At 43.4% G+C, this 72,089-nt stretch overlaps 1 long non-coding RNA gene across 7 annotated transcripts; it reads left to right on the plus strand.

The window, feature by feature from the left end:
• Positions 1-29,954: 29,954 nt before the first annotated feature.
• LOC109770335 (uncharacterized) lies at positions 29,955-35,855 on the plus strand. 7 transcript variants are annotated; one of them, XR_006666194.2, is made up of 6 exons: positions 29,955-30,591; positions 31,676-31,767; positions 31,859-32,105; positions 32,201-33,782; positions 33,870-34,139; positions 34,244-35,855. It is a non-coding gene; the product is annotated as an uncharacterized lncRNA (long non-coding RNA). The 7 variants fall into 7 exon arrangements; XR_002234558.4 differs by having other exon boundaries at positions 33,870-33,958; positions 34,037-35,855; XR_005762041.3 differs by having other exon boundaries at positions 29,959-30,591; positions 32,201-33,457; positions 33,684-33,782; positions 33,870-35,855.
• Positions 35,856-72,089: the final 36,234 nt, after the last annotated feature.

Genomic DNA, 72,089 nt, shown 5'->3' on the forward strand with positions numbered 1-72,089 from the left:
AACTTAGTACATGTGTGAATACATAGACAAACAGAGTGTCACTAGTATGCCTCTACTTGACTAGCTCGTTGAATCAAAGATGGTTAAGTTTCCTAGCCATAGACATTCGTTGATTAACGGGATCACATCATTAGAGAATTATGTGATTGACTTGACCCATTCCGTTAGCTTAGCACTTGATCGTTTAGTATATTGCTATTGCTTTCTTCATGACTTATACATGTTCCTATGACTATGAGATTATGCAACTCCCGAATACCGGAGGAAGACTTAGTGCGTTACCAAACGTCACAACGTAACTCGGTGATTATAAAGGTGCTCTACAGGTGTCTCTGATGGTACTTGTTGAGTTGGCATAGATCGAAATTAGGATTTGTCACTCCGATTATCGGAGAGGTATCTGTGGGCCCTCTCGGTAATGCACATCACTATAAGCCTTGCAAGCAATGTGACTAATGAGTTAGTTGCGGGATGATGCATTACGGAACGAGTAAAGAGACTTGCCGGTGCCGAGATTGAACTAGGTATTGAGATACCGACAATCGAATCTCGGGCAAGTAACATACCGATGACAAAGGGAACAATGTATATCGTTATGTGGTTTGACCGATAAAGATCTTCGTAGAATATGTGGGAGCCAATATGAACATCCAGGTTCCGCTATTAGTTATTGTCCAGAGACATGTCTCGGTCATGTCTACATAGTTCTCGAACCCGTAGGGTCCGCACTCTTAACGTTCGGTGACGATCGGTATTACGAGTTTATGTGTTTTGATGTACCGAAGATAGTTCGGAGTCCCGGATGTGATCACGGACATGACGAGGAGTCTTGAAATGGTCGAGACGTAAATAATGATACATTGGATGACTATATTCGGACACGGATGAGTTCTGGGGGTCACCAGATAATTATCGGAGTGCCGGGGGGTTATCGGAATCCCCGGGGGAACTAATGGGCCAACATGGGCCTTGTGAGAGAGAGAGAGGAGGGGGCCATAGGGCTGCCCCCCCCCCCTTGAGGAGTCCGAATTGGACAAGGACGGGGGCGGCGCCCCCTCTTTCCCTCCCTCTCTCCCTCTCCTTCCTTCCCCCTTCCTCCTCCTAGTTGGACTAGGAAAGGGGGAGTCCTACTCCTACTAGGAGGAGGACTCCTCCCCTCCTTGGCACGCCCCAAGGGCCGGCCGGCCTCCTCCCTTGCTCCTTTATATACGGGGGTAGGGGCACCCGAGAACACAACAACAGACATTGTCTTAGCCGTGTGCGGTGCCCCCCTCCACCATAATCCACCTCGTTCATATCGTTGCAGTGCTTAGGCGAAGCCCTGCGCCGGTAGCTTCATCATCACCGTCATCACGCCGTCGTGCTGACGAAGCTCTCCCTCGACACTCAGCTGGATCAAGAGTTCGTGGGACGTCTCCGAGCCGAACGTGTGCAGATCGCGGAGGTGCCGTACTTTCGGTACTAGGATCGGTCGGATCGTGAAGACGTACGACTACATCAACCGCGTTGTCATAACTCTTCCGCTTATGGTCTACGAGGGTACGTGGACAACACTCTCCCCTCTTGTTGCTATGCATCACCATGATCTTGCGTGTGCATAGGAATTTTTTTGAAATTACTACGTTCCCCAACAGTAGCTAGCAGGAGCCGTGAAGACATGCATGCTCCTGAAGCAGCTCGGTGGAAGCCACGCTGCTTCTCCACTGAGAGGGCGGAGTAGCTTCGGGGGTAGCTTCGGAAGGTCGCTTGCTGTGAACTGCTTCTCGTTCCTCTAGCGCTTGTACCCTTGCGTGCAGTGATACGTCTCCATTGTATCTACTTGTCCAAACACTTTTGCCCTTGTTTTGGACTCTAACTTGCATGATTTGAATGAAACTAATCCGGACTGACGCTGTTTTCAGCAGAATTGCCATGGTGTTATTTTTGTGCAGAAATAAAAGTTCTCGGAATGACCTGAAACTTCACGGAGAATATTTTTGGAATATATAAAAAATACTGGCGAAAGAAGCAAGACCAAGGGGGCCCACACCCTGTCCACGAGGGTGTGGGCGCACCTACCCCCTGGGCACGCCCCCTGCCTCATGGGCCCCCTGCCGCTCCACCGACCTCAACTCCAACTCCATATATTCACGTTCGGGGAGAAAAAAATCAGAGGGAAGGATTCATCGTGTTTTATGATACGGAGCCGCCGCCAAGCCCTAAACTCTCTCGGGAGGGCTGATCTGGAGTCAGTTCGGGGCTCCGAAGAGGGGAATCCGTCGCCGTCGTCATCATCAACCTTCCTCCATCACCAATTTCATGATGCTCACCGCCGTGCGTGAGTAATTCCATTGTAGGCTTGTTGGACGGTGATGGGTTGGATGAGATTTATCATGTAATCAAGTTAGTTTTGTTAGGGTTTGATCCCTAGTATCCACTATGTTATGAGATTGATGTTGATATAACTTTGCTATGCTTAATGCTTGTCACTAGGGTCCGAGTGCCATGAATTCAGATCTGAACCTATTATGTTTTCATGAATATATGTGAGTTCTTGATCCTATCTTGCAAGTCATTAGTCACCTACTATGTGTTATGATCCAGTAACCCCGAAGTGACAATAATCGGGACCGCTCCCGGTGATGACCGTAGTTTGAGGAGTTCGTGTATTCACTAAGTGTTAATGCTTTGGTCCGGTACTCTATTAAAAGGAGGCCTTAATGTCCCTTAGTTTCCAATAGGACCCCGCTGCCACGGGAGGGTAGGACAAAAGATGTCATGCAAGTTCTTTTCCATAAGCACATATGACTATATTCAGAATACATGGCTACATTATATTGATGAACTGGAGCTAGTTCTGCCTCACCCTATGTTATAACTATTGCATGAGGAATCACATCCGACATAATTATCCATCACTGATCCAATGCCTACAAGCTTTTCACCTATGTATCTTTGCTTAGTTACTTTACCGTTGCAACTGTTACAATTACTACAAAACTGCTACTATTACTTTTGCCATCGTTACCGTTACTTCCATACTACTTTGCTACTAAATACTTTGCTGCAGATATTAAGTTATCCAGGTGTGGTTGAATTGACAACTCAGCTGCTAATACTTGAGAATATTCTTTGGCTCCCCTTGTGTCAAATCATAAATTTGGGTTGAATACTCTACCCTCGAAAACTGTTGCGATCCCCTATACTTGTGGGTTATCAAGACTATTTTCTGGCGCCGTTGCCGGGGAGCATAGCTCTATTCTTTGAGTCACTTGGGATTTATATCTGCTGGTCACTATGAGGAACTTGAAAGTCGAAAAAACCAAGATTTATTCCTCAACTACGAGGGGAGGTAAGGAACTGCCATCTAGCTCTACACTTGATTCTCCTTCTGTTTTGAGTAAACTTGCGACACCTAAACCTGCTTCTGCTATTAATTCTGATATGTCGCATGCTATCGATGATGCCACTTCTGCTATGCATGATACTTATGATGAAACTACTTCTATGCTTGATAATACCGTGCCACTGGGTGAATTTCTGGATGAACAACTTGCTAGGGCTAGAGAGAATGAAACTGGTAATATTGATGAAAGTGATGATGAAGATTCTCCCCCTAGATATGAATTGCATGTTGTACCTGAGGGTTATGTTATGGATGAAGAAACTGCTAGAGACTTTCTTGCTTGCAATGATAGAAATGATCTTCAGAAATTATTAGCTAAGCTGAAAGAAAAATCTTTGAATGCTAGAATGAAATATGACCCTGCTTTTGCTACTTCACCTATCTGTGTTACTGATAAGGATTATGATTTCTCTATCGATCCTGAGATAATTACTTTGGTTGAATCTGATCCTTTTCATGGCTATCAATCTGAAACTGTTGTGGCACATCTTACTAAATTAAATGATATAGCCACCCTATTCACTCATGAGGCAAAAATTCATTACTACTATATCCTTAAGCTATTTCCGTTCTCATTAAAGGGTGATGCTAAAACATGGTTTAATTCTCTTGATCCTGGTTGTGATTTATTACTTCTCTGCTAAATATTTCCCCGCTCATAAGAAACAAGCTGCTTTAAGGGAAATATATAATTTTGTGCAAATTTAAGAAGAGAGTCTCCCACAAGCTTGGGGGAGGCTTCTCCAATTACTTAATGCTTTGCCTGATCATCCTCTCAACAAAAATGAAATACTTGATATCTTTTATAATGGACTAACCGATGCTTCCAGAGACCACCTGGATAGTTGTGCTGGTTGTGTTTTCAGGGAAAGAACTGTTAATCAAGCTGAATTGCTATTGAATAATATGTTGAGTAATGAGAATAATTGGACACTTCCTGAACCAACTCCTAAGCCAACTCCGAAGAAAAGGGGTATTCTATTTCTCAGTCCTGAAGATATGCAAGAGGCAAAGAAATCTATGAAAGGAAAGGGTATTAAAGCTGAAGATGTTCAGAATTTGCCGCCTATTGAAGAAATACATGGTCTTGATAACCCGACAAAGGTAGTAAAGGTAAATTCTCTCTATAGATTTGATGAAGGTGATATTCCTCGTTATAAGTCTGCTAGCCAATGCTTAGATGAGTTTGATAATTTTATTGTTAAACAAGAAAACTTCAATGCTTATATTGGTAGACAATTGAAACGCAATGCTTATATGATTGAACACTTGAGTTATTATATGTCTAGAGTTAAAGGTGAACTTAAACTTATTAGTAAACATGCTTCTATGGTTACCACTCAAGTAGAGCAAGTAGTTAAAGCTCAAAATGATTTGCTCAATGAATTAAATAATAAGAAAAATGATAATGTTGTTAGACTTATGACTAGAGGGGGTAAAATGACTCAGGAACCGTTGTATCCTGAGGGCCACCCTAAGAGAATTGAGCAAGATTCTCAGAGAACTAATGTTGATGCACCTAGTCCTTCTAAGAAGAAGAAAAATAAAAATGATAGGACTTTGCATGCTTCTAGTGAACCTGTTGTTGACAAACCTGAGAATCCCAATGATATTTCTATTTCTGATGCTGAAACACAATCTGGTGATGAACATGAACCTACTGATAGTATTAATGATGATGTTCATGTTGATGCTCAACCTAGCAATAATAATGATGTAGAGATTGAACCTGTTGTTGATCTTGATAACCCACAATCAAAGAATCAACGTTATGATAAGAGAGACTTTGTTGCTAGGAAGCACGGTAAAGAAAGAGAACCATGGGTTCAGAAACCCATGCCTTTTCCTCCTAAACCATCCAAGAAAAAGGATGATGAGGATTTTGAGCGCTTTGCTGAAATGATTAGACCTATCTTTTTGCGTATGCGTTTGACTGATATGCTTAAAATGAATCCTTATGCTAAGTACATGAAAGATATTGTTACAAATAAAAGAAAGATACTGGAAGCTGAAATTTCCACCATGCTTGCTAATTATACTTTTAAACATGGAATACCTAAGAAACTAGGAGATCCAGGAGTACCAACTATACCATGCTCCATTAAAAGAAACTATGTTAAAACTGCTTTATATGATCTTGGAGCCGGTGTTAGTGTTGTGCCTCTCTCTTTATATCGTAGACTTGATTTGAATAAGTTGACACCTACTGAAATATCTTTGCAAATGGCCGATAAATCAACTGCTATACCTGTCGGTATTTGTGAGGATGTGCCTGTCGTGGTTGCAAACGTTACTATTTTAACGGACTTTGTTATTCTTGATATTCCCGAGGACGACAGTATGTCGATTATCCTTGGTAGACCCTTTTTGAATACTGCAGGGGCTGTTATTGATTGCAACAAAGGCAATGTCACTTTTCATGTTAATGGTAATGAGCATACAGTACACTTTCCGAGGAAACAACCTCAAGTCCACGGTATCAATTCTATTGGAAAAATTCCATCAATTATTATTGGAGGTTTTGAATTTCCTCTTCCTACTGTCAAAAAGAAATATGATATTCTTATTGTTGGGGATGTGCATATTCCCGTTGAGGTAACCTAGTGCTATTCGAAAATTCTCCGGTTTCATGCAATTCGGAATGAGTTTGTTAACAAGACTTGATCAACCTTGCTAGTTGATTCCTTTTGATGAGCATGAGATGGATGAAGTTAGAAAGCACAACTCTCTATACCCTCCTTTTACTTTCTGTTATTTAGATTAAATAAAGCAAAAATAGTATCTTCTATCTGTTTTCTGAATTATCCTTGCAATAAAAAATACCCCGAAAATAAAAGTTCTCCGAATGCCCTGAAATTTATATATGATTTTTTTAGAATATTTAAGAATACCTGGAACTGAGAACACATCAGGGGGAGCCACCACCTGGCCACGTGGCCCCCCTCCACTTATTCCTGCACCCACATGCTTCTTCTTCCTCTAGAAAAAATCCACAACCAGCTCAAACCCGTGTTCTAGCTCGTTTTGCTGCGATTTTCGATCTCTTTGCTCAAAGCTCCAATCACAAAACTGCTTTGGGGGATTGTTCTTCGGTATGTGACTTCTCCAATGGTCCAATTAGTGTTTGTTCTAGTGCTTTATTTATCGCAAATTTTTGCTGCTTAGGTGACCCTGTTCTTGAGCTTGCATGTCAAAATTATATGGTCCCAGGTAGTTCTAATGCATGATTTAGTCTCTAGGCACTTGTGGGACTAGTTGCTATCAATCTTGTTGAGTTTGGTTCACTTTTATTTTGAGTTACTAAAAATTTCAGAAATTTTTCAGAGGAAGAAATATGTTTAGGAAAATAAGTTACCTCAACGGGGATATGAATGTCCCCAACAATAAGCATTTCATATTTCTTTTTGGCAGTAGGTAGAGGTAGTTGAAAACTTCCAATAGTGATTGTCGGAGATTTTTCAATAACATTAATACCATTCACTTGGAATTGTTTCTTCAGAAAGTGTACCGTATGTACCAAGGTGGTTCATCAAGGAAGCAGGGACCCAGGCCAACGATATGTGAGCCGAACTATGAAATACCAAGAGAAGCTCAAGTGCGGCCTTGTGAGTGGTCGTCAGAAGATTTTATGGTCCAAGCAGGAATTAAGGAGGAATTTGACGCATATGTGCGTAACGCTGATCTGGAGGGCTTCGTGTCAGATAAGTGCCCTCAATACTACCACCTTACTGATTCCTTTGTGAGAAGATTTAAATTTACATCATCACGCAACTCTCACATGGTCCTGTTTCATCTTTATGATAAATCTTATAGCATGGACTTAGAGGATTTTAATACTGCTTGCAAACTCCCGCAGTGGGGTAATGCTAGTGAACCTCACAAATCTGAATATAAGGACTTTCTTGCTAGTATAACGGTGGGGGAGTCTAGAGAAATCATGCAAGCTACCATAGGGAGCATCCATTTTCCTGCCATACATTATTTTGCTCTCTTTATAGGTAGATGTATTAACGGTAAGGATGAGGCATTTCACATGTGCGTTCCCGATCTTAGTGTTCTCAAGAGTGCTGTATTAGGAGATAAACAATATAACTTGGGAGCTATTGTTGCACGAAGGTTGCATCATAATAGTATTAGCGGGGGAATTTATGCAACCCGTTTAGCTAATTTTCTTGAGGTACCCATTTGTGAAAATGATATGGAGTTGCTTCCTGCTTATCTAGACTTCAATGCTATGGTTCGTCATCAGTTTGTTGAGAGGAATGAATAGTCTCTCCAGTACCGACTAATCTTTGACAGACGTCGTGCTGTCCATATTACTCTCCCTGCTCCTACTTTCTTTGACTTTCAGGCAAAAAGGAGATATGTCATAACCAGGAAGGAGGTGAACGAGTACGAGAGGAGGACTGAGGCAGCCCGCCTCCAAGCTGCAGCTCGTGATGCAGTAGCGGCTGCATCTCAGTACGATCCCAGTTACAACTTCGGATATCCGCCAGGCCATCCATGGGCATAGACCAACTTAGGCCAAAAGCCTAAGCTTGGGGGAGTACGTATTTCTCACCGACATTACATTCATGTTCACACACTCATTCTAGTTGTCGGTGCTCATACTTTCTCATTGTACTATCCATGCTAGTTTATTTTCTTTTTCCCATTTTCTTCTTGTGTGTTTGAAAAACCTTAAGAAAAACCAAAACATTAGTTAAAGCTTTTAGCTAGTTTACTTTTCATGCCTGTAGTAGTAATAATTAAAAGAAAACCCAAAAAGATTTCTCGTTCTTCTTTTGCTTGTTGGGAGCTTTCCCGTGTAAATAGTTTTCTTTTCTTTTCTTTGGGGGTCGAGAGGAGAAGACCATGATGAAAATGTTGAAGTGGCTCTTATATGCATTATTGTTGATTTAACCAAGAGCCCATATTACCTTGTCTTCTCCCTTGAATTAAATGCTTGCAGATTCCAGCTTAGTCCAATGCACATGCACTATTATTATTATCCACACCATTCGGTCGTGCGAGTGAAAGGCAATAATGACGATATATGATGGACTGATTGAATTGAGAGAAGCTGGTCTGAACTCGACCTCTCTTGTTTTTGTAAATATGATTAGTTCATCGTTCCTGATTCAGCCTATTATGAATGAAACATGTTTGCAATGACATTTAGAGATTATAGTTGCTTATGCCATGCTTAATTAGCTAGGAGTTTATAATGGTTTACCTTGCGTGCCAACATGCTATTAAAATGGTTGTGATGTGGTATGATAGGGTGGTATCCTCCTTTGAACGATTCGAGTGGCTTGACTTGGCACATGTTCACGCATGTAGTTGAAACAAAATCAACATAGCCTCCACAATATTTATGTTCATGGTGAATTATATCCTACTCATGCTTGCACTTAGTGTTGATTAATTTTAATGCATGTTCATGACTGTTGTCGCTCTCTAGTTGGTCGCTTCCCAGTCTTTTTCTAATCTTCACTTGTACTAAGCGGGAATACTGCTTGTGCATCCACTTCCATAAACCCCAAAGTTATTCCATATGAGTCCACAATACCTTCCTATATGCGGTATCTACCTGCCGTTCCAAGTAAATTTGTATGTGCCAAACTCTAAACCTTCAAATGAAATTCTGTTTTGTATGCTCGAATAGCTCATGTATCAACTAGGGCTGTCTGTATCTTCCATGCTAGGCGGGTTATTCTCAAGAGGACTGGACTCCGCTCCTCACTCACGAGAAAATGGCTGGTCACCGGAATGCCCAGTCCCATGCTCAACCCAAATAAAAATAATTTCAAACAAAACTCCCCCAGGATAGTTGTTAGTTGGAGGCACCCGTTGTTTCGGGCAAGCCATGGATTGATGCTTGTTGGTGGTGGGGGAGTATAAACTTTACCATTCTGCTTGGGAACCGCCTATAATGTGTGTAGCATGGAAGATATCGAGATCTCTTGGTTGTTATGTTGACAATGAAAGTATGCCGCTCAAAATATTATTTATCTCTGTTTCAAAATCGAGCTCTGGCACCTCTACAAATCCCTGCTTCCCTCTGCGAAGGGCCTATCTATTTACTTTTATGTTGAGTCATCACCCTCTTATTAAAAAGCACCATTTGGAGAGCACCGTTGTCATTTGCATCCATTACTATTAATTTATATTGAGTATGACTATGATTGATCTCTTTTACCATGAATTACAATGTCTAGTCAGTCCTTGATCTTCAAAGGTGCTCGACATTTATGTTTTGCGGTCTCAGAAAGGGCTAGCAAGATACCATCTTGTTATATCATATTACGATTGTTTTGAGAAAGTGTTGTCATCCGAGATTTATTATTATTGCTCGCTAGTTGATTATGCCATTGATATGAGTAAAATCAGACCTAGGCATTATTATGAATATGGTTAGTTCATAATCTTTGCTGAAAACTTGAATGCTGGCTTTACATATTCACAACAACAAGAGCAAACAGAGTTTGTAAAAGTTTTTATTTATCACTTTCAGTTTATCAACTGAATTGCTTGAGGACAAGCAAAGGTTTAAGCTTGGGGGAGTTGATACGTCTCCATCGTATCTACTTTTCCAAACACTTTTGCCCTTGTATTGGACTCTAACTTGCATGATTTGAATGAAATTAACCCGGACTGACGCTGTTTTCAGTAGAATTGCCATGGTGTTATTTCTGTGCAGAAATAAAAGTTCTTGGAATGACCTGAAACTTCACGGAGAATATTTTTGGAATATATTAAAAATACTGGCGAAAGAATCAAGACCAGGGGGCCCACACCCTGTCCACGAGGGTGGGGGGCGCGCCCCCTGCCTCATGGGCCCCCTGACGCTCCACCGACCTCAACTCCAACTCCATATATTCACATTCGGGGAGGAAAAATCAGAGGGAAGGATTCATCACGTTTTACGATACGGAGCCGCCGCAAAGGCCTAAACCCTCTTGGGAGGGCTGGTCTGGAGTCCGTTCGGGGCTCCGGAGAGGGGAATCCGTCGCCGTCGTCATCATCAACCTTCCTCCATCACCAATTTCATGATGCTCACCACCATGCGTGAGTAATAACATCGTAGGCTTGCTGGACGGTGACGGGTTGGATGATATTTATCATGTAATCGAGTTAGTTTTGTTAGGGTTTGATCCCTAGTATCCACTATATTCTGAGATTGATGTTGCTATGACTTTGCTACGCTTAATGCTTGTCACTAGGGCCCGAGTGCCATGAATTCAGATATGAACCTATTATGTTTTCATGAATATATGTGAGTTCTTGATCCTATCTTGCAAGTCATTAGTCACCTACTATGTGTTATGATCCGGTAACCCCGAAGTGACAATAATCGGGACCGCTCCCGGTGATGACCGTAGTTTGAGGAGTTCGTGTATTCACTAAGAGTTAATGCTTTGGTACGGTACTCTATTAAAAGGAGGCCTTAATATCCCTTAGTTTCCAATAGGACCCCGCTACCACGGGAGGGTAGGACAAAAGATGTCATGCAAGTTCTTTTCCATAAGCACGTATGACTATATTCGAAATACATGCCTACATTAAATTGATGAATTGGAGCTAGTTCTGTGTCAACCTATGTTATAACTATTGCATGAGGAATCACATCCGACATAATTATCCATCACTGATCCAATGCCTATGAGCTTTTCACGTATTGATCTTTGCTTAGTTACTTTACCGTTGCAACTGTTACAATTACTACAAAACTGCTACTGTTACTTTTGCCACCGTTACCGTTACTTCCATACTACTTTGCTACTAAATACTTTGTTGTAGATATTAAGTTATCTAGGTGTGGTTGAATTGACAACTCAGCTACTAATACTTGAGAATATTATTTGGCTCCCCTTGTGTCGAATCAATAAATTCGGGTTGAATACTCTACCCTCGAAAATTGTTGCGATCCCGTATACTTGTGGGTTATCATGCAGCGCCTGCAGTTGGGTCTGCTCCACTTTCCTCCTCCTTTCCCGGCATTTGTAACCGCCTGCGTCGGGAAACCCAGCCTTCCATAAAACAGAGCCTGGCGTGCCTCGTGTCCGTCCAGGGTGCTCAGGATTCCCGAGGGCCAATGTGAGCTCGTCGTTCTCTCTGTCGGGAACGAACGTCCCTTCCTGCGCTGCAGTGATATACTCCTGAAGCTTCGTGACGGGTATTCGTAGTTGCTCGTTCGTCCAAACGCACTTCCCTATTTCAGGGTCCAAGGTTCCCCCAACCCCGAAGAACTAAGTCCTTGAACAGTCTGGCCAGTTCAATGTTTCTGGTTCGACCCCTTTATCAAGCAGATCATTCTCAGCCTTCTCCCACAACGGTTGGACTTTAAGGTAGCCACCTAACCCCGTGCGATGGTGATGCTCCTTCTTCGCAGCATTTTTCTTGTTTGTCGCTGACATCTTCTTACTCTTGTCCGATGTCTTGTGGGCCACAAATGCGTCCCAGTGATCTCTGATCTTCTCAAACCGGCCGATGAATTCTGGAGTCTTTTCTTTATCGACAAACGTTGTTTTCAGCTCATTCTTCCACCTCCTGAATAGATTTGCCATCTTCTTAAGAGCATGAGCCTTGACCAATGGCTCTATAATAGCTGGCTTCTCCGGATCCTCCTCTGGCGGTAGGGTGAAATTTGCCTTCAGCGTTGTCCAAAGATCATCTTTCTGCCTATCGTTGACATAAGACACCTCAGGGTCTTCGTTCTTAGGCTTATACCATTGGTGGATGCTGATCGGGATCATGTCCCTAACAAGAACCCGGCACTAAGCAGAAAATGCTTCCTTCCTCCGGATGGGTTCAATCGGTTGGCCATCGCGCGTGATTGCTGTGATCGTGAACCTTTCATCCTAGCGCAACTTTTTCTTTGGGCCTCGTCTCGTTACCGAAGTTTTGCTCGATCCGGAGGGCTAGAAAAGAAGAAAGAAGAGATTTAATATGTGTACATACCAAAACAATTAATGCATCAATTAGCTATAGTCAGCACGGGCTTAATTAATATATATATATATATATATATACCTAGCCGGACTCCGTTCGGTCACCGGAGCCGTCATCACGGTGTCCTTCTTCCATCGGCATTCGGTCACCAGAGCCATCATAATCAAGTCCTTCCTCCTCCATTGTTCGATCACCGTAGCCTGCTTCACCCTCTCCTTCCAGACCATCGTTGCCGTTGAGATAGTATGAGACATCACCTCCGGCTGCGATTATGTCCCCCAACACCTGTTCTGCTTCCAAGTCTTGGTGCTCCATAGTTTCTGCAAATATTACAACATGGCAATTATTATACAAAACATGACAGATGGATATATTAGTGGCAAACGTAGACCTGGCTAGCTAATCACAACAAGGAATAATATTAGTGGCCTTGACGCTTCTCTAGGGTTTGGGTGGCCTCGACAACGCTTCTAGGGTTCGGGGTGGCCTTGACGACAACGCTCTTTTAACTTGGTAAATTTGGGTGGCCTCGGCAGCACTTCTAGGGTTTGGGCCGGACCGCCTCTCTCATGATTATCCGACGTCCGGACCAACAATGAATTTAACAAAATGGCGTCATTCTGGATGTGCAGAAAATGGTCCATATTTTTCCTGATCTCATCTACCCTTCCATATGTCACATTGTCTAGTGTCAAAGAATTCAAGAAAACCTCTCGACCCCTCGACGACCCTCGGCCCTCGACCGCTCGGCGATCCACGACCCTCTACCCTAGTTATCGACCCTCGACCCCCTCATGTCACATTTGTCTAGTGTCAAAGGATTCAACAAAACCATGTCTTCATCATTAGGCGAAAGTAACAGGTGCATGATGGTACGAAGCTCTTCAAAGTTGTTCTGGAACGGAGTCCTAGATAGGATAATTCGCTTTTTTACAAAGTTCGGCAAGAGCCTTCCGAATATTGCTATTTGGAAGGCCTTTGCTGAAATTCGTACCAAAAGGCAGATTATCCTATCCGGGACTTCGATCCAGAACAACTTTGCAGAACTTCGTACCAACATGCCCAGCTTACTTCCGGCAAATGATGAAGGCATGCATTTCTTCAATACTTTGACAGTAGGCAACCTCTCGAGCCTCGAGCCTCGACCGCTCGGCGATCCACGACCCTCTACCCTAGTTCCCGACCCTCGACCCCCTCATGTCACGTTTGTATAGTGTCAAAGGATTCAACAAAACCATGTCTTCATCATTAGGCAAAAGTAACAGGCGCATGATGGTACGAAGCTCTTCAAAGTTGTTCTGGAACAGAGTCCCAGATAGGATCATTCACTTTTTGGGTACAAAGTTCAGCAAGAGCCTTCCGAATATCGCTATTTGGAAGGCCTTTGCTGAAATTCGTACCAAAAGGCGGATTATTCTATCTGGGACTCCGTTCCAGAATAACTTTGGAGAACTTCGTACCACCATGCCTTGGTTACTTCCGGCTAATGATGAAGCAATGGATTTCTTCAATACTTTGACACTAGGCAACCTCTCGACCCCTCGGCGATCCTCGACCCTCGACCCCTCGACGACTCTCGACCCTCGACCCCTCGGCCCCTCGACGACCCTCGAACCCTCGACCCTCGAACCCTCGGCGACCCTCGACCCTCTACTAGTTCCCGACCCTCGCCCCTTGAACCCTCGGCGACACCTCCCCCCTCATGTCGAAGTTATCGGGGAGGGGGTATATCGACCCGCCCCCCTCATGTCGAAGTTATCGGGGAGGAGGTATATCGACAACGACATACCCGATAAAATATAAGAAGAAGAAGAAGAAGAAGAAGAAGAAGAAGAAAGAGGAGAAGAAGAAAGGAATAGAGGAGAAGATCGAAGAAAAAAAGAGGAGAAGAAGAAAGGAATAGAGGAGAAGAAGAAAAAATAGGATTTTCTATTTTTTCTTCTTCTCCTCTTTTTTTTCTTCTTTTTCCTCTTCTTATTTATTTCTCCTCTTCTTCCTCTCTTCTTCTTCTCCTTCTTCTTCTTCTCCTTCTTCCTCTTCTTATTTTCCTTTTTCCTCTCCTTCTTTTTCTTCTTCTTCTTCCTTCTTCCTTCTTCCTCTTTTCTTCCTTTTCCTTATTTTACTGTTTCCTCTACACTAACCTAAAATGCACTAATCTAAAATTAATATCTACTAACAACCTAAATAAAAAAATAATACATATATGAAAAAAACATCATATGAAAAAAAACATCATATGCACAAAAAAACATCATATGATCATATGAACAAAAAAACATCATATGAAAAAAAAACATCATTAGAAAGGCCGCCGGACCGTAGCGCGGGGCGGCGCGGCGATGGCGTCGGGGCAGGGGTGGCGCGGGGCAGTGACGGCGTCAGGGCGGCGCGGGGCGGTGACGGCGATGGCATCGGGGCAGTGATGGCGCGGGGTGGCGCGCGGCGACGGCGTCAGGGCGGCGCGCGGCGGCGCGCGGCGACGGCGGGGCAGAGGGGCAGCCTGGCGGCATTCGGACGGATGGAAGAACTGATCTGAAAATTTCCTAAGTGTTGCTTATATAGACCAAGCATTGGTCCCGATTCGTGGCACCAACCGGGACCAATGCCCCCCTTTAGTCCCGGTTGGTGCCACCAACCGGGACCAAAGGTCTCTTTTCAGCAGCCCAAAGGGTGGGAGGCATAGACCTTTGGTCCCAGTTGGTGGCACCAACCGGGACTAAAGGGGGGGCATTGGTCCCGGTTGGTGCCACGAACCGGGACCAAAGGGTGGCATTGGTCCCGGTTCGTGGCACCAACCGGGACCAATGGCCTTGCACAGCGGTGTGGTGGTGGGAGTTTAGTCCTACCTCGCTAGTTGAAAGCGCCCCGCACCTGTTTATAAGCTCTGCTGCATCTTCCCTCTCGAACTCCTCTGAACTGCAGGCCTATGGGCCTAATACGACACTGCTATGTCTGCGGGCCTGCTGGGCCTTCTGCGGGCCTGAATCCTGGCCCAACTAGCTGGGTTTCTAGTCGCATTCACGCCATGGTGGCCCAGTAGGTGGCTTTTTTTCCTGTTTTTTGTTTTCTTTTTTGCTTTATTTTTTTATTTTGTTTCTACTTACAACAAAATTCTTACTGTTTCTATTTTTATTTATTTTAGTAAAGTTTATTTTATTTTATTTTGTTTCTACTTATTTATTTTATAAAAGTTTATTTTATTTTATTTTGTTTCTACTTATTTATTTTATTTTATTTTATTTCTACTTATTTATTAAAGTTTATTTTGTTTCTACTTATTTATTTTATTTTCTTTTTTGATTTTTATTTATTTAATGAAAAATCTTTTTGCTTTTAATGTTTTGAACAGAAAATACTTTGATAATTTTAGTTGCATAAATTTTATATAATTTTAGTTTCAATAATACTAGAGGTTTATAAAAGCTTTTTAGTTTATTCCTTTAGTACCGGTTCTAAGGGTGTTAGAAAGGCATTTCATTTAGTACCGGTTCTAAGGCTGGGGTCCCACGAGCACCTTTAGTACCGGTTCGTGGCATGAACCGGTAATAGAGTTTTTTAGTTGATTCTTTCTGCAGCTGTTTTTTAGTCCCACCTCGCCAAGCGAGAGGCACTCGCAGCGGTTTATAAGCCCTGAGTGCAGAGGCGATGAAGGAGAGGCGCAATGCTCACCTACATGTTGCTTAGCTTCAGGCCTTGAAATGGTGTAGACTGCACGGAGCTATGTGTAGTTTCTAGAGGCCTGAAGCTAAGCAACGTGCAGGTGAGCATTGCGCCTCTCTTTTATTTTTAATAACTTATTACAACTCCGAAGTATCAGGGGTTCGGACGAAAACTCATCTGTTACAAAGGGATTTCATTTTTTTGAAGTTATTTGAACTCCAGAATTCTTGTGTGTTCAAAATGCACCATTCAAAGCCACATCATCAATTTCAACCCTTTCTGACTTCATTTGTTATTTTCATGCATTTACTGATTTTTTTGAGCTATAAGACCCTGAAATTGAAAAGCATTTCAAATGAACTCTGAAAAGGTTGAAAGTTGGCATGGTATCATCATTTCACCCACATAGCATGTGCTAAAAAGTTGAGAGGGTTACGGCAAAAACTGGATGCACTTCGTGTACAAAATGGACAATCTCTTTCGAAGTATCACGGTTTCGGACGAAAACTCATCAGTTACAAAGGGATTTCATTTTTTGACTTGTTTGAACTCCAGACTTTTTGTGTGTCCAAAATGAACCATTCAAAGCCACATCATCAATTTTCAACCCTTTCTGACTTCATTTGTTATTTTTCATGCATTTACTGATTTTTTTAGCTATAAGACCCTGAAATTGAAAAGCATTTCAAATGAACTCTGAAAAGGTTGAAAGTTGGCATGGTATCATCATTTCACCCACATAGCATGTGCTAAAAAGTTGAGAGGGTTACGGCTAAAACTGGATGCACTTCGTGTACAAAACGGACAATTTGTTTCGAAGTATCACGGTTTCATACGGAAACTTGTCTGTTACAACAGGCATTTCATTTCTTCACATGTAACTGCAGTGATATTCTAGATCAAAGGCATCATCATTATAGTTGTGGAGAGAAAGTCTTCACTTTTTCTTCGCTTGTGTCCTTTGCTTATTGCACCGTAACCATGGATAATCTTCATCGTTTATCAGGGTGCTTGGGTCAGCCTTGACTTTGAAGGGAGGAATTTCATGAAACTTTTCATAATCTTCGGACATGTCTGTCTTGCCCTCCACTCCCATGATGTCTCTTTTTCCTTAAAGAACTATGTGGCGCTTTGGCTCATCGTATGATGTGTTTGCTTCCTTACTTTTCTTTTTCTCGGTTTGGTAGACATGTCCTTCACATAGAAAACCTGCGCCACATCATTGGCTAGGACGAACGGTTCGTCTGTGTACCCAAGATTGTTCAGATCCACTGTTGTTCTTCCGTACTGTGGGTCTAGCTACCTATACCCCTCCTCCTTACAGATTGACCCATTTGCACTTAAACAAAGGGACCTTAAAATCATGTCCGTAGTCAAGTTCCCATATGTCCACTATGTAACCATAATATGTGTCCTTTCCCCTCTTGGTTGTTGCATCAAAGCGTACACCGCTATTTTGGTTGGTGCTCTTTTGATCTTGGGCGATTGTGTAAAATGTATTTCCATTTATCTCATATCCTTTGTAAGTCAATACAGTCGAAGATGGTCCCCTGGACAACGAGTACAGCTCATCACAAACAGTGTTGCCACCTCTGAGACGTGTTTCCAACCAACTGTGGAAATTCCTGATGTGTTCACATGTAATCCAGTCGTCACACTGCTCCGGGTGTTTGGAGCGCAGACTATTCTTGTGTTCATCGACATATGGGGTCACCAAGGTAGAGTTCTGTAGAACTGTGTAGTGTGCTTGAGACCAAGAATGCCCGTCCCTGCATATTATTGAGTCCCCTCCAAGCGTGCCTTTTCCAGTCACTCTCCCCTCATACCGCGATTTAGGGAGACCAGTCTTCTTAAGGCCAGGAATGAAGTCAACACAAAACCCAACGACATCCTCTGTTTGATGGCCCATGGAGATGCTTCCTTCTGGCCTAGCGCGGTTACGGACATATTTCTTTAGGACTCCCATGAACGTCTCAAAGGGGAATATATTGTGTAGAAATACGGGGCCCAGAATGACAATCTCGTCAACTAGATGAACTAGGACGTGCGTCATGATATTGAAGAAGGATGGTGGGAACACCAGCTCAAAACTGAGAAGACATTGCGCCACATCACTCCTTAGCGTTGGTATGATTTCTGGATCGATCACCTTCTGAGAGATTGCATTGAGGAATGCACATAGCTTCACAATGGCTAATCAGACGTTTTCCGGTACAAGCCCCCTCAATGCAACTGGAAGCAGTTGCGTCATAATCACGTGGCAGTCATGAGACTTTAGGTTCTGGAACTTTTTCTCTCGCATATTTATTATTCCCTTTATATTCGATGAGAAGCCAGATGGGACCTTCATACTGAGTAGGCATTCAAAGAAGATTTCCTTCTCTTCTTCGGTAAGAGTGTAGCTGGCAGGACCTTCATATTGCTTTGGAGGCATACCGTCTTTTTCGTGCAAACGTTGCAGGTCCTCACGTGCCTCCGGTGTATCTTTTGTATTCCCATACATGCCCAAGAAGCCTAGCAGGTTCACACAAAGGTTCTTTGTCACATGCATCACGTCGATTGAAGAGCGGACCTCTAGGTCTTTCCAGTAGGGTAGGTGTTGTGGAATTGTCACGGCAGATGTCCTTAGTGTCAGGACTTAGTGGTGAGGCCAGCGCATCTATGTGATAGCTTGAGAGGGGTTGGGCGGAATCGAGAGACGCAACACAAGACAAGGATTTAGACAGCTTCGGGCCCCGGGAAACATCATCCGGTAATAGCCCTACATGTTGTTTGTGGCTAGGTCTCATTATGCTTATGAGAGAGTCGCCGGTAAGCCGGCTCTTTGTGTCTAGCCCTAGAGATTGTTTCTTGTTGCTTGTCCCTCTTTGGGGTGCCCTGCCCCTCCTTATATAAGTTAGAGGGGCGGGTTACATGCGGAGTCCTAGTAGGACTAGGACTAGTCTATCTTTTCTTACAAGTTGAATACAAGTCCGGGTCTTGCTTCCTCGTAAAGGAAATATTCGTCATCCCTTTCTCCTTAAGCCAGCCCACCAGAGTATAAGCCAGCCTGCTGGGCCTTGGGTCTTGTCGTCCGTCAGATCCGCCCGCCGGGTCTCCAGTGAGTCACAATGTCCAGGCGGGTTACCTGTGAATCGCCATGTTCGGGCGGATCACCAGTGAGTCGCCAAGCTCCAGCCAGGTCTCTGGTGAGTCGCCAAGTCTGGCCGGGTCATACCGCGGGGTATATCCCCGACATTAGCCCCCAGTTTAATTTGGATTTATCCATGTTAAGCTGATCCTGCAAAATAACTGAAGAACAAATTTGACAGGTTGTGCTCCGGGTTAAATATTCTTGTAAGACGGCACCTGGTCATCCTTAAGTCCTTGACATTTTCTCCTGGAATATCTGGGTCAATAGGCCAGCTTCATAATCCATTTGCTGACATTGGCTCTTATAAAGAAATATTATACGAAATAATCCATTTGAGTCGGTTTCCAAAACTCCGGCTTAATAAACATCTTAGACTCAAGATTCATCTGGTGATCTGCCAGTTTAAAGATGTAGAGGCTGGCTAGTTATAATTGCCAAAATTACCGTCTTGTAAATATTGATAACACCAGGTCATTATTATTGGTGACACCGGGTCATGCTTGTTGCAAACGCCGGGTCAATCTGGTCTGCTCCAAACTGAGAATTTGAAGATTTTTTCTCCCTTATATGCATATCACCTGTAGCCCCCAAATCTTAAGAGGAGAACATAGTGATAACTTAAGACTTGCTTCAATATAAGTGTTGCAACCTTGAAGAAAACCGGGTTATTCATCTCAATCATTAGTCATAAACTGAATATTCCACATATGTAGCCCCCAAGTGCCGAGTTGTCATGCTTGCAGCAACCTGGGACTTGTAATTGCCTTATGCTCATAAAAACTTCAACCAGTGTAACCCCCAAGGGCCGGGTCATTATATAATAATGAGCAGGGACTTTGTAAATATGGTCATGTAAACTTGACTAGCAACGTGTAGCCCCCAAAGGCCGGGTCAGTAAGATATTACCGAGCTGGGACTTTGTATATGATTCATTGATAATAACAGCATATGATGTAATCTCCACCATGGGGCTTGAACCCACGTCCACAAGGTTAAGAGCTTTATACTCTACCAACTGAGTAGTGGATCTTTCAATATAATGGATTAAGGCTTGTGTACCTTGAATTTTCGACAGGAGCAATTGGTAGCCCCCAAGGGCCGGCTCATTACAATGTGATGAGTCGGGTCTTCAATAAATTGAGCAAAAAATGTCTTTACATTAGCCCCCAAGTGCCATGGTGCATGCTGGCAGTGACATGGGACTTGCATATTTGATGTGATCTCAATTTAAATAATGTAGCCCTCAAGTGCCGGGTCGTAAGCCTGCAGCAACTCGGGACTATTCTTTCCATTGTAGAATAAATCATATCCATTGATAAAATAATAGCCATTTCGCCAAAGCGACTTTGAATACCTCATCTGTTGATAAGTCAATCCGGAGGTTAAATACCCGGTGGCTCTTGGCCCATGGCGATTTAATACGCCTCCATTGTAAGCCGGAATTTATACAACCCGGTGGCTTATAGCCTTTGAGAAAATCAAGAATTAATAACCCTTTTGAGACACCAATTTCAATCTTTGATGATGGGCTTGAATTTAATCATTTATGTAAGTCATAGCTCTGTAAATCCTGCAGAGTTTAAACAACATATGCCCTGGCGACTTAACGTCAAAAACCAGGGCGTGTAACCACCCAAATGTAGTCTTACCCTGCACATAATTAGATCACAAGATCCCTTGGCGGTTTACCGCAGGGCGGGTCATAATATCTCACATATAACCACTGTGATATTGAATTTATACTGCCGGTTTACATGACCTGTGCAGTAAGGGTGATAACCCAATCCTTAGAAGCCAAACCTTCCAAGTATTAATATTGTCATATGCTGGCGACTTGTTCGTCGAAAGCCAGGGTGGGTTAATAGAAACCACATATATATATGCTTCAGATATGAGCAAAAAGCTTCAAATAAAATCCAAAAATTGCTTGCAAAAAGAGACTTCAAAATTTTTGAGGCTTCTGATTCGAATACGATCAGAAAACCGTCCCACAGGGGTTAAGCTAAGATTCGAATACGATCATATAGCCCCCAGTGGCTTTGGCATTGCCGATCAAGAGGGTACCGACAGCTATGTTCTCTTTGGTTCGAATACGACCTATGTTTGAACAGGAAGCCCCCAAATGACCTTGAGAGTTGTTTAACGACGCTAATTCGAATACGATCCACGTCGGTTCCCAAAAGGGGTTGAGCTATGATTCGAATACGATCAAGAAGCCCCCTAGTGAGCTCGGCAGTGTGCCGATCAAGAGGGTACCGACAGCTATGTTCTCTTTGGTTCGAATACGACCTATGTTTGAACAGGAAGCCCCCTAGTGATCATGAGAATATTTAACGACTCTGATTCGAATACGATCAGGGTCACACCAAAAGGGTTAAGCTAAATTCTAATACGATCAGCTCCCAATGGTCATTAAAGCAGGGTACCTATGTTTGGGTTGTGCTTTGTAAAGACTCTTTTTGGTCCCTTTAATTTTTCCTGAGAACTCGAATTTTGCGAGAGATAAATTCTTTTTGAACTGGAAAAACCGGATATTGAGAGTTTCAAAGCTTTGTGATAGACAAATTTACCTTGAACCGGATTTGGGAGCTTCAAAACTTTATGGCAGATAAATTTCCCTTGAACCGGATTTTAAACCGGATATTAAGAGCTGCAGTGCTTTGTGGGAGATGTCAAGTCTCTTGAGCTGGATCTAAACCGGAATCCTTCTTTTTAAGCCGGAAATTTTCTGACGGTCTTTAAACTTTTTCACCAACATGGCGGTAGCCTCCGGGACCGAATTATTTCTCCCTCCAATGACCCGGAATTCTTGAATGCATTGAAACCGACCGATGCTGCCGAGTCATATCATTGTAGCCCCCGAGTCTCAAGACGACTCGAGGAGTTGGCTTTGAGATTCTCCATATTGACTATAGCATAAGGTGTATGTCATTGGTGTTGATAGCGCGATGTGAATCCACAGAAGGTTGAGGTGACCGTGGCGGGTTATAAATGATCCTGTATGAGCCGTGTCAGCAACTCGGCCAATGGTCCCTTCCAACTGGCTGTTTGAAGTTAACCAAACTGTAGTGGCGGCGACTTGTGCGCCTGCCCATTTGAACCATCCAGTGCAGACGGCGGCTGATAATACATGATAATTTGCCTCCAATTTTGTTGGAAGAAAAACTGGGCTTCCCAAGTAGTGACTTGCTCATACTCAATAATCAGCTCACGCAGACGGGTGTGGCCTGGTATGTTGATATAGACCAGGCCGCGAGAAACGGATGGTAAAGACGACCGTTGCATCAGAGGCGGCACAGACAGATGAGTCGGCTGTGGCGTTGTAAGCCGGTGCGGATGGGCGAGTTAACCACATCGTTTTGATGTAGTGAACAGTTGTCCTGCATCAACAATATTGCAGACCAAGACAAAGATAAACTTCTCTTTGATAAAAAATAATATGTATCAATAAAATATATTTTAGATGGATATCACCTGATGTGCCAGGCCGGAAATAATCCGCCATGAAATTAATGATTGCTAGGTGAAATTGAAGTCGCTCACGGGTGAACCGGCCGCGGCGTGGTAAACCGGTGCAGACGGGTGAGTCGACCGTTGCGTTGTAAGCCGACGCGGACAACGAATCGGCTGCATGCGTGGATGGATGTAAACCGAACAGCGGGGGCGGCGATTTGCACGTGTATCCGTCGAGCAGCATGGCCCGGAGGAACACCAGTGCAAAACTATGCTGGCACGCGCTCCATGTCCACAGTATAATAATACCTTTGTCATAAATAATTATCCTGCATAAAAAACATTGCAGACCACGGCCAAGATAAATTGTTCTTTGACAAAAAAACAATATGTGTTAAAAATAGACTCAGATAGATATCACCTGATTCGTCCGGACAACAGATGAGTCGGCCGTGGCATTGTAATCCGACGTGAACGGGAGAGTCGGCCATGGGGTCGGACGGGTAAGTCGCTCATAGTGTTGTAAACCGTCGCGGACGAGCCGGGGCCGCGGGCGAACCGACATTGGAGTACAGCAACCAGTGCGCACTGGCGGGTTGACGGTGCGAACGAACCGGACGGGTTGAGGTGTAACCGCAGCTGCAGCAAAGGCAGAAACCACATCAGCGCCAGAGTACGAGTCCCTATGGCCCAATCCTCCTCTGGGTCGTTCAGGCAGAGGCGGAGCCATGGCGGTGAGGAACGGCAGTGCGCCGGTGAGCCGGCAGCGGCGGCTCGAGGCGGCAGGCGTGCGGGCACAGAGACCCGCGACGGCGGCCGGTGGAGACAGGCGGCGTGGCGACTTAGAAACGGAGGCAGGCGACTCAATGCGGCCCCAGCGGCTCGGAGCTGACCGGCGGCTCAACACGACTGCAGCGGCGGGTCGTGACGTCGGAGGTGAAAACTGCTCAACATCTGCTCCAGCGGGGGCGGCTTATCGGCCGCTTCAACTTTCCTCTTCTCGTAAATTTGGTCATGTAGTTGCTTCCGCTGCCAGTAGTAAGGAAGTATCCCAGCAGATCACGTGGCGTAAACAGTACTCAACTAGTACTACCCCATAGCTGAATTGGTTTGGCTCAATCATCATTAGACGTCCACTCTATGATTGATGTCTGTTGGTTTGCAGATTTTGAAGCACAACAGGTAAAAATTCCTCCGAACTTTGAAGTTAAATAGTAGAAGTACGTGCAGCAGCCGGTTGACCCGGCCTGAGAAGGCAGCTCGGGATCTGCTGGGGCAGCGACTTGCAGGTACGGCCGCCGTAGCGGTGCACGAGCAGACTGTAGGAAAAGGCAAGGGTGGCTCAAGGCTTGAAGACTACAGATGGGCCACTTGAAAGCGGAGGCGAGGCTTCTGAAGTCGTAGCCGGCTCGGAGACGGGGCTGCGCAAGCAGCAACAGCAGAGTCCAGGTTGTGGCCGTTTCTGTTTCTTGGTCATCCATCTTTTCCCCTATCATTTTTTTTCTTTGGCCTTGAGAGCCGGGCGCTCATCATTAGCTTTTTCTGTCTCACGTCAGATAGTAGTACATCACCACACAGCTTTTGGACTCATACTACCTGTAGCTTGTAGTAGTACTACTCCGTTGTTTAATCATATTGAATTAGGCTTTCCTTGGACCAGCACTGCTTTGAGGAGATTAGCAAGGCCGACATGGAGTACGAAAATTGATTGATACTTCCCTGGTTGAACTGTATCGGGCTGCAGCTTTTTCCTTTGCTCCCCATGAGGTAAATCTGAAACCGGTTTACAGGAGATCTTGGGAGGAGTACCGATTGCAAACCATCCAAGGACGCGTGTGTAGATGCCGACTGGATCCGCTTCGCGGTGGTGTGTGAAACATCGTCACGAAACTTCCGAGCTTGATCCTTAGACAAGATCGACACCGATTTTGATAGAAAAGTAAATCCACCCACGACTGACGACGACCGAGTAGATTAGACTAGGAAGAACGCCCACGGCCGCGCTTTTGCACCGGCTCTTCTTCAGCCGGGAAATTGCGAACCTCTTGATCCCTATAAAAATCCCTCCAAGAACTCAACACCACCGTGCGCAGGCCCCACGATGGGCGCCAACTGTCGTGGAATTGTCACGGCAGATGTCCTTAGTGTCAGGACTTAGTGGCGAGGCCAGCGCATCTATGTGGTAGCTTGAGAGGGGTTGGGCGGAATCGAGAGACGCAACACAAGACAAGGATTTAGACAGCTTCGGGCCCCGGGAAACATCATCCGGTAATAGCCCTACATGTTGTTTGTGGCTAGGTCTCATTATGCTTATGAGAGAGTTGTCGGTAAGCCGGCTCTTTGTGTCTAGCCCTAGAGATTGTTTCTTGTTGCTTGTCCCTCTTTGGGGTGCCCTGCCCCTCCTTATATAAGTTAGAGGGGCGGGTTACATGCGGAGTCCTAGTAGGACTAGGACTAGTCTATCTTTTCTTACAAGTTGAATACAAGTCCGGGTCTTGCTTCCTCGTAAAGGAAATATTCGTCATCCCTTTCTCCTTAAGCCAGCCCACCAGAGTATAAGCTAGCCTGTTGGGCCTTGGGTCTTGTCGTCCGTCTGATCCGCCCGCCGGGTCTCCAGTGAGTCACAATGTCCAGGCAGGTTACCTGTGAATCGCCATGTTCGGGCGGATCACCAGTGAGTCGCCAAGCTCCAGCCAGGTCTCTGGTGAGTCGCCAAGTCTGGCCGGGTCATACCGCGGGGTATATCTCCGACAGTAGGTCCCAAAATATAGATTTCTTCTTCCACATGGGTGCGCGTCCCTCAGCGTCATTCGGAACAGATAGTCCGCCGGGAACCTTTCCAAAGATTATGTGTAAATCATTGACCATAGCAAGTACGTGATCACCGGTACGCATGGCGGGCTTCTTTCGGTGATCTGTCTCGCCTTTGAAATGCTTGCCTTTCTTTCGACATTGATGGTTGGTCAGAAGAAATCGACGATGGCCCAGGTACACATTCTTCCTGCATTTGTCCAGGTATATACTTTCGGTGTCAGCTAAACAGTGCGTGCATGCGTGGTATCCCTTGTTTGTCTGTCCTGAAAGGTTAGTGAGAGCGGACCAATCATTGATGGTTACAAACAGCAATGCGTGCAGGTTAAATTCCTCCTGTCTGCGCTCATCCCACACACGTACACCGTTTCCATTCCACAGCTGTAAAAGTTCTTCAACTAATGGCCTTAGGTACACATCAATGTCGTTGCCGGGTTGCTTAGGGCCTTGGATGAGAACTGGCATCATAATGAACTTCCGCTTCATGCACATCCAAGGAGGAAGGTTATACATACATAGAGTCACGGGCCAGGTGATGTGATTGCTGCTCTGCTCCCCGAAAGGATTAATGCCATTCACGCTTAAACCAAACCATACGTTCCTTGGATCACCTGCAAACTCAGCCCGGTACTTTCTCTCGATTTTCCTCCACTGCGACCCGTCAGCGGGTGCTCTCAACTTCCCGTCTTTCTTACGGTCCTCTCTGTGCCATCGCATCAACTTGGCATGCTCTTCGTTTCTGAACAGATGTTTCAACCGTGGTATTATAGGAGCATACCACATCACCTTCGTAGGAACCCTCTTCCTGGGGGGCTTGCCGTCAACATCACCAGGTGTCAATGAGGGAGTCCTGGATTAAGGGGTCCTCGGGCGTCCGGGCTATGTGACGTGGACCGGACGGATGGGCCATGAAGATACAAGACAGAAGACTTCCTCCCGTGTCCGGATGGGACTATCCTTTGCGTGGAAGGCAAGGTTGGCGTTTGGATATGAAGATTCCTTCCTTTGTAAACCGACTCTGTGTAACCCTAGGCCCCTCCGGTGTTTATATAAACCGGAGGGTTTAGTCCGTAGAGCAGAATCACAATCATACAGACTAGACATCTAGGGTTTAGACATTACGATCTCGTGGTAGATCAACTCTTGTAATCCTCATATTCATCAAGATCAATCAAGCAGGAAGTAGGCTATTACCTCCATCAAGTGGGCCCAAACCTGGGTAAACATCGTGTCCCCTGTCTCCTGTTACCATCGACCTTAGACGCACAGTTCGGGACCCCCTACCCGAGATCCGCCGGTTTTGACACCGACATTGGTGCTTTCATTGAGAGTTCCATTGTGTCGTCATCAGAAGGTTCGATGGCTCCATCAGTCATCTACAACAACGCCGCCCTGGGGGAGGTTTTTCTCCCCGGCTAGATCTTCGTATCCGGCGGCTTCGCACTGCGGGCCAACTCGCTTGGCCATATAGAGCAGATCGACATCTACACCCCAGGTCACCAGATTACTTTTGGAAATCTGGATTATGTCGCTGATATCCAAGGAGACTTGATCTTCCAAGGGTTCACGACCCCAACCTCCGCTCTGGCCTTAGATCCGGAGCGCATCGCCAGGTCCGAAGACGGGACTCCTGAGCCCCCCGGACTATCTGCGGCCACTAAGCCCAGTACGAGAGAGCCGAAGGAAGTAGTGTCGCTGGCAACCATCATGAAGCCGGACTCTTCTCCGGACACTGGCTCCGAACCCTTGGAGTCAGCATCTGTGAGCTCGGCCAAGGAGTCTCCTTCCCGCTGTACTCAACGGACTCTCTTCTCCCTGGCCAAACCTCGCCTTTAAGCGAGGCTCTGGACTTGATGCGATCCCCCGCCATTACGGAGGAGCAACGTCCGAACTACGCCCAGCCCAGACTAGGGGCTGAGAGCGGGGAATTTTACGTCCCACCCACCACCCACTTCATAGCCACTGTCGAGGACTTAACTAACATGCTCGATTACGGCTCCGAAGACATCGACGGTATGGACGACGATGCCGGAGAAGAGCAGGCCCAAAACCCGCCGTTTACCGGATGCTGGATGGCCACCTCTTCGTATGACGTGTACATGGTGGATACACCCAAAGAGGGTAACGGCGATAACGAGAAAAATGCAGTCGAGGATAAACCTCCTGAGATACAACCAAAGCTCCGACGTCAGCGGCGCCGTTCTAAATCACGCCGTGGAAAAGACAGCAATACCGGCACGAGAGACAACAATACTCCGGACGACGCCGAAGACCAAGAAGAACCCGTTGAGCCAACCTCTGAATAGGACGACCGGGAAGATGGGCAAGTTAGCCATGATGAACAGGCCATAAACAAAGACTCGGAGGATAGCAATTATCTTCCACTCTTCGAGGATGAGGTGAGCCTCGGCAACGAAGACTTTATCGTGCCTGAGGAACCTCCCGAGCAGGAGCGCTTTAAGCGCCAGCTAATAGCCACTGCAAGGAGCCTGAAAAAGAAGCATCAGCAGCTTCAAGCTGATCAAGACCTACTAAATGACAGGTGGACTAATATCCTGGCAGCCGAGGAATACGGCCTCGAGCGCCCAACCAAAAGTTACCCGAAGCGTAAACTGCTACCACAATTTGACGACGAGGCATCGTACCCGTACCATCAGCGCGTAACGCGGCTGACCGACCACCACGTGGCCGGGACAAAGCGACAACTCTGCCGAACACCAGCCCATACCACCTCACCGTAAATGTAGAGACACAACAGCTCGGGGATATACATATGACCTGCGGCAGGACCTAGAAAATAGAGCAGGTCAGACCAAATCGATCTACGGATCGCAGGGGCGTGCCCCGACGCGCGACGACGGCTATCTAGCCGGACGTGACAAGCATAACCACGTCCGGGCCGAAAACCGCAGACAGACTCCATCCGAGCTGCGATGCGACTTGGCCCGATATAGAGGCGCCGCACACCCCCTCTGCTTCACTGATGAAGTAATGGAGTATGAATTCCCAGAAGGGTTTAAACTCGTGAATATCAAATCATATGATGGAACAACAGATCCGGCGGTATGGATTGAGGACTTTCTTCTCCATATACATATGGCCCGCGGTGATGATCTTCATGCCATCAAATACCTCCCGCTAAAACTCAAGGGACCAGCTCGGCACTGGTTAAACAGCCTGCCGGAAAACTCTATTGGCAGCTGGGAGGACTTGGAAGACGCCTTCAGCGATAACTTCCAAGGAACATACGTCTGACCTCCGGATGCCGATGACTTAAGTCACATAGTTCAACTGCCCGGAGAGTCAGTCAGGAAATTCCGGACTAGGTTCCTAACTAAAAAGAAACAGATCGTCGACTGTCCGAATGCCGAAGCCCTAGCGGCCTTAAAGCATAGCATCCGCGACGAATGGCTCGCCCGACACCTCGGCCAAGAGAAGCCGAAGTCCATGGCAGCCCTCACATCACTTATGACCCGCTTTTGCGTGGGCGAACATAGCTGGCTAGCCCGCAGAAATAATAATGCAAGCGAACCTGGCACCTCTGAGGCCAGAAATAGCAATAGCAAGCCCCGACGCAACAGGCACAAGCGTCGAAGCAACGGTGACAATACCGATGACACGGCGGTCAACGCCGGATTCGGTGGCTCCAAGTCCGGCCAGCGGAAGAAGCCATTTAAAAGAAACAATCCGGGCTCATTCAGCTTGGACCGCATACTCGATCGTCCATGTCAGATCCATGGCACCCCCGATAAACCCGTCAATCATACCAACAGAAGCTGTTGGGTTTTTAAACAGGCTGGCAAGTTAAATACCGAGAACAAAGAGAAGGGATCGCAAAGTGAGGACGATGACGAGGAGCCCCGTCCGCCGAACACAGGGGGACAGAAGAAGTCCCCCCCAGGTTAAAACGGTGAGATGATATACGTTACCCATATCCCCAAGAGGGAGCGCAAACGCGCGCTCAGGGACGTCTATGCGATAGAGCCAGTCGCCCCAAAATTCAACCCATGGTCGTCCTGCCCGATCACCTTCGATCGCAGGGACCATCCGACCAGTATCCGTCATGGCGGTTCAGCCGCACTGGTACTCGACCCAATCATTGATGGATTCCACCTCATGCGAGTCCTCATGGACGGTGGCAGCAGCCTCAACCTTCTCTATCAGGATACAGTCCGCAAGATGGGCATCGATCCATCAAGGATCAAACCCACAAAAACTACATTTAAAGGAGTAATACCAGGTGTAGAGCCCCGCTGCACTGGCTAAATCACATTGGAAGTCGTCTTCGGATTCCCGGACAACTTCCGAAGCGAAGACTTGATCTTCGATATCGTCCCCTTCCGCAGTGGCTATCATGCACTGCTCGGACGAACTGCATTTGCTCGATTCAATGCGGTGCCACACTATGCCTATCTCAAACTCAAGATGCCCAGATCACGCGGTGTCATTAAATACATTCAGCTGCGCAGAAGGGGCGATCGTTGGTGATAGACACGTCAATTTTACTGTGCCTAGAGAAAAAACGCGAGAGAAAAGAAAGGAAGAAAAGGGATCGGGGTTTGTGCCGCTGACCTCCCCACGCACGCGACCTGCTCTCTCTATCATTCCCTCTCCCACACGCCTCCTCAAGCGACCCCACCTCGCGCTCCCGATGCTGCGCCGACACCTCCTCCCCTTCTCTCACGGCCTCCACAAGCATCCGCAAATCCTCCCTCTCCCATAATCTCCTGTTTTTGCCTCTCAATCACGAATCAGGATCCATGGAGGTTTCCGACAAGTGCTACTCGATCTGCTATACGGCAGCGGCCGGGACCGCCGGCCGTGGGTCTGCGTCTCGCTGCTCATCCTCCGGGAGGCTACACGCGGAGGGAACTCGCTGTTGGCGAGGTTCCATGGAGTGCCAAGCGGGTGCTTTTCGCCAGCGGGGACGAGCATGACCTTCTATTCCCCGGCTCTTCACCCCCAAGGGCACCGACCCCAGGAAGATCCCTAGGTCGCCCTACAGCATGATGATGGGGATCGAAGCGTCGGTGCTCCAATCCGGTGGAGGGGTGGCGGCGGAGGTGCAGGCCCAAAACACTACCCAGAAGGAGGCGCCCCGGATGAGCAACACACTCGTGTTCCTCCCGCTCATGGAGGACGCGCTCTCGGTCGCCGGCGGTTTCGTTCTGTCTATGGCGATGGGTTGCCTCTTCTTCTCCATTCGTGTGGTCAGGTTTGTTCTTCTTCCATCACGTTCCTTCTTTTGTCTCGTCACAAGCACATGCCACGGAGGCTAAACTCTTTTGGCAACCGATTGAAAAAACAGCTGGAAGAGAGCTTCATTAGATCTGTCTACTCCTGTATTTTCAGTTACCTGTGTGACTGGAAAAGTACACTATATGTTACTATGCTATATTTCTTAAGTTATGTATAGAACCTCTACCTATATACTTGGATCACCGGATTGTTCAATTCTTTTTATGCAACAAAACTACAGAATTAGTACTTATCATTGCAGTGTCGTGTTCTGTGTATACCAATATCTCTACCACTATAATACACCAGTCTTGAATTTGGATTCACCACCCCACTTGTTTTTTAGTCCGCTTGGGTACTGATCACCTGAACTAATGAACTAATAGCCAAGATACAGTGCAGAGAGTAAACTTGCCGGGTGATACATGAGAGCATTTATATAATGGTTGGTTCTATCAAGTTTTTTACCGATTTATACTGAATTAAACATGTTGATATGGCGATAGGGTCTCCAGTGTACATGATTATCGATTAAATTTGTATATAAACTTCTTCCAGTTTGTTCAATTGTAAGCCTAGTGATGTAACAATGAACGCTAATTGTATTGTTCTGCTCTTGGTTAGTACAAGAAATGCTTGAGTTGTCAATCAGGAAGAACTTCTATTCTTCAAGCAAGAACTCTAGACTGGGCTTTCAAATAAGTTGGACTGTAGATAATGTCCAGATTTGTGATCATTGATGCTTGTGCTTTCTTCTTCATGTTCTGGTGAGGAAGAAGGGAAAACGCTGGAGCCAATAGATGTTTAGTGGGACTATGTTCTCAATTCACAAAGCTAAAGGAAGCACATGCCATCTATCTCTCATATTGGTTATTTGGATCCTGAGAAATCACCATGCCTAGCTTAAATTTATTGACATTAGCTTGTTCTGATAAAAAAATCAATGCAAGGAAGGAAACAGAATATGGGGATTGCAACTATAGAATGGTGATTAGATATTCTTGATAGAGAGGCATAGGTTTCTAATGTCAGTCTTTGATAGAGTTCACATATGGCTGCAGTTTTTGCGACTACGGAATTGTGATAGGATATTCTTGAGTATTTAGTTCTTCAGTACTGTTAATTGAACATACACTGGAAGTCAAATTTCCAGGTATGTACTAACCTTCCAGTAATCAGGAGTATGCAGTTATGTATTAATACCTATTGGAAACTCCTATCTTACTGATGACTCTCCCTTATAGGTAAATCTGATCAAGACTACTAGATGATCCAAATGGAGGATTATTTCACTTTCAGACCCACTTTGTAATTGTACATCATTGTCTTACCACAGAAGTTTAGATGGACATAGTATCCAGGATACCAACTATTTGGAACTCCTCTCTACAAAAAAAGGCTTAAGGGGATTGGTAACTGGAGTTCAGACCATAAAATTATTCCAATTCCCATGCCTACAGTATTGTATACACAGATTTCAGAGAGGAATAGGTACCACTTTTTCCTCAACATTTAGTTATCCATACAAGAGTAATTAATGCCTATGCTAAGTTGTTATTTTTTTATACATGATTTTTTTATCATAGATGGATAGATGAGCAATGGACCATTAAAGTTGCTTTCATTGGTTCTCTTAGGGACCATTGCAAAAGGTGTTTTTGTTTGGATAAAGGTCATCGAGCTAAGGTAAGCTCTCCATAGACTGGAACATTATCATGTCCTCGTCGGCGAGGAAGCCAGGTGACCTTCTCATCCAATGTCTTTCCCTCCTTATCCCTTTCTCCTATCGCAGTTCCCTCTCAATGCGTTAGTTTCTTTCGTCGTCGCTAGGTTCCCATGGCACTCTGCCACGCTCGCTTCAGTAGCTCGTTGATTAAGAGGTACGAGTGGGTGGCCAGCTGCAATGTCTAGATGGAAGACCTCTCCTGTTCAGATTTATTTTGGGTTCTTGATTCCTTTTTCCCAATGGTTATATGTAATTAGTACAACATTAGGAAAAAATTATACCATGTTTGTGGCTGGATGCATTGAGTTGTTGGAATTGTTGTATTAGAAGTGCACTCTTGATTGCCTTACCAATGGTCCAAAAGAATTGCACAACCGGTGAAATTGACCGTGGTTTTAATGTACTTTTGTTACAATATAGTTTTTTTAGGAGCAAAGGACAGTTGGAGAGATCTCCCACTGACTTGTAACTATAAAAAGAAGGACGTCAGTGACATTTACAATATACTAGAGTATATTTCATTATTTCCCAGTTTGGACATACTTCTATTGGTTTGCTTCTCATAAATATTATCATGCATGTATCAGCTGGTGATTGTGTGATAGTGGCGTGCTCTCATAAATATTATGTGTTTCCAGGAAGATAAATCCTTTCCGAATAGGGACTAGGTTGGTTACTTCTTCTGTAATTATATGTTTTAGTGATAGCTGCTTGATTAAATGGTTCCATCTGTTTCTTATTCTTGTCATCTAACGTAGATAAATAGATTATATGCTTTTGTGCTGAATTACGTGGAAGGTCGAGATGACCGCACATACGAATTTATTTATGTTTATTATCGCATGGATGCCTACTGACCCAAAATATTTTTGTTTAAAATGTTTTCCTATGAAGTTTCTATACTATATAAGAAAGTTGGTCTCAACTATTTGAGGTCATATTCTATTTTAAAGATTACTCATATAGTTTCATAGCTGATTCAGTTGCATTCGTTGAGAACAGGTGTTTGTATCAATCTTGTTTTTCAGGTTACTTGTATTACATATTGATGGATTTCTTGCAGGCTTGTACGCCAGATTTTATTTCAACTGAAAGTATTCTTTTCTTTGACAAGAGGGTATGTATTCTGGACAAATTCTGTAATTATATGTTTCCAGTGATAGCTGTTAGATTAAATGATTGGTCCTATCCATGTGTAATCATGTATTATTTGGGATGAGACTTGTATTTTTAGTCAGTATAATTTTGTAATGGATTGAACATATTCCTGTAATTTTGAACTGTGAAACACATAGAAGTTAGTTAATTTTGGTAGTATTTGTGGCTTGTTGTGCTCACCCCAGAGGCATCGCAGAAGCTTTCCCATGTTTTGAACTGATGTCATCCTTGCTACGACAATTCTTGATCTTGGGCCACACCAGATTCATACGTTTTGTGAATCGGTATGTTGAATAAATCGAGTCGCTCAGGACGGCCACATGATTCAAGCTGAATCTGATATCATTTGTGCCTTCGTGCTCACTGTTCAGGTGGGTCATATAATTGAAGTTGAATCTGATAATACCAAGAGTCTAAGAGGGACGAATACCTGAAGAGATTGATGAGCCTTCCTAATCAGGTTCCCTTCTAGCATGCATTTTTACCTTCTTTATCATTTCTCTTAAGGATAGTCTTTACAAGGTTATCTTGTGATTAGTTTGATTTGAAAATAATGGGCTGAAATAATTCGACAAGCGGGCCAAAGCATTGATATCCTGAAGAACCACAATGTTATCAGATCTCTTCTTAACATTTTGCAGGTAATAATCGAGCCTGTATTTGAATCTTGTGGCCTTAGGCAGTGTTGTTAGTTGTTTATTGTTGTGAAGTTCTTTACTTCTATACCTACTAATAAAAGAAATAGGTATTCTTGGTCCGTCATCGTTTTTGCAGAAAAACCCTTCACTTTTTTAAGAGCCAACCCGCAATCCAGAAAAAAGCTCGTCCCAGAATTTCTGATCCCTACATGGGCTGGCCAGTCCCTAGCGTGGGCCAAGGTGGGCCTGGTTCGCTTCTTTCGATAAGAAGGAAAAATATATACACGCAGAGGACTTGAACTTGAGACCTCCACTACCGACCACAACAGAACAACCAACTCACCTACTCCCTCCGTTCCAAAATAGATGACTCAACTTTGTACTAACTTTAGTACAAAATTAAGTCATCTATTTTGGAACGGAGGGAGTATCATTTTTCCCCGTGCAAAACCTGGTCGTTACCTAATTATGAGTTGCCTAGAAAATGGAAACTACCTCAAAAAAAAAGGAATGCACGTGTCAATTAAAAAAAATCCCGCTAAATGTGGACATGAAGATGACAATAAAAGTGAAAGACTCGAGATAAGGAAGGACGTGCAGGAAATTGACTCCAATTATATGGATTGTGGGCATTATTGGAGAATTAAATGGGATTTCGGGAAACCCAATAAAGGACCACATGCACGCCGTATTTCTTTCCATGAAATGGAATTTTCATGACATAATTGGCCGCATTTCTTTCCATCAAATGGAATTTTCATGACATAACTGGCCGCATTTCTTTCCATTAAATGGATTTTTCTTCACGTAATTGGCTCCCTAATAAATGTTACTGTGCTGAAATTTGTTAGATAGCCCAACAATTAAGTCGGTTTAAACGGGGAGAAGACGTTGCACCCCATAAGAAAAAATAAAATTAAAAGGCAGCACAACATCTCCACACGTTTTTTGGAACAAACATAAAAGAATTCCCTCAAAAACCACAAACATACAATAAAATATAGTATTATTTAGATGCATATATGGGAGTACAAGATGCGTAATATGCCTTAGATGATAGATAGGATTAATTCGGACTATATAAAAGTCAGTGTTGGGATAGCGAAGTTATGTAATCAACTTTTGTTCCCAGTAACAAAATGGATAATTGAATTTTGTTGTGCTAAATTTTCATAGTCTAATTTTTAAATATCTTTAGGACATATTAGTACATGGTTTTTACATTATTTAATTTTACATGTTGTGTTTTCTAGACGCAAAGATATTTTTTAATTTCCGTTGCAACGCACGGGCATACTTCCTAGTAATTTATAAATTCACTATAAGATTGTGGTTGTCTACTTAAAGAAATGATATTTGTTAGACGACCAAACTCACTTGCATGTCATTCCTTAAGAAGATCAGTCTCCCAAATGCTTTAGTTAGTTGCTAGCCAAGGCAAAAAATATATGTAATCTGCCCCGTGTGAGGGTGTGGTCTTTGTCAAGGAGTACACTACGATGGCGAGCCGACGATGATGAAGGCGAGCGTCGGCTTAGTGCGGGGTAGTGAAGGGCGGTGACAGTAATAAGAGTTGTCTGTAATGCATTTTCCATGCCATCTGGTTGTATCTCCGTATGTCTTCTTTCCTGTGCTATAAATACAAGCAAATGTGCTACACTACCTTTGGACCAACTGTAATGGGTGGTCCTCATTATCTATATATTCAGTTTAAGTTTATCTGAACTTACAATTTCTCTGTTGCAACACATGCCTAATGTCCTCATGTGCACTAAGTACGAGATGCTTCCTTTCCTAACAAATATCAATCTGTTATGAACATCAGCTCATATAATTTGATTATTTTTGAAGACCTATCCATGTAACTCACTGATGCATGTAACTAGCATATTTATCTGCTAAGCCTCCTAGAAATGTTCATGTCACAACATGGAACAAACAAGCAAGCTGAATGGGCAGCAGCAAATGAGGCACCGCACCATCACGCCTCAAGCGGCGCCACCAGGTGGCGCCCCAACCACTAGTAATAGTCAATGGAAACACGGAACGCTCCCTCCGTACCGAGGAGTGCTACCTCTTGAGCATGCGTTGGTTTTCCCTTGAAGAGGAAAGGGTGATGCAGCAAAGTAGCGTAAGTATTTCCCTCAGTTTTTTAGAACCAAGGTATTAATCCAGTAGGAGACTACACGCAAATCGCCTAGTACCTGCACAAACAATCAAGAACCTTGCAACCAACGCGATAAAGGGGTTGTCAATCCCTTCACGGCCACTTGCAAAAGTGAGATCTGATAAAGATAATAAGATAATATTGTTGGTATTTTTGTTGTATAGATTGGAAAATAAAGATTGCAAAATAGTAAACTAGATTTATAGATCAGAAACTTATATGATGTAAAGTAGACCCGGGGGCCATAGGTTTCACTAGTGGCTTCTCTCAAGATAGCATATATTACGGTGGGTGAACAAATTACTGCCGAGCAATTGATAAAAAGGCGCATAGTTATGAGAATATCTAGGCATGATCATGAATATAGGCATCACGTCCGTGTCAAGTAGACCGAAACGATTCTGCATCTACTACTATTACTCCACACATCGACCGCTATCCAGCATGCATCTAGAGTATTAAGTTCATAAGAATGGAGTAACGCATTAGGCAAGATGACATGATGTAGAGGGATAAACTCAAGCAATATGATATAAACCCCATCTTTTTATCCTCGATGGCAACAATACAATACGTGCCTTGTTGCCCCTGCTGTCACTGGGAAAGGACACCGCAAGATTGAACCCAAAACTAAGCACTTCTCCCATTGCAAGAAAGATCAATTTCGTAGGTCAAACTAAACCGATAATTCGAAGAGACTTGCAAAGATATTAAATCATGCATATAAGAATTCAGAGAAGAATCAAATATTTTTCATAGATAATCTTGATCATAAACTCACAATTCATCGGATCTTGGCAAACACACCGCAAAAAGAATTACATCGAATAGATCTCCAAGAAGAACAAGGAGAACTTTGTATTGAGATCCAAAGAGATAGAAGAAGCCATCTAGCTAATAACTATGGACCCGAAGGTCTGTGGTAAACTACTCACACATCATCGGAGAGGCTATGGTGTTGATGTAGAAGCCCTCCGTGATCGAATGCCCCTCCGGGAGATCGCCGGAAAAGGCCCCAAGATGGGATGTCACGGGTACAGAAGGTTGCGGCGGAGGAAAAGTGGTTTTGTGGCTCCCCTAGATGTTTTCAGGGTATAAGAGTATATATAGGTGAAAGAAATAGGTCGGTGGAGCTACGAGGGGCCCCTGGGCGCGCCCTCCTGCCTCGTGGCTGCCTCGTTGCTTCCTTGACTTCCACTCCAAGTCTCCTGGGTTGCGTTTTTTCCAAGAAAGATCCTCGCGAAGGTTTCGTTCCGTTTGGATTCCGTTTGATATTCCTTTTATGCAAAACACTGAAATAGGAAAAAAAACAGCAATTTGCACTGGGCCTTCGGTTAGTAGGTGATGACCCACAAGTGTAGGGGATCTATCGTAGTCTTTTCGATAAGTAAGAGTGTCGAACCCAACGAGGAGCAGAAGGAAATGATAAGCAGTTTTCAGTAAGGTATTCTCTGCAAGCACTGAAATTATCGATAACAAATAGTTTTGTGATAAGGTAATTTGTAACGGGTAACAAGTAATGAAAGTAAATAAGGTGCAGCAAGATGGCCCAATCCTTTTTGCAGCAAAGGACAAGCCTGGACAAACTATTATATAGAGAAAAGCGCTCCCGAGGACACATGGGAATTATCGTCAAGCTAGTTTTCATCACGCTCATATGATTCGCGTTCGTTACTTTGATAATTTGGTATGTGGGTGGACCGGTGCTTGGTTGCTGCCCTTTCTTGGACAAGCATCCCACTTATGATAACCTCTACTGCAAGCATCCGCAACTACAAAAAAAGTATTAAGGTAAACCTAACCATAGCATGAAACATATGGATCCAAATCAGCCCCTTACGAAGAAACGCATAAACTAGGGTTTAAGCTTCTGTCACTCTGGCAACCCATCATCTACTTATTACTTCCCAATGCCTTCCTCTAGGCCCAAACAATGGTGAAGTGTCATGTAGTCGACGTTCACATAACACCACTAGAGGAAAGACAACATACATCTTATCGAAATATCGAACGAATAGCAAATTCACATGACTACTTATAGCAAGACTTCTCCCATGTCCTCAGGAACAAACGTAACTACTCACAAAGCATATTCATGTTCATAATCAGAGGGGTATTAGTATGCATAAAGGATATGAACATATGATCTTCCACCAAGTAAACCAACTAGCATCAACTACAAGGAGTAATCAACACTATTAGCAACCCACAGGTACCAATCTGAGGCTTTGGGACAAAGATTGGATACAAGAGATGAACTAGGGTTTTAAAGGAGATGGTGCTGGTGAAGATGTTGATGGAGATTGACCCCCTCCCGATGAGAGGATCGATGGTGATGACGATGGCGATGATTTCCGGCCCCCTCCCGGAGGGAAGTTTCCCCGGCAGAACAGCTCTGCTGGAGCTCTAGATTGGTTCCGCCAAGGTTCCGCCTCGTGGCGGCGGAGTTTCTTCTCGAAAGCTTGCTTATGATTTTTTCCCGGGTAAAAGACCTCATATAGCAGAAGATGGGCACCGGAGGCCTGCCAAAGGGCCCACGAGGCAGGGGCGCGCCCAGGGGGTAGGGCGCGCCCCCCACCCTCGTGGATGGTGGGTGGCCCCCCTCTGGTAGTTTCTTCGCTCAGTATTTTTTATTAATTCCAAAAATGACTTCCGTTAAGTTTCAGGACTTTTGGAGTTGTGCAGAATTGGTCTCTAATATTTGCTCCTTTTCCACCCCAGAATTTCAGCTGCCGTCATTCTCCCTCTTCATGTAAACCTTGTAAAATAAGATAGAATAGGCATAAGTATTATGATATAACTTGTAATAACAGCCCATAATGCAATAAATATCGATATAAAAGCATGATGCAAAACGGCCGTATCAACTCCCCAAGCTTAGACCTCGCTTGTCCTCAAGCAGAAGCCGATAACGATAAATGTGTCCACATGTTTAGAGAGAGAGGTGTCGATAAAATAAAATATGGACATGAGGGCATCATGATCATTCTTATAACAACAACATATATAGATATTGTCATATGATTTCTTATGCTCAAGTAATAATCTATTCACAATGTCAAGTATGAATCAGAAATTTCATTGAGAACTAGCAAACTATGATCTCGGTCATTGAAGCAATTGCAATTTATCATAACATCGGAAAGAGTCAATATAAGAGCTTTTTAGCAAGTCCACATACTCAACTATCATTTAGTCTTTCACAATTGCTAACACTCACGCAATACTTGTGGTTATGGAGTTTTAATCGGACACAGAGAAAGATAGGGGCTTATGGTGTTACCTCCCAACCTTTTACCTCAAGGGTAATGTCAACAATAATAATTCATGATAACTTACATCCAATTGGATATATATATCAGGATCTTTCCAACACAATGTGCTTGCCAAAGGATAAAATGTAAAGAGTAAAGGTGAAGATCACCTTGACTCTTGCATAAGGTATAAGACAAGAATAAAAGATAGGCCCTTCACAGAGGGAAGCAGAGGTTGTCATGTGCTTTTATGGTTGGATGCATGAAATCTTAATGCAAAAAAACGTCACTTTATATTGCCACTTGTGATGTGGACCTTTATTATGCAGTCCGTCGCTTTTATTGCTTCCATATCACAAGATAGTATAAATTTTATTTTCTCCACACTAATAAGTCATACATATTTAGCGAGCAATTTTTTTTGCATGCAACATGACAACTTACTTGAAGGATCTTACTCAATCCATAGGTAGATATGGTGGATTCTCATGGCAAAACTTGGTTTAAAGATATTCGGAAGCACAAGTAGTATCTCTACTTGGTGCAAAGAATTTGGCTAGCATGAGGGAGAAAGGCGAGCTCAACATGTTGGATGATCCATGATAATATACTTTATTTCGGATATAAGAAAACATAACCCATTACGTTGTCTTCCTTGTCCAACATCAACTCTTTAGCATGTCATATTTTAATGAGTGCTCACAATAATAAAAGATGTCCAAGATAGTATATTTATATGTGAGAACCTCTCTTTCTTTATTACTTCCTATTAATTGCAACGATGACCAAAACTATGTTTGTCAACTCTCAACAATTTTTATTCATCATACTCTTTATATGTGAAGTCATTACTCTCCATAAGATCAATATGATCTCTTTATTTCTTTTTATTCTTTCTTTTTCTTTTATTCCCTCAAGATCAAAGCACAGTAATCAAGCCCTTGACTCAACACTAATCTTTATTATATATAGCTCACGGACTCGATTACATAAAAGGATCATAAGGCAAAGCTCAAAACTAAATCATACTAAAACTTTATTCTACTAGATCAAGATATTACCAAAAGGACCGAACTAAGAAAAACGATAAAGATAGGAGTGTGATGGTGATACGATACCGGGGCACCTCCCCCAAGCTTGGCAGTTGCCAAGGGGAGTGTCCATACCCATGTGATTATATCTCTTTCTTCGGCGTTGGTAATGTGATATTCTTGGCGATGATGCCCCTTAGGATACGATTCTCCTCCTCAAGCTTATTGACTTGCTGCTTGAGGTCCATTATTTTCTTACGGAGCTTACCCGTAACGGCTAAAGCTCCTTTCACCCACGGATGTTGCATAGCTGCGGGAGAACAAGTGACACTCTTTTTCATATTTTCATAAGAAAGAAATCTAACATTGGAAGGGATGACCGAGTTTGGGATAGCTGAGCTCTGTAGTTCCCCCATCATGAATCCGGCTCGGAAACGAGAAGTAACTTCTTGATCCTCCTCCATGGCATCTATCCTTTCCAAGTCGGCCTCCATCTCTTCCTCCGTTGATGGTCCAAATTGATATGCATTGCTGTTTGCTCCGGGACCCGGTGTTGGATGAGACACCCGACTTTCCCTGACTGACTCTTGAGAAGACACCTTGCTCTAATCTGCGGCAGAAACAACTCAAAACGAAAATAGAGGATATTTGCCTGATACGGTGGTCAAAACCTTCGGGAGATTATATAATGATTTTTTACCGACCAAAAGAAGTATCGTGCAAGAAAACGGAGTCCGGAGAGCACACGAGGTGCCCACAAGGCAGGGGGCGCGCCCTCCACCCTCGTGGACGCCTCGTGTCCTTCCCGGACTACTTCTTATTTTCTTAAATATTCCAAAACGGATAAAAATTTCTATTAGAACTGTTTTGGAGTTGGTTTACTTACCGTACCACATACCTATTCCTTTTCGGAGTCTAAAACGTTCTGGAAAGTGTCCCTTATGTATTCCTCCGGGGTTACGGTTTCAATAACATTGGTTTCAACATTTATAGGATTACCTGAGGTATATTGTTTGATTCTTTGACCGTTCACCATCGTTGGATTTGTGCCTTCGAAGTTGTTGATTTTTATGGCACCGGAACGATAGACCTCCTCGATAACGTAAGGACCTTCCCATTTAGAGAGAAGCTTTCCTGCAAAAAATCTTAAACGAGAGTTGAATAGCAACACATAATCACCTACATTAAACTCACGCTTTTGTATCCTTTTGTCATGCCATCTTTTAACTTTTTCTTTAAACAGTTTGGCATTCTCATAGGCTTGAGTTCTCCATTCATCAAGTGAGCTAATGTCAAATAGCCTCTTCTCACCGGCAAGTTTGAAATCATAATTGAGCTCTTTAATGGCCCAATATGCCTTATGTTCTAGTTCGAGAGGTAAGTGACATGCGTTTCCATAAACCATTTTATATGGAGACATACCCATAGGATTTTTTATATGCAGTTCTATAGGCCCATAATGCATCATCAAGTTTCTTGGACCAATTCTTTCTAGATCTATTAACAGTCTTTTGCAAAATTAATTTGAGCTCTCTATTACTCAATTCTACTTGACCAGTAGACTGCGGGTGATACGGAGATGCAATTCTATGATTAACATCATACTTAGCAAGCATTTTACGAAAAGCACCATGAATAAAATGTGAACCACCATCAACATTAAATATCTAGGGACTCCAAACCTCGGAAAAATAACTTCTTTAAGCATCTTAATAGAGGTGTTATGATCAGCACTACTAGTTGGAATAGCTTCTACCCACTTAGTAACGTAATCAACAGCAACTAAAATATGTGTATACCCATTAGAGGAAGGAAACGGTCCCATGTAATCAAAGCCCCAAACATCAAATGGTCCAATAACAAGTGAATAATTCAAAGGCATTTCTTGACGTCTACTGATATTACCAATTCTTTGACATTCATCACAAGACAAGACAAACTTACAGGCATCTTTGAAGAGAGTAGGCCAATAAAAACCGGATTGCAATACCTTATGTGCAGTTCTATCTCCAGCGTGGTGTCCTCCATAAGTTTCAGAGTGACACTTGCGTAGGATCTGTTCCTGTTCATGCTCAGGTATACAACATCTAATAACACCATCTACTCCTTCTTTATAAAGGTGTGGGTCATCCCAGAAGTAATGTCTTAAATCATAGAAAAACTTTTTATTTTGCTGGTATGTGAAACTAGGTGGTATAAATTTAGCAACAATGTAATTAGCATAATCAGCATACCATGGAGCAGTACGAGAAGCATTTATGATAGTTAATTGTTCATCAGGAAAGCTATCATCAATAGGTAATGGGTCATCAAGAACATTCTCTAACCTAGACAAGTTGTCTGCAACGGGGTTCTCAGCTCCCTTTCTATCGATAATATGCAAATCAAAATTTTGTAGCAAGAGAACCCATCTAATAAGTCTAGGTTTAGCTTCTTTCTTTTCCATAAGATATTTAATAACAGCATGATCAGTGTGAACAGTTACTTTAGAATCAACAATATAAGGTCTGAACTTATCACAAGCGAGTACAACTGCTAAAAATTCTTTTTCAGTAGTAGCATAATTTCTCTGGGCATTGTCTAAGTTTTACTAGCATATTGGATAACATATAATTTCTTATCAACTCTTTGTCCTAGAACAGCACCTACAGCATAATCGCTAGCATCACACATAATTTCAAAGGGTAAATTCCATTCAGGAGGCTGAACAATAGGTGCAGAAATCAAAGCTTTCTTAAATATTTCAAATGCTTATACACAATCATCATCAAAGACAAAAGGAATATCTTTTTGTAAGAGATTAGTCAGAGGCCGAGATATATTTGAGAAGTCCTTAATGAACCTCCTATAAAAACCGGCATGACCAAGGAAACTTCTTATACCTTTGATGTCCTTGGGACATGGCATCTTTTCAATAGCATCAACTTTAGCTTTATCAACTTCAATACCTCTTTCAGAAATTTTATGCCCCAAGACAATGCCTTCATTAACCATAAAGTGGCACTTTTCCCAATTCAAGACAAGATTAGTTTCTTCACATCTCTGCAAAACTCGATCAAGGTTGCTCAACCAATCATCAAAAGAAGTTCCATAAACGGAGAAATCATCCATGAAAACCTCAACAATCTTTTCACAAAAATCAGAGAATATAGCCATCATGCATCTTTGAAAGGTAGCAGGTGCATTACATAAACCAAAAGGCATACGTCTATAAGCAAAGGTACCGAAAGGGCAAGTAAAAGTGGTCTTTTCTTGATCCTCTTTTGACACAAGTATTTGAGAGAAACCGGAATAACCATCTGCAAAGAAAAAAATGTGTATGTTTGGATAATCTTTCTAGTATTTGATCAATAAAAGGTAAAGGGTAATGATCCTTTTTAGTAGCTTTATTTAATTTGCAGAAATCAATTACCATCCTATAACCTGTAACAATTCTTTGTGGGATCAATTCATCTTTATCATTAGGAACAACGGTAATACCTCCCTTCTTAGGGACACAATGGACAGGGCTTACCCACTGACTATCAGCAACGGGATAGATTATACCTGCCTCCAGAAGCTTTAGTATTTCTTTTCTTACCACTTCTTTCATCTTAGGATTTAACCGTCGTTGGTGATCAATAACTGGTTTAGCGTCTTTCTCCAATTTAATTTTGTGCTGGCATAGAGTGGGACTAATGCCCTTAAGATCATCAAGAGTATATCCAATAGCAGCACGGTGCTTCTTCAGAGTTTTCAATAATTTCTTTTCTTCGTGCTCTGAAAGGCTAGCACTAATAATAACATGATATGTCTTCTTTTCATCAAGATAAGAATATTTGAGAGTATTAGGTATGGTTTAAGCTCAAAGACGGGGTCACCCTTGGGTGGAGGAGGATCCCCTAGGATTTCAACAGGCAGGTTGTGTTTCAAAATAGGTCCCTGTTTAAACAATACTTCATCTATTTCCCTTCTTTCATTCATAAACATATCATTTTCATGGTCTAGCAAATATTGTTCTAAAGGATCACTAGGAGGCACATCAATAGAACCAAGACCAATAATTTCATCTTTACTAGGCAATTCTTCATTACGGGGTTGTCTACGAAATTTAGCAAAATTAAACTCATGAGACATATCACCCAAACCAGTAGTAACAACATCCTTTTCGCAGTCTATCCTAGCATTAACAGTATTCAAGAAGGGTCTACCAAATATAATGGGACAAAAGTCATCTTGTGGGGAACCAAGAACAAGAAAATCAGCAGGATATTTAACTTTCCCACACAAGACTTCAACATCTCTAACAACCCCAACTGGTGAAATAGTATCTCTATTGGCAAGCTTAATTGTAACATCAATTTCTTCTATTTCAGCAGGTGCAATATCATGCATAATTTCTTTTTATAAGGAATGAGGTATTGCACTTGCACTAGCACCCATATCACACAAGCCATGATAACAATGATTTGCTATTTTAACAGAAATAACAGGCATGCCTACCACAGGTCTATGTTTATTTTTAGTATCAGGTCTAGCAATTCTAGCAGCTTCATTGCAGAAGTAAATAACATGCCCATCAATATTATCAGCCAAGAGATCTTTAACCATAGCAATACTAGGTTCAACCTTAATTTGCTCAGGGGTTTGGGTGTCTTAATATTACTTTTGTTGACCACAGTTGAAGCTTTACCATGATCCTTTATTCTAACAGGGAAAGGTGGTTTCTCAATATAAGCAGTAGGAACAACAGGATCATCATAAGTGATAGTCTTTTCTTCAACTTTAATAGGTGCAACTACTTTTACTTCAATGGGAGGATTATATTTAAACCACTTCTCCTTAGGGAGATCAACATGAGTAGCAAAGGATTCACAGAAAGAAGCTACTATCTCAGAGTCAAGCCCATATTTAGTGCTGAATTCACGGAAAACATCGGTATCCATAAAAGATTTAACACAATCAAACTTAGGTGTTATACCTGACTCCTTACCTTCGTTGAGATCCCAATCTTCAGAGTTGCATTTAATTCTCTGCAATAGATCCCATTTGAATTCAATAGTCTTCATCATAAAAGAGCCAGTATAAGAAGTATCGAGCATGGAGCGATTATTGGGAGAAAGCCGAGCATAAATTTTTTGAATAATCATTTCTCTTGAGAGCTCATGATTGGGGCATGAATATAACATTGAATTAAGCCTCCCCAAAGCTTGAGCGATGCTTTCTCCTTCGCGAGGCCAAAAATTATATATATATAATTACGATCACGATGAGCAAGATGCATAGGATAAAACTTCTGATGAAATTCCAATTTCAATCGGTTGTAGTTCCATGATCCCATATCATCACATAGCCTAAACCATGTCAATGCCTCTCCCTTCAAAGATAAAGGGAAGACCTTCTTCTTGATAACATCCTCGGGCATACCTGCAAGCTTAAATAATCCACACACTTCAACCACATAGATTAGGTGTAAATCGGGATGCAATGTTCCATCACCTGTGAAAGGATTAGCTAGCAGTTTCTCTATCATACCCGAAGGAATTTCAAAGTAAACATTTTCAGTAGGTTCAGTAGGTTGAGGAGCAACTCTTTTCTCTACTGGTCGGGGTGAAGATACCCTGAACAAGCCCCTCAGAGGATTACTTTCCATAGTAACAAGTGACAGTAAATTTCAGCACACTATATAAATTTTTCCTTACCAAATTCCACCTACCAAAGGCGCTTCACTCCCCGGCAACGGCGCCAGAAAAGAGTCTTGATGACCCACAAGCGTAGGTGATCTATCGTAGTCCTTTCGATAAGTAAGAGTGTCGAACCCAACGAGGAGCAGAAGGAAATGATAAGCAGTTTTCAGTAAGGTATTCTCTGCAAGCACTAAAATTATCGGTAACAGATAGTTTTGTGATAAGGTAATTTGTAACGGGTAACAAGTAATGAAAGTAAATAAGGTGCAGCAAGATGGCCCAATCCTTTTTGTAGCAAAGGACAAGCCTGGACAAACTCTTATATAGAGAAAAGCGCTCCCGAGGACACATGGGAATTATCGTCAAGCTAGTTTTCATCACACTCATATGATTCGCGTTCGTTACTTTGATAATTTGGTATGTGGGGGGACCGGTGCTTGGTTGCTGCCCTTTCTTGGACAAGCATCCCACTTATGATTAACCTCTAGTGCAAGCATCCGCAACTAGAAAAGAAGTATTAAGGTAAACCTAACCATAGCATGAAACATATGGATCCAAATCAGCCCCTTACGAAGCAACGCATAAACTAGGGTTTAAGCTTCTGTCACTCTAGCAACCCATCATCTACTTATTACTTCCCAATGCCTTCCTCTAGGCCCAAACAATGGTGAAGTGTCATGTAGTCAATGTTCACATAACACCACTAGAAGGAAGACAACATACATCTTATCAAAATATCGAACGAATACCAAATTCACATGACTACTTATAGCAAGACTTCTCCCATGTCCTCAGGAACAAACGTAACTACTCACAAAACATATTCATGTTCATAATCAGAGGGGTGTTAGTATGCATAAAGGATATGAACATATGATCTTCCACCAAGTAAACCAACTAGCATCAACTACAAGGAGTAATCAACACTATTAGCAACCCACAGGTACCAATCTGAGGCTTTGGGACAAAGATTGGATACAAGAGATGAACTAGGGTTTTAAAGGAGATGGTGCTGGTGAAGATGTTGATGGAGATTGACCCCCTCCCGATGAGAGGATCGATGGTGATGACGATGGCGATGATTTCCGGCCCCCTCCCGGAGGGAAGTTTCCCCGGCAGAACAGCTCTGCTGGAGCTCTAGATTGGTTCCGCCAAGGTTCCGCCTCGTGTCGGCGGAGTTTCTTCCCGAAAGCTTGCTTATGATTTTTTCCCGGGTAAAAGACCTCATATAGCAGAAGATGGGCACCGGAGGCCTGCCAAAGGGCCCATGAGGCAGGGGGCGCGCCCAGGGGGTAGGGCGCGCCCCCCACCCTCGTGGATGGTGGGTGGCCCCCCTCTGGTAGTTTCTTCGCTCAATATTTTTTATTAATTTCAAAAATGACTTCCGTTAAGTTTCAGGACTTTTGGAGTTGTGCAGAATTGGTCTCTAATATTTGCTCCTTTTCCACCCCAGAATTTCAGCTGCCGTCATTCTCCCTCTTCATGTAAACCTTGTAAAATAAGAGAGAATAGGCATAAGTATTATGATATAACTTGTAATAACAGCCCATAATGCAATAAATAAGCATGACACAAAAATGGACGTATCAGTTGGTTAGTCCCCAAAATAATATAAAAGAGCATATTAAAGCCAATTAAACATCCAAAACAGATAATATAATAGCACGGAACAATCAAAAATTATAGATACGTTGGAGACGTATCAAGGAGCACACCGCGGCCCTGGTAGCGGAAGTACAGAGCGGCCTTATCAAGCAGAATATTAATTCAGCGGCCAAGCTCCCGGACACTGTTAAACGAGTCCGGACTACTCCGCAGCATGATAGTCCAGCTCGTCAGGAGTTCGACTAGCAATTCGGCCTTTGTCTCAGTCCCGACCAAATGGCGGCGTACGTACCGCGCGTACATAACTACGCACTCGAAATACCATGGGCAAAGACGGAGGCGTAACTCGATTGTGGTCCATAATACGGCTCGACCTTCTCCGGGCACACATACTTTCCCTTTTCTTTTTATCCTTTTTAGGTTTCTTTTCCACAGGCCCCTCACGACGGCCTGATCATTGATCCTTTCAAAGGATGGATATACCAAGGCGGCAAGCAGCATAGACGTGTGGGGGAATCTCTAGGTGGTCTTCTTGATGATCACTCTACCTGTTTTCAGGACGCGCACGCAACTCCCCCTTGGTCTCGGCATGTTAAATAGCCATGTTGCTTATCACACTATTTGTACAAATACGTTTTGATGTATTAATCAAATTATAATGGAAACAGTTTGTGGCCCAACTTATGTGGCACTGGCTTACTACTTCATTTTATTTCGCTATTCTTATCGATTCCACCCGTACACTTTGGTACGCCTTAATTCACCAGGGGCTTCATCGCGCTCCATACTATGGCAACAAAGTTTGAACACTTTTTACAGTACAGTTCGGCACCCCGAATTTAGCATTATATGCATCGGCTCCGAATCATATCTTTGGTCAATAGTTGGGTTGCCCCGGCTCCTGTGCTTACTACCTTACGTTCCGTCCTATCGGCTAGGGCAGTAAAGGGAGAACTACTGCGATTGTGTTTCTGGTTTACCCGGATAAACACCTCATTAGAGAAAGCTGAAAACTGACTGTCATGATGCGGCGAGAGCTGGTCAGCTATTCAGAGGTTAAAATCTCTTGCGATTTTTCCCCGCATTATGCGACGGATCGGCCTCCACCCGATCAGGTGCCTACAGCACCCTAGTCCGGATTAACAAATCCTAACTAGGGGCTGCGCCTACATTTCTATTGTCAAACTCCTATGGCTAAGTGAGGGTGATAAAACCACATAGTCCGATTGCCTGATTCGTTGCGCTAAACACCTCCTTCAAGGACCAAACTCTTGGATCAAGAGTGTTTAGGTTCCAACCCGAACACCCCCGTACTACCTACGTGAGGGCTAAAGCTGATGACTGGCCAACTCTCAGATTTAATAAAACGGCCGCACAGGAGGCAAAATTTTTAAACAAACAACAACCATTATATTACATATCGGCTTTGTTTCATAATACAGGACGGGATAACATGAATGTCTTCATTCAAAGATAATGTCTTTTGCACACTAGCCCTCTACAATGCGGGATCCCTTCAGGACATCATCAAAATACCGCTCAGGCGTGCGGTGCTCCTTGCCCGCGGGCGGTCCCTCGGTCGCGAGCTTGACGGCGTCCATCTTCGCCCACTGCACCTTGACACGAGCGAAGGCCATCCGCGCACCTTCGATGCAGACCGACCGCTTGATGGCATCAAGCTGAGGGCAGGCATCGATCAACCGCTTCACGAGCCTGAAGTAGCTGCTGGGTATGGCTTCGGCAGGCCATAGACGGATTATCAAATCCTTCATGGCCAATTCGGCCATCCTATGCAGTTTGGTCAGCTGTTTCAGCTGATCGCTAAAGGGCACCGGATGCTCTGGCGCAAGGTATTGCGACCAGAACAGCTTCTCCGTTGAGCTCCCCTCTTCAGCTCGGAAGAACTCCGCAGCATCAGCAACACTGCACGGCAGATCGGCAAACGCTCCTGGAGAACTCCAAATCCGGGTCAGTAAGAGGTACCTTTTCTTCACATATTTTCTCTGCATAATAAAGGCCTTACCCGCCGCGATTTTCCTGGCCTCCTGGATTTCCTGGAGGGCGCCCTGGGCTTCAACCCGGGCCTCTTGTGCGCTTTGGTGGGCCTTAGCAAGTTCATACTCTTGGTCCGAAATCTTGAGCTCCAAGGACTCGCATTTCTTTACGGCGTCCTGGAGCTCCTGTTGGACCTCCCCGACCCTTGCCTCGTGTTTTTCGCGGGCGGCTTGTTCCTTCGCCGCTCTCTTCTGGGCCTCGGCCAGCGCGTTCTTGAGGGACTCCACCTCGGTCGCAGCTCCTATGAAATATCATGATAACATGATCAACACAAATAATTCATATCTTCCTAGATCTGAATAGGCCATTGCATACCTTGCTTGTCCCCTAGTTGTTTTTTCACACGGACAAGCTCTTCCTCGGCCCGCTCCAGACTTTGCTTCAGTTTGGAGACTTCGGCAGAATGGGAGGTCGCAGCCAGCATCGACACCTGCTTATTCACATAGACATGTATGGTTAGTCTCCTGCGAAAATTATTTGATCCTTTGTCCGGCCTTTCTTTTCGAGCACCGGACAGAGTCTCAGGGGCTACTATCTATACTATGACATTCTTTTTGCATAATTACGTCGCATACCTCAAAGCCTGTTAGAAGGCTGGTGCAGGCTTCAGTCAATCCTCTCTTAGCGGACTAAACCCTCTCAACCACCGTACCCATGAGGATACGGTGTTCCTCAACAATGGAAGCACTTTGTAGCGCTTCCAGTAGAGTATACGGTGCCTCTGGATGGACATAGGTCACCGGCGGAATAGGTGCACCTCCTTCTTTCGAAGGAGGCTGCTTGCCTGATTTCGGAGCCGTATGGGCCTCCGGAATAGTATTCGGCTAGGGGTCGAATTGGATATGGCCCCCATCGCCAGTCTCCAGGGGGATTTGCTCCCCCATGTGTCCGGTGGCCGAGGTATCACCCTCTGGCACCACCCTGACGGCATCCTGTACCTCTCCCTGGCCTGGGAAGGTCCTTCGGGACAACACCTCGGCGTCGTCCGTGGCCTTGGGAGAGGAGGCCGTTGGAAGTGACCCGCTGTCCATCACATTTGGATCCAGCGAATTCCCCGAAGATGAGGATCGCTGGGGGCGGGCGTGGGTCGTACTGCAGCGCATGATTCGGCATATTAAAACCACGAAGAAAAGAAGTTGGATATATGTGTGTATAAATGCCTTCGAGTACTTACGATTCGGCCAGGGGCTTCTCCCTGGGGTGCCACTCGGAGCTGCTATCAGTGTCCAACGCGGAGTTGTCCGCAAGGGAGACCCTTCCCTTCTTGGACGCCTCTGCCTCCAGATCCGTGGAGGCCGCCCTTTTCTTCCTACCCCCCTCAGGGAGAGAGTTGCTTTCCTCCTCCTCCTCGTCGTCCTCGGTGGCGGGGGAGGAGTAGGCTTCAGCGTCTTCGGACATCACGTCCGAAGTGCCTTTACGGCGAAGGCCGCCTCTTCCCGCCTGGCCCTTCTTCTTGGCCTTCTTCTCCGGCGTCTGGTCGGGCGCCGAGACCAGCATCTTCGTCATAAGTGGGATAGCTGGGTTTTCAGGCAGTGGAGCCGGACACTGGATCCGCTCCGCCTTCTTTGTCCATCCCTGAAAAGACAGATAGGGAAGCTTAGACATCTTCCTTGAATGTACAGGTGAAGGATACACCTTGAAATATGAAAAACTTACCGACCTGCAGGGATGGGTCAGGTTGTACCCACGGTCCTCGGTCATCTGCGGCCACGTCTCATTGGCCTTAAAAAGCACCTTCCAGATGCCTTCGTGCGTGGAGCCGAAGAACTGCTGCAAGGTCTAGTGCTTGGCCGGATCGAACTCCCACAAATTGCAAGTCCGGCTTTGGCAAGGAAGGATCCGGTGAAAAAGCATCACCTGGATCACATTGACGAGCTTGATGTTCTTGTCCACCATGCTCTTGATGCGCGTCTGCAGCGCCGACACCTCGTCCGACGACGCCCAGTCCAGGCCCTTTTCTAGCCAGGAGGTAAGCCGCATTGGGGCCCCGGACTTGAATTCGGGAGCCACGGCCCAGGTGGTGTAGCGGGGCTCTGTGACGTAGAACCATTGCTGCTGCCACCCTTTGATAGTCTTCACAAATGTGCCTTTGGGCCACGTGACATTGGACAGCTTGCTCACCATAGCGCCTCCGCACTCTGCGTGTTGACCACCCACCACCTTCAGCTTCACATTAAAGATCTTTAGCCACAATCCGAAGTGGGGTGGGATGTGGAGGAAGGCCTCGCACACGACAATGAATGCCGAGATGTTGAGGAAGGAGTTTGGGGCTAGATCATGGAAATCTAGGCCATAGTAGAACATGAGTCTGCAGACGAAGGGGTGGAGAGGAAACCCTAACCCGCGAACAAAGTGGGGGATGAACACCACCCTCTCATGGGGCTCTGGGGTGGGACAATCTGCCCCTTGGCCGGAAGCCGGTGGGCGATTTCCTGGGCCAAGTACCCCACCTCCCAGAGCTTCGTGATCACCTTCTCCATGACGGAGGAGGCCATCCACTTGCCCTGCGCTCCAGATCCGGACATGGTCGGAGTGCTTTTTTGAGGCAGAAAGGATGGAAGCTTAGGCGCTGGAGCTCGAGAATGGGTGGGCAGAGAGAAAGAAGGCGTAGGGCGAAAGGGTGAATCCTTATCTCTTTATAAAGGCAGCGAATATCAAGCGCCTCCCCATTCGCCTTAAAACTCGCCTATTCCCCAAGGGTCGTGTGCTACCTCATGAGCACTGCGTTGGTTTTCCCTTGAAGAGGAAAGGGTGATGCAGTAAAGTAGCGTAAGTATTTCCCTCAGTTTTTGAGAACCAAGGTATCAATCCAGTAGGAGGCCACGCCCAAGTCCCTCGCACCTACACAAACAAATAAAAAGCTCGCAACCAACGCAATAAAGGGGTTGTCAATCCCTTCACGGTCACTTACAAAAGTGAGATCTGATAGATATGATAAGATAATATTTTTGGTATTTTTATAATAAAGATGCAAAGTAAAATAAAAGACAAAAGAAATAACTAAGTGTTGGAAGATTAATATGATGGAAAATAGACCCGGGGGCCATAGGTTTCACTAGTGGCTTCTCTCAAGAGCATAAGTATTACGGTGGGTGAACAAATTACTGTTGAGCAATTGATAGAATTGAGCATAGTTATGAGAATATCTAGGTATGATCATGTATATAGGCATCACGTCCGTGACAAGTAGACCGACTCCTGCCTGCATCTACTACTATTACTCCACACATCGACCGTTATCCAGCATGCATCTAGAGTATTAAGTTCATAAGAACAGAGTAATGCTTTAAGTATGATGACATGATGTAGAGGGATAAACTCATGCAGTATGATATAAACCCCATCTTGTTATCCTCGATGGCAACAATACAATACGTGCCTTGCTGCCCCTGCTGTCACTGGGAAAGGACACCGCAAGATTGAACCCAAAGCTAAGCACTTCTCCCATTGCAAGAAAGATCAATCTAGTAGGCCAAACCAAACTGATATTTCGAAGAGACTTGCAAAGATAACCAATCATACATAAAAGAATTCAGAGAAGATTCAAATATTGTTCATAGATAAACTTGATCATAAACCCACAATTCATCGGTCCCAACAAACACACCGCAAAAGAAGATTACATCGAATAGATCTCCACGAGGATCGTGGAGAACTTTGTATTGAGATCCAAAGAGAGAGAAGAAGCCATCTAGCTAATAACTATGGACCCGAAGGTCTGAGGTAAACTACTCACACATCATCGGAGAGGCTATGGTGTTGATGTAGAAGCCCTCCGTGATCAATGCCCCCTCCGGCAGGACGTCGGAAAAGGCCCCAAGATGGGATCTCATGGGTACAGAAGGTTGCGGCGGTGTAATTAGGTTTTCGTGGATGCCTCTGTTGGTTTGGGGGTACGTAGGTATATATAGGAGGAAGAAGTACGTCGGTGGAGCAACATGGGCCCCACGAGGGTGGAGGGCGCGCCCCCTGCCTCGTGCTCTCCTGGTTGATTTCTTGACGTAGATCCAAGTCCTCTGGATCACGTTTGTTCCAAAAATCACATTCCCGAAGATTTCATTCTGTTTGGACTCCGTTTGATATTCTTTTTCTACGAAACACTAAAATAGGCAAAAAAACAGCAATTTGGGCTGGGCCTCCGGTTAATAGGTTAGTCCCAAAAATAATATAAAAGTGTATAACAAAGCCCATTAATCATCCAAAACAGAATATAATATAGCATGAAGCAATAAAAAATTATAGATACGTTGGAGACGTATCAAGCAGCCCCAAGCTTAATTCCTGCTCGTCCTCGAGTAGGTAAATGATAAAAACAAAATTTTTGATGCGGAATGCTACTTGGCATAATTTCTTTAATGTAACCCTCTTAATTTTGGTATGAATATTCAGATCCGAAAGATTCAAGATAAAAGTTTAATATTGACATAAAAGTAATAATACTTCAAGCATACTAACTAAGCAATTATGTCTTCTCAAAATAACATGGCCAAAGAAAGTTCATCCCTACAAAATCATATAGTTTAGTCATGCTCCATTTTTGTCACACAAGAATGCTCTCATCATGCACAACCCTGATGACAAGCCAAGCAATTGTTTCATACTTTAGTAATCTCAAACTTTTTCAACCTTCACGCAATACATGAGCGTGAGCCATGGATATAGCACTATGGGTGGAATAGAATATAATGATGGTGGTTATGTGGAGAAGACAAAAAAGGAGAAAGTCTCACATCAACGCGGCTAATCAACGGGCTATGGAGATGCCTATCGATTGATGTTAATGCAAGGAGTAGGGATTGCCATGCAGCGGATGCACTAGAGCTATAAATGCATGAAAGCTCAACAAAAGAAACTAAGTGGGTGTGCATCCAACTTGCTTGCTCACGAAGACCTAGGGCATTTGAGGAAGCCCATTGTTGGAATATACAAGCCAAGTTCTATAATGAAAAATTCCCACTAGTATATGAAACTGACAAAACAAGAGACTCTCTATCATGAAGATCATGGTGCTACTTTGAAGCACAAGTGTGGAAAAAAAGGATAGTAGCATTGTCCTTATTTATTTATTTATTTATTTATTTTTTGGGCCTCCTTTTTTTCGGCATTTCTCCTTTTTTTGGGACAATGCTCTATGAATGATGATCATCACACTTCTATTTATTTACAACTCAATGATTACAACTCGATACTAGAACAACGTATGACTCTATATGAATGCCTCCGACGGTATACCGGGGTAGGCAATGAACCAAGAGTGACATGTATGAAAAATTATGAACGGTGGCTTTGCCACAAATACGATTTCAACTACATGATCATGCAAAGCAATATGACAATGATGAACGTGTCATGATAAACGGAACGGTGGAAAGTTGCATGGCAATATATCTCGGAATGGCTATGGAAATGCCATAATAGGTAGGTATGGTGGCTGTTTTGAGGAAGATATAAAGAGGTTTATGTGTGACAGAGTGTATCATATCACGGGGTTTGGATGCACCGACGAAGTTTGCATCAACTCTCAATGTGAGAAAGGGCAATGCACGGTACCGAAGAGGCTAGCAATGATGGAAGGGTAAGAGTGCGTATAATCCATGGACTCAACATTAGTCATAAAGAACTCGCATACTTATTGCAAAAATCTACAAGTCATCAAAAACAAAGCACTACGCGCATGCTCCTAGGGGGATAGATTGGTAGGAAAAGACCATCGCTCGTCCCCGACCGCCACTCATAAGGAAGACAATCAAATAACACCTCATGTTTCAAATTTGTTACATAACGTTTACCATACGTGCATGCTATGGGACTTGCAAACTTCAACACAAGTATTTCTCAATTCCACAACTACTCAACTAGCACAACTTTAATATCACTACCTCCATATCTCAAAACAATCATCAAGCATCAAACTTCTCTTAGTATTCAGCACACTCATAAGAAAGTTTTTACTAGTCTTGAATACCTAGCATATTAGGGTTATTTTTCCAATTTAAGCAAATTACCATGCTGTTTAAGACTCAAAATAATATAAGTGAAGCATGAGAGAATAATAGTTTCTATAAAACAAAACCACCACCGTGCTCTAAAAGATATAAGTGAAGCACTAGAGCAAAAACTATATAGCTCAAAAGATATAAGTGAAGCACATAGAGTAGTCTAATAAATCTGAATCATGTGTGTCTCTCTCAAAAGGTGTGTACAGCAAAGATGATTGTGGTAAACTGAAAAGCAAAGACTCAAATCATACAAGAAGCTCCAAGCAAAACACATATCATGTGTGGTGAATAAAAATATAGCTCCAAGTAAAGTTACTGATGGAAGTAGACGAAAGAGGGGATGCCTTCCGGGGCATCCCCTAGCTTTGGCTTTTTGGTGTCCTTAGATTATCTTGGGGTGCCATGGGCATCCCCAAGCTTAGGCTCTTGCCACTCCTTGTTCCATAATCCATCAAATCTTTTACCCAAAACTTGAAAACTTCACAACACAAAATTTAGCAGAAAATCTCGTGAGCTCCGTTAGCGAAAGAAAACAAAACACCACTTCAAGGTACTGTAATGAACTCATTCTTTATTTATATGGGTGTTAAACCTACTGTATTCCAACTTCTCTATGGTTTATAAACTATTTTATTAGCCATAGATTCATCAAAATAAGCAAACAACACACGAAAAACAGAATCTGTCAAAAACAGAACAGTCTGTAGTAATCTGTAACTAATGCAAACTTCTGGAACTCAAACAAATCTACAAAAATAGGAAGACCTAGACAATTTTTTTATTGATCAGCAGCCATTGGAATCAATATTTTATCACGTTCTGGTGATTTTTAACAATTGTTTTCGTGAACAGAAAGTTTCTGGAATTTTCAGCAAGATCAAATAACTATCATCCAAGAAGATCCTATAGGTTTAAATTGGCACAAACACTAATTAAAACATAAAAACAAGTATAACCAGAGGTATATCAAAGATTTATTCCTAAACAGAAGCAAAAAATCAAAAATAAAAAATAAAATTGGGTTGCCTCCCAACAAGCGCTATCGTTTAACGCCCCTAGCTAGGCATAAAAACACGGATAGATCTAGGTATTGCCATCTTTGGTAGCCAATCCATAAGTGGCTCTCATAATATATTCATAAGGTAATTTTATTTTCTTTCTAGGGAAGTGTTCCATGCCTTTCTTTAACGGAAATTCGAATCTAATATTTCCTTCCTTCATATCAATAATTGCACCAATCGTTCTAAGGAAAGGTCTACCAAGAATAATAGGACATGAAGGATTGCAATCTATATCAAGAACAATAAAATCTACAGGCACATATTTCCTGTTTGCAAAAATAAGAACATCATTAATCCTTCCCATAGGGTTCTTGATAGTGGAATCCGCAAGGTGTAAGTTTAAAGAGCAATCATCAAATTCGCGGAAACCTAACAAATCACACAAAGTTTTTGGAATCGTGGAAACACTAGCACCCAAATCACACAAAGCATAGCTTTCATGATCTTTAATTTTAATTTTAATAGTAGTTTCCCACTCATCATAAAGTTTTCTAGGGATAGAACCTTCCAACTCAAGTTTTTCTTCATAAGATTGCATCAAAGCATCAACGATATGTTTGGTAAAAGCTTTATGTTGACTATAAGCATGCGGAGAATTTAGCACGGATTGCAACAAGGAAATACAATCTATCAAAGAGCAATTATCATAATTAAATTCCTTGAAATCCAAAATAGTGGGTTCATTGATATCTAAAGTTTTAACTTCTTCAATCCCACTCTTACCAATTTTAGCATCAAGATCTCAAAACTCCGAATTTTTGGATCGCCTTCTAGGTAAGGGTGGATCATATTCAATCCCGTCATTATCAAGATTCAGATTGCAAAACAAGGATTTAATAGGGGACACATTAATAACTTTTAGATCTTCATCTTTATTTTCATAGAAACTAGAAGAACGCGCTTTTACGAAGCAATCTTTCTTAGCACGCATCCTAGTGGTTCTTTCTTTGCACCCATCAATGGAAATTCTCATTGCTTTGAGACACTCATTGATATCATGCTTAGGTGGAATAGATCCAAGTTTCAAAGAATCAACATCAAGAGAAATTCTATCAACGTTCCTAGCCAATTCATCAACTTTAAGCAATTTTTCTTCAAGCAAAGCATTGAAATTCTTTTGCGAATTCATAAACTCCTTAACACTAGTCTCAAATTCAGAGGGCATCTTATTAAAATTTCCATAAGAATTGTTGTAGGAATTACCATAATTATTAGAGGAATTACTAGGGAATGGCCTAGGAAAGTTTCCTCTATACGCGTTGTTACCAAAATTATTCCTACCAACAAAATTCACATCCATAGATTCATTATTATTCTCAAGTAGACAAAGGCATATCATTAGGATCAGAAGAAACACTTTTAGTAGCAAATAATTTCATAAGTTCATCCATCTTTCCACTCAAAACATTAATTTCTTCTATCGCATGCACTTTTTTATTAGTAGATCTTTCGGTGTGCCATTGAGAATAATTAACCATAATATTATCTAGGAGTTTAGTAGCTTCTCCTAAAGTGATTTCCATAAAAGTGTCTCCCGCGGCCGAATCTAAAAGATTTCTAGAAGCAAAATTCAATCCGGCATAAATTTTTTGTATAATCATCCAAAGATTCAAACCATGTGTAGGGCAATCACGTATCATTAATTTCATCCTCTCCCAAGCTTATAGGAAGAGGGCCGCCACCGCCGGCCTCGCCACGGCGCCGCGCAGGCTAAGCATCTATCAGAAAATACCAGTAGGCTAAGCGGACTGTGAAAGCTCCAATTCTCTGTCAAGCCCAAAAGTGCATCGGGCCCAACATAAATCATTTCATGCAAGGCCTCTTAATGTGAAAATGGGATAAAAGGGCCCCCTTTGCATGCATGATCGTGGGAGACATTGGATGTTGTCAACCGGCCTTAAAATGCTCATAAACAGCTCTTCCCCCTTTGACTTAGTTTTCGCTCTCCTCTGTTTCTAGTAGAAAAAGCCTGATCCTACTTTGCGAGTCCAACACGTCTAGTATTCTTTTCTTTTTCGTCTGAGGGAACGTGGTAGCCCTGATCTAGCTAAGACTTGAGATTCCATTCTATTTCATTCTGATCTCGTTATGAGGAAATAGGTGAGGCGAGGCTAAGACAAGATATGGGACTTCCCGCGCTAAGTTGTTCCAATCTCTGTACTTAAGTAACCGAACTCGAAAGTGCTGCTATGAGCTAGATTTATGCGTACAAGAGTAAAGAAGCAAGCAAGGCTACCTTTCCGCTGGAAATCCTATACCTGAGTGCTATTTGATCAGAGTGAGTTGTAATTGAGCTTGTATCTCTATAGGACTGAATGTAGCCAGGAGTTTCAAAAGGAAGGAGTTTTTTCTGACTGAATCCATCCATAAAGCCGCCAAGGAACGAAGTTTGTTCCCTTTAATCAAGTGGGTAAGGTAGGCAAACCACTTAAGCTTTGCCTTAGACTGACGGAACAAAAATTTTGTACATTCAAAAAAGGAATTGATTCCGTAAAAGATGGGATCGACCAGTAAATAGAAAATTACTGATATTTCATCCTTGTGAGATTGTCAATTTTGTAGACAAGATCTCTTCTAATGATTTTTTTTCATTAAAAGGTAGAAAAGAAGTTGGACTCTTGGCAATGCAAACATTTCTCTTATGGTTAACAAACTATATACTAACCGTCTACCTCCCTCAGTTAGACACTTAGTGAGAAGAGTTGAGTCATTAGCGGAAAACATATGATTATCCTTCAAAATAGATACTTGATTACCTCTAACCTTCATAACAGTTAAGTAGTCAGTGGAAAACATATGATTATCCTTCAAAGCTAGAGGTTGATTAGGTCTAACCATAACGAACGCACCAGAACGAGGAAATGTGAATCACGATCCTTATTCGGTAGAGGAGTCGGGGGACATTGGTTCAAATCCAGTTCGTGAATATCAGAAAGCATTGTTTCTCATTGAACTATATACGATACGCGCGCACGAGGAAGGGAGAAATCGATTGCGTTGTAGTCATTTTCCATCAGATTCTTACGGATGTAGTGCAAAGTAAATGTTTCAGTCAAAAGTAAGCTGCCGACTATGATGAATGCCAGCCCGATCTGTAGCTGATCTTTGATCCCGAGCTTGAGCTTCTCTTTGATGTCGGGTGAATCGAATTTCATTATGGAGAAATGTGTCGCTAGTCCAAGTTCGCTATAGTATTGTTTGTCTATCACTTCGGCAACGAAGGTCATTTCTTTAAAAGATCGATACTGGTAGTTGCTTGCGTTGTCTGAACAAGTTTCGAAAAAACTACTGTGTCTGCATTTTCCTAAAGATTGTTGTGAGGCTGATAGTGATATCTTTCCAGTAACTGACTCAGCAGGTTCAATTGAGGTATCATTCGATTGATATTTCGAACCGTGTAGTGGTTAGGATCCTCTTATTGCCGTCAATGGCTATTTTGGTCGATTCCAGCCAGAGAGTTATGAATAGAAATAGCAGACCCGATTCGAGACAACAGGAAGTTCCCGTTTGCAGATCTACATTTCTCAGGTTCAGGCTATTCGTGGAGTCGATCACCACCACTTGAGATAGACGATCAACTTCATTAAAGAAGCAGTCATCTCTATACAGGAAGCAGCATGTTTTCTATGGTCCTATGAAAAGGTTCCAGTGGGTTTCTCTTGCTGAATGGTGGTAAAACACCAGCTTTCATTCCTCACTGCAAGCTACTCCTTTTGCTGCTTTTTCTCACTCTTTGCCTGGGCCAACGATAGATTAGTCTCTAGGTCGGTCAAGTGATAAATTGGCGAGATTAGTTAAGGAAACTGGGACTTCTGATTGTTCGTGAGGGATGGCTGAATAACCTACTTTGCTTTCCATTTAGGGTAATAGGATGCCACTACTTGACCTTGCTTGCCCAGACACAAGATAACCTATAGTTTGGGTACTGCCCTTCGTGGTGCTTGCTTTCCTATAACCTGTAAAGCTTTAGCTTTCAGAGAAGAGATTTCAGTATCCGATTGCTTTTCTGACTGGAATTCTCTAGTTCACTTCACTTCTACGCAATGTCATTTCTTGATTCAAAGTACTTATTTTCTGATTGGAATTTCGATCTCTTGGCAACAGGTTTCGCTTCTGCTGAGGACAAATTGAACAAGCTACTTCTCAAACCAAGTCCGGGTGGGCTTTTGAATTCAGAGAAGGGAATTCCAGTTCTGATTCTAGTCTTGTGGAGCTTTCCACCTCAAGGAGATCCCGGTTGTGGGAAACAGCATCTCTAAAGAAAACAGATCCTCCCTCATTCTCCCGCGGATCTTGATTAGACACTTGGAGAACAGTGAAAGAATCATTTGCGTGAATATGGTCCAGATAGGAACGAAACGCTTCATCGACCAAGTAGGGCTCGATCGGTAGATAAGGCCCATCCCGCACTAAGTCATAAAATTCTCTAAAAATATAGAGAAAGTTTCAAAAACAAAGAAAAAGGGCAGGGTTTTGTCAAACAATAACGATTTCTTAGGCATCTTTACTATGCGAGTATTCGGTCTATCAAAAACTGTGTAATCAAAAGCGCTTCCAGCTACGCGATGACTGATATCAAACCGATATTTAGTAAAATACTCCCCTAAATACAGATAGATTATATAAGCTATCACGATTTCAGTTTCATATAGAGTAGCCCAACCTTGTATAGCACCTCCGAGAGCACACAATAAATCGATTAACGAAGCCCATATCGCACTAATATCGATGATTTGATACTGCTTCAGTGCATATATACATTGACAACTAATTCTGTGGATTAAACTGTTGATCTTTGAACAACGACCGAAGATATTATTCACACCCAATGAAGTAGCAGAAGTATCAGATCCAGTTAAACGATTTAGCCGTCATAGAATAGAAAGGTTTCTAACCGTTGAAAAGGATACTTCTAAACGTTAAGGGGCGCTCAACCTTCCACTCAAATCCTTTTTACCAGAAGGGAGCTCGCCTGCCACGACATATAAGGGAAAAGGCAATGTGTGGAACTAGATCAAGTTTGATCTGCCACTTACACTGGAAGGGCAAGAACTAATGCTTATGTGTATTCTTCCACGATATATAGAAGGTTAACTACTCCAACTTGATGGCTAAGAGAAAAGTGAAATCCTAGCTTTCCCTAGAATCAGCTCTTTACTATCCTGCCCCAGGGGGTTTTTCGGAGACACTGAACCCTAGATTTAGAAGCTTTCCCAAACAAACCTTTTGACCAGGAAAAGGCATACCAAAGATTTTTGGAAAGACACATTGAAATGGAAGCTCTCGAACCTATTCCGAAGTAAGTTTAGGATGAGGTTTCCGATCCGGTTGGTGTTCCGACATCCTGAATCGAGGTGGCTCTAAAATCAGGTTTGCCTACCTCTCTAGTTACAGAGGGAGGAGAGGGGATTCGTCTTTTTAGGTCTCTGAAAAGCCAGTTGACATGTGCGATCCAATCAAGGAGGCAGTACTTCTGCCTGAGTTCCTCTAGATCCTACTCGTCGGGATTACCGTGCTCCCGCAGGTTGTTCATCATGCGTTCCATAGCACTTTGACTTTATATCTTTTACCATCTTGGAATCATGTAGATGTAGATTGCTTTCATCGCAGGGTCATTCCTGAAGGTGGCTTGTACCAGCTCTTCGTCATCATAAATAGCAAGCCACTCCTCTTGAATTCCAGTCATGATGATCAGGTACCCGGAGTACATCACCCTCATCAGGAAGAAAAGAGAGAGAAGTGGAGTAAAATGGATTCAAATGCCGCATCGCAAGTGAACAAAAGAAACCAGTGGAAATAGAAATAGAATGAACAAGTGTATCAATTCATGAGTTAAGGAATACTATTGGGAAGATTGGGTGACTAATATCCTGAGAAAACGATCTCTTGCTTCCCTTGAAACATGCTGAGAGGACCATTTCGGTTAGTGAGAAGCTCAATTCATGGGTCATGATGACAGATCATATCGTGTACCAGTGCACTGTTCTTTATAGATCTATGTTCAGTGAACAAGAATGTAGTGAGGGGTGCTACTTTAGTGTTATTCCTAGACTGATGAAGTGAAGACTTTAGGCCTCGCTAATAGTGGACCAACTGAGAATTGTTGTTTCTATTTTCTGTAGATATCTCAGTATTCCTTGAAAGCCTTATGAATGGTGGCGAGGATGTGGAAGAGCTAGTCATATAGTCCTTTAAGCTTGATTCCTTTTATCGGTTAGCAAGGAGTTTGAAGCTTGAGTACTTTGAAGAGCATTTAAGAACAGCTCATAAGCAATTCCAAGTGGCAGAGATGACTCGAGGGACCTCGTCAGATAAGCATATCCTATGGTAAATGTGGTACCTGGTCCAGTCAACTTGGAAGTACAAACTGACCACTAGTGGGTGTCAATTAAAAAGTCACTCTGTGGCTAACGCTTCTACTGCTATCGGCGGGGCTTAGTCTCTCGTGGTTCATTTCCACCGGAGAGCATCTATTTGAATAATTAGCGTATATAGTTGATCACTCTAATGAGAACGGATTCGATTCACAAATTTCTCGTGATTGACCGAAGGAAAGGTTAGCGACTGCTCTCCCTACGGAATCTCCAGTAGAGACATTGCATAGCTGGCAGACACGATGGGCTCAGGGTTTCGACTGCTGTTCATTCCGATCTTAGGTCTCGCTCAGCGAATTCGGAAGGGTTGGGTCCTTTGTCAATGACTTACTTTCCTAGTAGCAGAGATCCAAGAATAACTACTTTCTTCTGCTAGGCGTTTCTTTGTTGCCAGCTGAAAAATAATACTCGTTTTTATCGGATGAGGGGGAGTGTCTTTGTTTGTTCAACGTGCAGATCCGGGAGGAAGGGGTAGGACTTGTTGTTCGGGCAGTCTAGTTTTTTTTTTGGTGCCAGTGTCCCAGTGAAGGAAGTAGGGCTTGCTGTTCCAACAACCGCTCTCTTCTCTCTCGGCTCCCTGATGTCTTCTCTTTGTCTTCGGTATTTTTATTTTTGAGGATTCAGATTCACTCATAACTATAAGAAGAGTGTGGGATGGAGGAATGGATTATGGAAGGAGACAAATTCTATATAAAATGGAGTAAGGTGGGTTTCGGAGATTATACTTAGTTCGTGGACATATTAGATACTACCTAATTTTCCTGATCTTCCGCCTAATAAAATAACGAAAAATAAAAAAAGTAGTACCATGAGCAGCTTAGACAAGAATGGATTTGGGAATGACAAATAATAGTCAGCGAGAGCCGGAGGAATTGTTAAGTGAATGGGAGATAGATCGAGTGGGGATACTCCTATTTAATTGGTTTAACCAGAAACAGAGGATAGGATTCGAAAAGTCAACCGGAAAGGAAAGGGACAGAACAGAACAGAAAGCTACCGGTGCAGCTGATCGGTCTCCTCGATCGTTCCCTCAAGTGATCGGTCACTCCTCGTCAACCTTGTTAAAGGAAGCTTTTTCCTCTGAATTTGATATACTTCAAAAACGAATCACTCTTTTTAGTATGAATGGCTCACTCTCCCATTCTTTCCGGCTAGGGCAGCAGCTAGACCCATAGAAGTTTTGAGGTAAGAGGTACCGTGAGCAGATTTCTTTGTTCGATACCCAGTTCTTGCAAGCACTTCATGCCAGTGGTATTGGTGCCCAATCAAAAGTAGGATTGACTATGGATTCGAGCCATCGCACATGGTTTCATAAAATCTGACTGCGCATGAGATTAAGGTTCTCACCGTGTCCATCTTCGCCACTGGTGCTTTGGTCTCATCAAAGGTGTCTCCGCATCCAATCAACATGTAAGTCCCCTACCTAGGAAGGATAGGCTGGTTCACTTGATGAGAATATCTTCTATGATCATACCGCAACCATGTCATCCATGAACAGGCTCCGTAAGATCCCATAGAGTAGAAATGGAATAAGTCATGTGACATGATCCAGTTCTCTATTTATTACACTTACCTTTTTATTATAGTATGGAAATGCATTCATTTTCTTGGGCGTGAAGAAGTGTCAAACCAAAATACCCAATAAGCATAAGCATTAGCTCTTCCTGAAAAGGAGGTGATCCAGCCGGTTTTTCCAACACTTGATCAGGAACCGGGCGCAGAAATTCCTTGAAGAGAAGGGGATGCCTACAACCAATGCCTAAATAAAGGCATATGTCGAAAAGTGCAACTACTAATAGATTCAGTAAAGGAAGGCTCGGAACGGGCTGAGCTACTGCCCGAAATAGAAGAGGACAACTAGAGTAGAGGAGCCTAATTCCAATCCAAACAATTGACGAGGGAGTCTAACTTGACTATCCTGCCTGACTTGGCCAATAAAAGATACCTAGCATGACACATCAGCTACGCCATCTGAACCTGTCCACTTGCTAGTCAGGAAAAATAACTGCTCTGTTCCATGGGCTTCTTTCACAGCTCTCTTCACGCTCGCTTTACGAGTCGAAATCGTTTGGAAGGTAGATTTTGCGAATAACAAGTGTGATACTGACAACGTGCTCCTAAGGCGACTGCTTAGTCGACAAACCAACACCTATTTGGATTCGCTTGAGAAGAGCGCATTCTTGAGATGCTAAGGGCTGGCCAAAGGGTTAACTAAACTAATAAGATCTCTTCTTCCTTCTCTTTTATGCTTCAGCGAATCGACTTCTTCTCGATGATGGACATTCCACAGGCATTTCTAGAGTAAGATTCATGTGCAGCCTTTCTCGATCGTTTATTATTCTCGAATAGAAGATGATAAGATGCATACCCCCTCCTCATTAACTATGTTACTTATTTCCTCACAGTCTCTTGATGCAAAAAACCTATTCTTTCAAGGAAAAGACCTTTATAATCCAGTGTAGTTTTTCACTGACTATTCTAGTGTAGTTTGACTCAAGTATACGTTTTCTGAAGTCTTAGATTGCACGCATTTCTTAAACAGTATTGCACACTCAGGTCACAGTCACCCACCAGGAAGGCATAGAGGCAAGACAGAAAGTAAAGACAGCAGGAATCAAACCTAGGAATAGTAAAATGATGATTCAAAGCGCTACCGGGATGCAGCTCTTGTTCGAGGTAGGTTAGTAGCTCTAGCCAGAAGTCGAAAAGCATTAGTTGGTGGTAGCCCTTAGGAACACGAGGAGGCTAATGTAGTGAAACTGGATGAGCAATGACGAGGCCCTTTCACGCTATCGCCTTGGATTGTTCACCTAGTTCAGAGAACACTCAGGTTGCTTAGAAAGCGTAGCGTTAGGAGACACCAGGGTGTTAGCATTCAAGAATGAGATCACACCAGTGGTACCAAAAGCTCCAAAGACTGTTGAAAACAAAGGGAGTGGACAGACAAAGAAGAGAAAGGAACAAGAACCCAGTCGTCGAACCAGTATAAAGCCCTAAGTGATCTGCTCTACAAGAGTATATTAACTCGAATCTAAGAGAAATTCTAGATAATGTTTCCTACCCTGAAATTTTCTTGTCTTTCCCGTTTTCTTGCTCTTTCTCCGGGCTTTGACCATGTCTCCCGAACAATTTCAGTAGAGAAGGGGAAGTTAGCAAAGTTAGACAAGATTGGAATGGGCATAGGAACATGTATTGATGTACCAGATCGGCTAATTCGACAGCAATAGTCCCTCGGACTCGAAAAGTAATAACAAAAATGGCTAATCCAATAGCAGATTCCGCATTGGGTATTTTATTAGACGAATCCATCTTATTTCCTTATTTCTCTGTTTTGGTAGCAGGAGAAGTAGTTTGTTCACCCCGTACTTCAAATTAGTCTCCCCCGTTGACCTTCTTTTTTAGATAGAATCCTCAATGAGTGGAAAGGACTAGAATCAGAACTGGAATTCCCTTCTCTGAATTCAAAAGCCCACCCGGACTTGGTTTGAGAAGTAGCTTGTTCAATTTGTCCTCAGCAGAAGTGAAACCTGTTGCCAAGAGATCGAAATTCCAATCAGAAAACAAGTACTTTGAATCAAGAAATGACATTGTGTAGAAGTGAAGTGAAGTAGAGAATTCCAGTCAGAAAAGCAATCGGATACTGAAATCTCTTCTCTGAAAGCTAAAGCTTTATAGATTATAGGAAAGCAAGCACCACGAAGGGCAATACCCAAACTATAGGTTATCTTGTGTCTGGGCAAGCAAGGTCAAGTAGTGGCATCCTATTACCCTAAATGGAAAGCAAAGTAGGTTATTCAGCCATCCCTCGCGAACAATCAGAAGTCCCAGTTTCCTTAACTAATCTCGCCAATTTATCACTTGATCGACCCAGAGACTAATCTATCGTTGGCCCAGGCAAAGAGTGAGAAAAAGCAGCAAAAGGAGTAGCTTGCAGTGAGGAATGAAAGCTGGTGTTTTACCACCATTCAGCAAGAGAAACCCACTGGAACCTTTTCATAGGACCATAGAAAACATGCTGCTTCCTGTATAGAGATGACTGCTTCTTTAATGAAGTTGATCGTCTATCTCAAGTGGTGGTGATCGACTCCACGAATAGCCTGAACCTGAGAAATGTAGATCTGCAAAAGGGAACTTCCTGTTGTCTCGAATCAGGTCTGCTATTTCTATTCATAACTCTCTGGCTGGAATCGACCAAAATAGCCCTTGACGGCAATAAGAGGATCCTAACCACTACATGGTTCGAAATATCAATCGAATGATACCTCAACTGAACCTACTGAGTCAGTTATTGGAAATATATCACTATCAGGCTCACAACAATCTTTAGGAAAATGCAGACACAGTAGTTTTTTCGAAACTTGTTCAGACACCGCAAGCAACTACCAGTATCGATCTTCTAAAGAAATGACCTTCGTTGCCGAAGTGATAGACAAACAATTCTATAGCGGACTTGGACTAGTGACACATAGGTCCTATTTCAGGTTCATTTACTTTCTGAAATAAGTAACTTTGTCTAATGTTCCCCGAACGAGTAGTTAAAACAACCATCCCCTGATCCGAAAGGAATGGGTGTTCCTGAGGCTTATTCAAAGGGCTTTCTAGTGAGTTAATGGGGAATGAGGGTATCACCCATAACCAGTTTGAAGATGCAAAAATTCTGTTCTTGTCAAGGAGGGGGATTAGCTACACATCCAAGGAAGGCGTTTTTAGATTATTAATATACTTTGTCCCGAACAACGGTCGGTTGGTTTGGAAACCTCGACCTCCCTTTCTTCAAAGATTGTTAGCGTGGGTTTCTCAGCCTTTGCTTCTTTAGGAAAGCAAGGCTGAAACCCACTCAATCTGTGCTTGACACCCCCAGTAGGCCCCCTCAAGGGGGATGGACACCTCTACTGGAATGAAAGGAAGGTCAGTGGATTAGATCATGAATACTGTTTATTTCCTTTCATACCCAGGAGGTGAGGTAGAGATGGAGGGCGGCCCTCGGGGGGAGGGCCATTACGCTGTAAGGTTTCCTTACATAGGACTGAGCATGTCTCAAGGGAGTGAGACATGCACTAACAAGCCTAGTGCATAAAGGGAGCCCACCTCTAAGGGTGGCCCCTTTACAACAGAGGAAGACATACAAGTCTTACCCCCTACGAGTCCGGTCTCCGGGGCGGAAATACCAGGTACTGATTTCCAGAGGTACCGATCTGCAAGGTACCCATTCCAAAGGTACCGATCCTTTGAAATCATGCTTTGCTATTAAAGGGAATTCCTCCTAACGTCGGAAACTCTATTTATATTGGATCGATCTTCCTCGTTCGTTCCCTCGATCGGTCACTCCTCGTCGACCTTGTTATTATTAGATTTGTGCTTTTATCCGGGCTCGCCCTACGGGGTCCGGGCATCTTACCTTCCTCGAGGCCGATCTCGGAAGGCGCTAATGGCAATCCCTTTTCCTAAAATGAAATATGAGGGAAAGGCCATGGAATTCATGTATCTTAAAACCAACCTTGAATAAGACCAGCATTATGAACTCACATCCATTTCAATTGATACTAAAATAAAGGGAATAAATATCAGGTTTAGCCTTTTCAAATTCCACACATTTTACAGATTTCCTGATCTCTGAAAAAACCAAAACCCAAGGAGACACTTGTTTTACGAGCAAGAAATAGTTTGACCTCTTGGGGACCCTATCTATCGTGGGCTTGTTTTTACCCTGGAAATATTGGGTACCACAAGGCCTGTTTTCTTAAAGGAATCTGCCTTTAAACGCGTTCCACTAAAAAGAAAGTAGTTGGCAAAGTGGCAAACCAACCAATGTCACTTTTTCAGAAGTTGGAAACAGGCCAATGTTACTTTTTCAGAAGTTTGTGACCCGTGAAAAGGCATATTGTGATCACTGAACCTTTTGATAGCGATGAGTTGTTGATGAAGTCTCTCAGTTTTCTTGAAACTTGGCTTTGGCTGCATTTGGTTCGAGAACCATCTAACGGGACCAAGGATAAGAGAAAGAGCAATGGAATCAGATTTGGGCGTCGTGGACTGGCCTACTGGTAGTTGAAGGGTGTGAAAATTCACTTCCGACTAAGTGTGTCACAGGAAAGGACCTCTTCCAAAATTCATGGACCTAAAATGGAACATGAGGCGCCTGTGGCCCGGAAGACTGGTATCATAGCCTTTACGACAAACGGGGACCCATGCGAACTGAGTTATGACGAAGTTGAACAAGCTTGCCCCAACGCGGCGGACGAAGAAAAAACCGACCAGAACCCACTTTTGGAGGACTGTCCGGAGAGGAAGAAGCAACAAACTCACCTCATACTAACATCAAAAGACAAGAAGGCAGTGATGTGGTAGCGTCCTATGCTTAAAGCTGAGCATGAACGGACGCCTATCGGGTCTCATTAGTACGGGACCCAAGCCATACCGAAGTTGACGCCGGCTCCATACTGGGTATGGGGAGTCTGGTCCCAGGATCAGATCTACTATGGACGGAAATGCATTATGCACCTGTCCACGCCAAATGCAATATTTTGGCGTGTTCACTTAAGTAATGTCCCTAGCGGGAAACTATATTCAAGAACTAATCCATTCGACCCGACGTGGGTCGAAGCCACCGATCGAGGGAAGGTGCCCTTCCCATAGAGGCAAAAACTTTATAAAAACTGTAATTTTTTCTAAATTTTTGGAAACCACTCTCACGAGTGGAACTACTCTGTCCCGAACAACGGTCGGTCGGTTTGGAAACCTCGACCTCCCTTTCTTCACAGATTGTTAGCGTGGGGTTCTCAGCCTTTGCTTCTTTAGGAAAGCAAGGCTGAAACCCACTCAATCTGTGCTTGACACCCCCAGTAGGCCCCCTCAAGGGGGATGGACACCTCTACTGGGATGAAAGGAAGTTCAGTGGATTAGATCATGAATACTGTTTATTTCCTTTCATACCCAGGAGGTGAGGTAGAGATGGAGGGCGGCCCTCGGGGGGAGGGCCATTACGCTGTAAGGTTTCCTTACATAGGACTGAGCATGTCTCAAGGGAGTGAGACATGCACTAACAAGCCTAGTGCGTAAAGGGAGCCCACCTCTAAGGGTGGCCCCTTTACAACAGAGGAAGACATACGAATCTTACCCCCTACGAGTCCGGTCTCCGGGGGCGCAAATACCAGGTACCGATTTCCAGAGGTACCGATCTGCAAGGTACCCATTCCAAAGGTACCGATCCTTTGAAATCATGCTTTGCTATTAAAGGGAATTCCTCCTAATGTCGGAAGCTCTATTTATTTTGGACCGGTCTTCTGATCGAGGGAATAGCTATCGACAATGACAAACCCAATGATACAATATACTCAAATATAATCGTTTCCATAAAAATCTGCCATCATTTTTTTACTCATACTTGTCCCTTAGCGGACTCACTCTTGTCTTTCTTCATCTAAGGAGTGATAAGTGCCAGGAGTCTGCCTCTAGCATCAATACACGTCCTAGTTACGAGCATAAATGCATGAATATGCAGAGCCAGGTATAGCGAGTTTTATTTTATTTATTTTAATTGAATCAACGAATATTTTTTGAATAGAAAGTCAATGTATCTAACCTATTATTTCACAGGAGTACTAGTTGCTGAAGGCGATTTCAGAATCAAAAAAAGTAAAGTCAAAATTATTTAGCTTATTCTCTCAACCCAATTTTGAATTGTCAAGACAAGAGCTTTATGTAAGAGTAGAAGCCCCAAAAGGTGAATTAGGGATTTATCTAGTAGGAGATGATAGCCTTTTCCCCTGGAGACCCACTTAAATTCGAAAAGAAGACCTCTATTGTGACAGAAGATTCCTCGCCCACAGCATCTCGCTAGATCGGGGGCAGACGGTGGTGACGGTTCAACTGGATCTGATACTTCTGCTACTTGAATATGCGCTCAATGATGAACCTTCAAAACTGCGTTATGCCGCAATAGGTACTAGTATCATTATAGCAAGTTATTTGACTTCGAATGCAATAATTCCGCTAACAGCCTCTATAATACAATGATAAATAAATGATCAATTCTATTCCAGGATGTATTCCTAGTTTGAAAAGAGATGAATGAAGGGCATGATCATTATAAAGTATACCCATTTTTATTTATCCCAGCTGGGTTCTTGTTGAATACCCATAGAGCTCGGATTCCGACGATACGAGCAAAAGCTAAATAAAATCTGATTAGTTGCCCGAGCTGTATGAGGCAGAAACTCGTCCCACGTACGGTTCGGAGGCCGATCCCCACCCCTGCAATAATGGTGCGGCTTAGGTCAACTAATACGAATAAGATACAGTTCACTCAATGATTGCCCTTGGGTCCCGAACTCCATATGGGGAAGGAACGTTGTTGTTTGCGTGGTCTCGATCATTTACATGGACCCACTTCTCATTCCATTTGTGGGAATTTGATGATTTATAAACCGTCCCCAACGAGCGAATGGTTCATGTTTGAACATGATGAATCACTTCGTGCCGACCTGTTGCCCATAAACTTTCCTGCCTAATCAAGGTACGAAAAAACTCTTTTCCCACGGCTCACTAATACGATCCTATCTTACCATTCTTCTATCCTTCTTCATCACGGGACAGAAGCATAACACTGATCTATGGACGAAGGAAGGTATTAGAAAATTCATTATGACCTAGACCTAAACAAGGCTGATATTGAACAGAGGAGGAGTTCTTGTTACTACTTCTCGCTGGCACCAAAAGAAGTTTCGCGTGATTCGGACCTT

Source organism: Aegilops tauschii, chromosome 7 (assembly GCF_002575655.3).
Source record: "Aegilops tauschii subsp. strangulata cultivar AL8/78 chromosome 7, Aet v6.0, whole genome shotgun sequence".
Lineage (NCBI taxonomy): Eukaryota > Viridiplantae > Streptophyta > Magnoliopsida > Poales > Poaceae > Aegilops > Aegilops tauschii.